The sequence below is a fragment of the Sceloporus undulatus genome, chromosome 2 (genome assembly GCF_019175285.1).
Source record: "Sceloporus undulatus isolate JIND9_A2432 ecotype Alabama chromosome 2, SceUnd_v1.1, whole genome shotgun sequence".
NCBI lineage: Eukaryota > Metazoa > Chordata > Lepidosauria > Squamata > Phrynosomatidae > Sceloporus > Sceloporus undulatus.
This window is the reverse complement of record NC_056523.1, coordinates 166040297-166111197: the sequence shown is the minus strand read 5'-3', so window position 1 is coordinate 166111197 and position 70901 is coordinate 166040297. Positions and strand designations below refer to the sequence as shown.

The following is a 70901-nucleotide window of genomic DNA, read 5'->3' as shown; positions in this document are numbered from 1 at the left end:
TTCTTCTCCATTAAATTGAAGCCATGTACAAGTTTTTAGATGAGCTTCCCCTTCTCTTTAAATTTTACATTGTTACAAGTTTTTAAAGATTTTGTCATTAACCATTTCCACAATCTGTATCCTCTTAAATGTCATAAGAAAAAAAAACAAGATGGAAAAGGGTTATGTATGTTTTTAATTGTACAGTCTTTAATTGTACTTTTTTTTAATATTGGAAGCTGCTCTGAGTCCCAGTTCTGAGAAAAGGGTCGGGGGTGGTGATGATGATGGTGATGATTGTTATAGACGAGTAAGTCTGTCTTTAAAAAAAAAAAAAAAAGTCCAGTGCGCCTACATCATACGTGGCCGCATTATACGCTGCTTTCAGCATACGCTGAAAGCAGCACCAGAATAAGCAATGGCACCCGCACCCATGGCACATGTGCACCACTGCATCGCCGCAAGCATGAGCCCCATTACTTCTAATGGGTCTCAAGCATATGCGGAATTTCTGTTATGCGGGGGGGGGGGGGTGTCCGGAATGGAACGAAAAGAAGGGACCACTGTAACGATTTCCTACTTGGCTGTGAACTGCATTTAGTTTTCCAGCTTTTTGTTATGTTTAATGCTGCATTTAGCACTAAGATGTATGTGCTGTGATATCTTTGTTTAATATTGGTAAGCATATTAATTTGGTTTATCCTCCGGCAGTGCCGTCACTAGAGTTGGTGTTATGGTAACTTATGATATCACCCCCTTCCATTGACCTCCTCCCATATCACACCATACAAAATCCCTAGTAATGTTTTTTGTACTAATGTCACTCGTAAATCATAATACCCATATATCACGAATGTAATGTGAATTAAAAACCAGCCAAATTGAAATTCTACCTTTAAATTATAGTATCTTATATAAATTTACATGTGTGTAGTTTCATGTGGTTAAAGTGAAAATTTGGTAAGATGTGGCGTTTTTAAAGAAAATTTTAAAATAATTTTTATTTTTAATTTTAATTTTTTAAAAAAAAACATGAACATGGAAAATTACAAAATATTAAAACATGAGGCCTCTCCTTTCTCCTCTCATCAAGTCTTGCCCCACTCAGACCATCTTTTCTGTTGAGCTCCAGCATTTTCAAGGGACACAGGTGAATGCCACAGCCAGTTTCTGCCAAAAGATGTTTGAGGATCAGTGATGTCACACATCCATTAGGGTATCACCTGGTGCGGTCCACTCCCCTGCCCCCCTAGTGATGCCCCTGTCCTTCACTGTATTTAGAGAGATGTGTTGCTATAAGTAATACATTCCTGCAACTTTCTCAGTGCACATCTGTACCTGAGGATATAGCCTATCGTCCCATGGTAGCTATTGCCACAGTAAACCCATCAGGCTCTAAAATGCAGCTCCATGGTTTGTGTAATAAATCTGTTTGCATTGTGTACAGCAGTGTTAATGCCAGTATTTACTGTGGCAAAATATGAAAAATAGATAATAAATATTCATCAGCATGTACCTAAAACATCTGGGTTTTTTAAGATATGCATTAACAAGGACTTAAAGAGTTATGTAGATTTGTGTGTGATGTTCACGCTTTATGTATTTGATGCAGGGTACATGATGGTGGGTCCACAGAAGATACACATATATAAAGTGTGGAATTGCCCTTAGGAGACAGAGCACTTGGTCCTTTTGTCGCTACTCATTGTTCTGGCCTATTGCCTGTGGTGCCCCTTGCCTTCAAATCCTCTCCTCTGTGTGAATTCAGAATGAGCTAGTACTGTATTCCATTTTGGTCTGGTGGAGTAACATCCTCCATTAAAACCCCATATGTTTTGGATATAGATATTCCTATACATGTTAAATACCTTACAACAACAACATGACAAGCCTCAGTGAGAGTGGTTAATGAACCTTAATGTTATCTCTTTCTTTAGAACAAAAGTAAAAGGCAGCATATTGGGGCTGGGGGGGATGGGCTATGTTTACAGCATTTAGCACAGTTTGAGGGTTCCCAAGTTCCTCGGTGTGTGACCTAATCGTATAGACATTCAGATTCTTCCAGAGGGTCGAATTACTGTCATCTCATTTCTCTATGTGAGGCTGAATTCATTCCCTAATGTCATGAGGTTATATTACTTCACCGCCTCCATTTGTAGGGGTCCTTTGTGTGCTTAGATATTACTCAGTCATGTGGACTAGGCCATCAGCAAACAGCCATATGCACAATAAGGATAGAAATCCACAGAACATTTTTCCCATCTCTTAATTTCTCTCCCCCTCTCCCTCCGCTATGCGTGTATGTAGCGAAGTTTACATTTTCTTTAGAATAATGCAGCCTGCAGCACAAACAATAAAAAGTCAGGACAGTGGTGATTCCCAGAGACCAACCTGAATGAGATAACAGGATCCTTTGATTTGTGCCCTCTTCCTGTGTCTATCTGGCCTCTTTCTCAGTCATGGAGATGAGAACCTTTGGATTTAAACTAGCCACATTTCTCTGTGATATCTGAATTCAGGGGACTGGGAACTCAGGTATGACTAATGAAAACGAGAGAGGCTCAAACCATAGTTTTAGATCTAAGGTTATTTTGCTACCACTCTTAAATAAACTATACTTCTCCAAGTTCATACACCACAGGGAACTGTGGTTGATTTAAAATCAAATGGATCAATTCCTTGTGGCTTTGAGAATGGAGAAGGAAGAGCACGCAAGCTTGCTACAGTTCATTCCCCTAGTGGAAAACAATAGGAGCCCATCATGTCTGATTCAAGACACTGAGAATAATTGATCTTGATCTTTTCAGTCCCAACTGGATGTGTAATTTGTGTTGGTTGTGGGGTGGACACACGGATTTATATGACTGTTCAGAAATAAATCTTTCTTTGACGAAGAACTTTAAAAGACTACTGCAGAACCTTAAAAACAGTCAATTTCTGCAATTATCAATTGTGCAAACATCAGTATGTGGTTCACAGGGGCTTCTTTGCCAGAACAGATGCATTTATTTTTTTTACCACTGATACTAAGATTTAAATCCTACCTTTTCTTCAATAAGCTCAAGGCAACATACATGGCTCTCCTCCTCCCTACCTGAGATAGGATGTCCAATTGAGAGAAAGAAACTGCCCCAAGATGAGTCTGTGAGTTTCATGGTCAATTGAGGTCTAGATCACAGATCTTTTATATTCTAACCGGATGCCTTAACTGCTGTAACACAGAGATAGCTGGTAATGAACAAGCTGCATTGTTTTAATGCATCCCTTACACTCATTGCCATTCTCCCAAAGTTGGTCATCATGGTGCAGAATCAAATTAAGAGCTTAGCACTGATTGTTTGTCCCAGCTCTGGTTGACCCATTGATTCAATAGATTTTATGTTCCTGAGTTTGCATTGAGTCAGTGGGCCTACTTCAATTGGGATTAATAGTTGGATTTAGACCAGACTCTGCAAGAATGTCTTCAATATTCCAGACAGGAATAGAAGCACAAAATGAGTCAGAAGGGTTGCAGCTATAGAAGATGATTTTTAAAACAACCTATGAGCTGTAGTGATATGGCATTTATAACAGGGAATTTGAGTATGCAAAAGGACCATGTAGCACCTTTGAGACTAACTGAGCAAAAGAAAAGAAATTGTAGTATAAGTTTTCATAGACTTGGTCTACTTCCACAGATGCATTTGAATTTGAGAATCACTTTTGGTACTGAATCATTTATTTCATGCAAGTGATAGTCTAGAGTAGGATTAAGATGTTAGTAAAAGGTCTTAGAAATCAGCTTGATGAGTGTAGATACATTCCTTATTTAGTTATCATATAGTTATAGTCCCTACAGTAACTTGGATTTATCTTTCCATGTTTTGCCCACAGCACTAGGAGTGCTGATCAGATATGGAATGATCCCCACCCAGTGATTTGAATGCTTTGGAGCCTACTAAAAATCATTTAGTGCGGGATGCTCTTAATGAGTCAAGTATTTTCCTAACCATTTATTGGTTTGGTCTTGTCTAACTTGATAACTTTTTTTTTAAGGGAGATGCATTTTTATGTCCAGCAATATATTCTCTTTGCCAGCCCTATGCTCCCTCTGTAGCACTAACTGTTTCAAGTTTTAATTATTTATATGGCCTCTTTTTTTAGTAACTGGGTTATATAATCTTGCAAAAGATGCATATAGAATTAACTTTGCAAAGGCTTTTTAGCTGCCTTGGAGCTTAAGATCTATCACTTCGCTTTTGCAAAGTGAAAAATATCAAGCATTTATTCTTGGTGGTTGCATTAATTGTGGTGTTCCATTTAAGCACCCATCCATTCGTCCCCGTCCCCCCCCCCCCATCTTTTCTGTGAGAGATGGTCTGGACAAATCTGGGTCACATGACTGGAAAATGTCTATTAAATGCCTGTCAAGAAGTCAAATGAGAGCACAAAGCATTTTTTATTTGTGTCTCACCAGCTGAGTGGTGAACAGAGGTGGTTTTAACATGCTAGAAGATAAATGTGCTCCCAAAATCAGGAATACCTCCTCTGCATGCAGTTCTTACATGTTAGCAAAGAAGGGAGTGATCCTACGTTTTTTGTTGCCCCCGTTAATCAGTTTTTCTGCCACCTCAATATATCAGCTCACATACAGTCCAGTTTGCTAGGACATTGGTTTTTAGTGTCAGAACTGAGAACTAAGATGCATTTGGGCTAGTACTGTATATCCTGGTTCATCACCTGAAGGTGCATGTCATATTAGTGAGGTGAACTGGTTTAAATCCTGGAGGCTTAAGTTCAGATTCTGACTCAGCTATCTTTCACAGTGGGTTACCTTGGGTTGTTCCTTGTTCATCAACTAAATGTAGGGCCGGTACAGACTGGCACAATACGCCAGCTTCCTGGGGGCATGGGTTATGGACGATGCATGCCCCCACACTGCCCCAAAGCCGGCATCATGCTGCCTGCCCAACCAGATGGCAGGTACCATTGCTGTGCTCTGGCAACACAGTGTTCATATGCCACAGGAGTTCAGAAAAGCCTCTCTTTTTCTGTTGCAAAAAAGGAGTGGCATTTTGCTGCCCCCTTTCGTGCCAGAAAAAAGCCGAAGTGGGGCTGCGACATGTAGTTGTCGCTACACCCACCTGGCTCTTTCAGGGGCCGGTCTGTTTTGGCCCTTACTTACATTTGGTTAAAAGGAGCTACCTTGCTATGTCCATTGCCCTAAACACAGGAGGAAAACACATGGTTCATTTCTGATAGTGTTACAGTACTTGGCTTCAGCTCCTCAGCTTAAGTTCAGCTGCATTGTGAACATTCAGCAATGACTCCCTGCTGTTACTGGGGAGGGGGACAATAGCGGTCAGAAGGGTGCAATCAGACTTCTCCTTTCCCATGATGGTGGAAGTCTCCTCATGAGGAAGCCTCCACTGTGGCAAGCTGGCAAAGGGGCACTCAGCCATCTCCTTTGCCATAGTGGCAAAGGTATCCTTGTGAGATTACCACCCCCGCAGCAAGCCAAGAGACCGGGTGTCATCTGTTATGGGTCACACACCCCTAGTGATTATGGGTGTTTAGAGATGATGGATGGCAGGGAACAATAAGGGCCTACTCTCTGGCGGTCCCTTCCCTGTTCCCATCTGACCAACTTGCCAGTGAAAAAGGACATATATCACTTCAGTTGTGTGCTTGTAGGTAATGCAAGGCAAAATGAAACTGAAACAAATTCCCAAGTAGCAATAACCCATGGGGTACATACAGTCCTTTCTCTTGAATTCAGTTGCATGAATTGCATTTTTGAGCTTTAAAAAACACTATGTGTTTCCTGTGGTTCCTGTTTTAGCACCAAAAATGTGTTTTATAGTTATTTTGATGGTGGAAGAGTGTATGTGGTCTGTGGTGGGATCTGGGATGAGTGGGCTGAAATTGGCTTTCAAATTCACCCAAGCATCCCACCCTGCTTCCGCCCAGCAAATGCTCCTGCAAAGAATTGGTGCCTAGCACATGTTTAATTCAGGGATCAATACCAGTTTATAACACGCATCCCACTTGCAGAAGTGGAAAGCCCATGCTAAGGGGTTGAAGAGGATAGGGAACAAGGTCATTCTTCCACCTGTTTTGGTAGCTCATTGCAGGAGGCAGAGGAAGAAAGATGAAGGAGAGCCAGCCTGTGTTCATACTGCACTTAAGACACAGGATGAGAAAATAAAAATGTTTATCTCTGTCCTGCCATTTCCTTGCTTCCAATAGTGTCGCATGAGGTTTACATGAAAACAATCAGATAGTCTTCTTTTCCTTGTGATAACTAACTGCCTAATCTGAAGAGATTAATGAATATTTCTTCTACTTTAAAGAGCATGACTTGGAAAATTCATTAAGTTCAATTATGTCTCATCACTCTCTCTCTCTAGTACATATCCTGTACTCAAAGACTCATTGGAGGTGCCTGCAGATTTGTGTACATTCTTTCTCCAGCTGCTAAAACAGCAGGATGAGCTTCTATCTAATGCACCTTTTGACTATTTACAAGTAAGAAAAATCTTCATGGAGACGAATGGGCACTCCTTGCTTGACAGCCTAACGACACAAGTACAGCACGCCTGCGTTATACGTGGGCGCGCTATACATGGCTTTGAGCACATGTGCTCAAGCTGCAGGGAGCACGCGGGGCACGTGGGGCAGCACATCCCATTCAGATGAATGGGCATGCGCCCGTGATGTGTGCACACCGCCACGCGCATGAGCCCCATTCAAATGAATGGGGCTCGGACATAGGCAGAACTTGCCTTACGTGGGGGGGTCCGGAATGGATCCCCGCATAAGGCAAGGGTCCACTGTATGACATTGTTTCCCACACTGTCAAGCCCAGTCGTAAGCATCACCAGGAAAGGCAGCCTCTGTTCTTGATGGTGGTCTGTCTAAACTCTGGCCTTAAACTGCTGTAAAGCATGTACCTTTCAAATCTAAATGTAATGTAATTGCAAACAATTTGCTTATTTGAAGTATGCAAGAAAGCTGATACTTTTGGCATGTATTATAGACTGGAGAGCCCCCTCTGTGGACTCTTTACAATTTGAGGGTTTAACACCCATCCCTTCCCCTTTTATTTGTATTAAATTTCAGCATGTTTCAGTGTCCATTAACAGGTATAATGCAGGCAGTATGTCCAATGCATAAATACAACTTTGGCTTTCACAGTTTGTCCCTTTGAGGGGTACACAGATAGTCCTTTGCAGAATGTTGAACATTGAAAGCTCTTGTGTTAATTGTACTCAAGCTGTATGTTCTCTTTGACAAAGTGACCCAGGTTGATTATACTTGTTGCAAAAGGGTGTTGCTGTTTTCAGGCTCTCTAGATAGGGCTCTCAGTGATGTATGTGCTTTTGGCTTCAGTGTGCAGTTCATCGCTTTACTCCGGTCTTTTCTTGGGAATCTTGATAGGGCAACTGCTTTCCCACAGTGACTGTCCAGAACTTGTTAAAAAATGAGTATTTACAGGGGAATTCTGGCAGTCCCTTTAGGTTACTGTAGTTTGGGATGGACCCACTTTATTTTTCAGACTCCTATAGGCTTCATCTGTCAATTTTAAAAAAAAATGTTAATTTTTAGTTGCCGGGAAAGCCCCCTCAAAAGATTCCTCCTTTTGGTGCAGTTTTTCATTTTGGAATCAATATCTTTCAGCAGCGGAGAGGTCTGGGGTGTCCAGGGGCCTAACTGGGATCCTTGGTGGATCACTTATGAGCTGCAGAATTCCTACCCCTGTTATAGATGGCAAAGTATCTTGAATTATCAGACCTATTCAAAATTCTCTATGACTGTCAGTATTTTTGCAGCCATGCTGCTGTTTCAAGAAATGCCCAGCCTTTTGATTGACTTTGGGACGGAGGGTCTGTATTTCATGTGACTTTTCATACAGAAGGTCAACATTCAGCCCCCCCCCTCCCCCTTGGTCAGGAAGGAAGGAAAAAGCCCCCTTGTGCTGCTGATGAAAATCAGAACAAACAGTGCTGAGTTCAGATGGATGAGTTGTGATCGTCTACTGAAGAGCTATGGACCCAATAGTATATTTGCCAAAGGCTCCTGTATTCAAAGGTCACTGCAAAACTATTGATGGTTGGAGGAAGGTTTATTTTTCATGCTCAGGTGCTGACAGATCACTTTAAACTTTTTGATATGATTGTGTTACCCAACCTTTGCTTTTCTAATCTTTGCATTTTAGAAAATATAATAGTTATGTTTCCTGTTAAATATCTGTGTATTCAAACAAATTTTCTTGCTTCTTGATGTGGGAAGAAGCAGACAGCATCACCCATTTCTCCCTTTATTCCCTATGGATTTGTGATGTTGCAGAGTGTGAAAGAGATCATAAAAGCTGTTTTTGGCATTGCTGTGAGATAGTTGTATCTGGCTAAGTTGTTGCTTCCCCATCTGTGCTGAGGGGAGCAGGAACCAGTGACACCCATTTTATTTAAAAACTATTTTTGTTTTCACATGGGGCAGTACAGTGATGCTGACTATGGATCAAATGACTGCCACCTTAACAGTCTGTGTCCATATGTTTCTTCTTCGTGGTCTCTGCGAATCATACAAATGGGTTTCACTGCGCCTGATTAATGGATATTCCTTGCTTGATTTTGTCTTGTTCCAAGTTCAAGACAAATTGCATACTTTCTGCAGGTATTGCATACTACAGGTAATTGAATACTACAGTTGTAGGTGACTTTATCATGCCCAGAGCACTAAAAAGTTAAAAGACAAGTCAAGTAGTGTTTACATACAAACATACATATGTGCATAAACACATGGGCATGGGTCTATATACGTGAAATTGCTTGATATCAGCAGTACTGTGGATAGTTGAAGATTTCTTGCAGTCACTCCTTATTTTTTGACATTCACAGTCCCCAATAAGGCCAGGAGTCTGTTCTGCTGGTGCTGATTTCCTCTGTACAGGGGAGGGTGATGCAGGAGGTGGGGGGAAGGAGGGGAGAATTGTGATAAAGAGTATACACACAAGACAGCCTCGGGCACTGTAAAGAAGTTATCTTTTTATCTGTGTCCTCCTGCAAAGCCTTGATTGCAGAACATAGACCATTTCTCATAACACTGATTCCCAACACTCTCTTTGGAGGTGGGTTAATTCTAATGTTTTCCATTTCAGAATTGCTGGTGACTGAGGAAAACTGCAGCCAGGTTCCATAGCATGCAAAAAGCAGGGTTGTGACCTCGCAAGGGCATTCCTAACTGCAAGGAGTGGGTGGTGGGTGGATCACTGTCTCCCTGGGTTCTGACTCTTCTTGCTGGCTTTTCCTTTGAATGGTGGGAAAAGCTGGTTCAGGTTGGGGGTGGGGACAGGTTCTTGCTTCTACATTTCCTTCCATATTGAGCCCATGTTTGAACACACTCTGCCTTGGGTGGTACGGAGCCTTTGCCAGTGTTTCCTTGGTTGCATAGAGAGCATGTTAAGTGCTGTGTGCTTCCCTTTTCTGATCCCACACAGACACGTCTTCTGCGTCCGAAGATGAAGGGTCGCTCAGGCGCCAGGCTGCTCTATCTGCTGCATTGCATCAGAGCTTACAGAATGCTGAGTCATGGATCAACCGATCTATTCAGGGGTCATCCACATCTTCATCAGCATCTTCTACACTATCCCATGGAGAAGGCAAAGGGACCAGTGGGTCACTAGCTGATGTATTTGCCAATACTCGAATAGGTAGGAGCTGTGGGTGGGGTGGAAAGAAAAACTAAAAGTGCTGCAACTCATTGTCTTTCTTTCTCCCAGTAAAACATTTAGAAAACTGCCAATATCAAAGGCCAAATTATTTTCAAACATTGCTCACTTTAAGTAGATATTGACCAATGGTGAGTATAGTCCAAAAACTTGGAGGCATACACCTAGGAGAAAGAAAGCCCTTTGGCACACACACAGACAGAGGAAGAAAGAATAGAGTGAGAACTGTAAGGACATAATTGCCATGAGAGATGTGCACAGTAGCCTGGCACTTTTCTCATGCCTATTGTTGTTGCTTATGCTTGTAGTTGCTATTTCCCCTAGGAGATTTCACCCTGAGTGAGCGGAAGCAGAAATTGCTGTAGCCTGCCTGTCCTGTGCCACAGGTGTATCACTAACCATTTAGAAAGATTGCCCAGCTTCTTTAAGTTGATATCTAACAAAAGCTGTAATGAACTTTTGCAGCCTTCTAAATAATTGCCTAACTAGCAAAAGCTGGAGGAGAAAGAACCAGCTTTAGAAAACCTTACTACCTTGTTACCTGGAAGAGATCACACTCTTCGCCAAATCCCCTTTTTAGAAGTCCTCCTGACAAGTATACCAAGAGTTCCCATTCTCCTGCCTCCTCCCTGGTAAAATGTCATATAGCTTTTTCAAGGCCTGAACCATTTTCCCAGCCCAGTATGTATTTTGGGGGGAATTTAAAGATCTGGATACCCCCACACTCAGTTTTTTTGATGCTCTGAGGTGCTCCCTGCTGCTGGTGCTGTGGTATGGATTGACTTATTTATTTGGTAGGATTTGTTTGGCTCCATTGTATGTGTTTTCTTGTGTAATGTGCTCCAAAGGATACAGCTACATCCCAAGGGGATAGCTGTGTCTCTATGTGCTCTCCCTGCTTTGGCTTAATTGGTTTGAGGCAAGCAGTGTGTAGATGTCTGGTGTCTCTTAACTGCTTCTTTTTCTTTCTTTTAACCTGTATGTTGCTGGTGTCTTTGTCTTTTATTGGGATGCAACTTACTTTCTAAAATGGAAAACTTGGGAGACTTACCTATTTAAAATTCTATCAGCATACATAATGCTTTCTCCAAACAAAGACATTCTCGTTAAAGCAATGGTGAAACATGCTCTCAAATTAGAACTGCCAGTGATTCAGTTGCTGGGCAGCTAACGTCAAATTGATGCTATAAAATGCCTCTCTTTCTTGTATGTAAAGCCTTGGGAATATTAAGTACAGTTAAATTAAAAGCAATGTTTTCAATCTTAGAATAGCATTTTCAACAAAGAGACAAAGATAGACTGTACAACTTACATTACACAGACTAAAGGGGTCCTCTAAATTTTTAGGGTATTTGCACATTTTAAATATGTAGCCATGGACAGACTCAGAAAAGTACATCTGAACTGTATTTATCTAAACTGGATGAGCACAAGGCAAGAAGGCACTTGAATGGAGTGAAGGGCTAAAACAGCCACTTAGTAACCATGTTGTCAGCATTCATTACCAAGGTTCCCAAGCTAGCTTTGAGGTAGGGACAGCCCCTAGGCCTTTTTGAGGGCTTGCTTTCACACCACCACCAGGTGGCCATGTGAAAAAACCCTCTACTTTCATTGACTTTCACTTTATCAAAGTTGCCATGTGCTTTCAACCACTGTGATCCAAATTCAGTATGGATTGACTAAGACTGAATTCAGTGAGTGGCAGTCAGAAATACAGTAACTGCTTCACCACAGGCTAACCTGATCAGAGCTTGGCATTTACTGAGGCTTTTGCTGTGGCTTCTGCACAATAAGCAAGAGCAGGCCCTTAGACAAAATTCAGGTATTTGATAACACTGGTCAGGCAAACCCTCTGGACTTAGACTGGAGAGATTGTTTCTTTGAAGATGTACAATAGTGGAAATTCTGCCCTGCTGTTTTGAACAGAGGCTTTCTGTTTTGTACATTTCACTGCCCATCATGACAAGCTGTGGTACGGTTTCTTTAAATCTGGCTTGCTGTAATGTGCTTACCCGCCTCTGCCAACAAGATGAGGCAGCAAGGAAGCAAGTTAGAGACAAGTCACAGACCACAATCTGATCCATGTTTTGTTGTTAGCTTTTGAATTCTGGTTCATTTAAGCCATGGTTTGTTGTTCCCCAGCTGCCTGCCTTGAAACAGGAACTGGAAAAAATGGCAGGAAAGACTGCAGAAAAGGGGAAGATAAGCCAATGTGTGTTTGGTCGTCTACCAACAAACCATGACTGACACAAACCATGGGTCATTGTGACATTTGATCATGCCCATTGTCTGTCTATTGGAGACTACACCATCCTTAAATTTCTTATTTAAATTAAAGTACATGTCTAAGTTCAGAAGCTGTTAACCACTTCAGATTTAAAAAGGTAGGGAACTGCTCAGACTGATACTTTCATAAATACTCTTTTCTTCTGAATGGTTGTACATTTACACAGTACTGACATTGGTGTGCTTAAAACTCACTGATCATATGCTTAAGCTTTTGACTGATGTGTCTTCTGTATGTATATGAATGTAAGTGAACTTGTATGCTAAGTTTTTCCACATCTGTGCTGTTAACAGCATGGGCTGCCTGTGGAAATAGAATATTTGACTTCCAATTGTTAGAGAATCATATATGCTCCATCACACCCTGCCTCTAAAATGCTTTCTTCCAGTAACCTTAATTCTGTTAAGGTTATATTACTTAATAACTCAAGTGTGTATGTGTGTGTGTATTCATTCTTACCAGGAAAATTATGAGCCTCCCAACAGCTTATCCAGAAATTCACAATTTAAGTTCATGAGAGGACAAAGAATGTTACATATGCAGTATCTGATTAAAACCTTGGAGAAGCTTTACAGTAGGTTGGAATAGTTATTTCACCTATCTATCAGAGTTCTTCTCTTTCTGCTGTGATATGGAAACATATTCAAAATCTGGAAGTCTGCAAAAGGGACAAGGAAGGGGCCTTGTTGGTTTACTGCATTATTTTGTCCTGTCAGGATAACAGATGAAAAGAATTTCCTGACACCAAATACAGCAGTAGTTATTTTATTTTTTTAATAATATTTTTCAAGGTTAAAAGAACAAAACAGTTATATTTTTATCCTTTGAATATTGAGTAGAAGGAGATATGGACCATAATAGTGGTGTAGAGAGCCACTTCACCTCTCCTTTCCTTGGGATTTACAGTGAGCATTCCAAATCCAGATGAATTAATCTAGATAACCTTTGGTCAGAACAGGAATGGGATTTGACACATGGCTCTGCCATGGAACTGGAAGTCAAGAATCAATCCCATTATACGGTACCTTCCTTCTCTCTGTTAATGCTATCTATGCCAAGATGATTGACGAAAAATAGATGTCTTTGTATGAGAACAGAATGCTTATAATAATTGCATTTTAGGCCATCTGAAGCAAGAAATAACCTGAATCTCATCCCCCCCCCTCTTTCCAGAAAATTTTTCAGTTCCCCCAGATGTTACTGCAACTACCTCCACACCTGCTTCCTCCGCACGCCCATCTGCTATTGATCTTCCTCCATCGGGAATAGTGAAGGGCATGCACAAAGCATCCAACCGGTCCAGCCTTATGGACACAGCTGATGGTATATCTTCATATCCACACTATAGGAAGGAACCCAATAGAGCATAGCAGTAATGTGGTTCATATGCAAAACATTGCAAGATTCATATTATCCATTGTGAATGTCTGCCATTACAGCAATTAGCAGGCAACTGTCTTTCACAGAAAACACCCTTTCTTGTTTACCTTTTTGTGAAATTGTGACTAATGAGACCAAAGGCTAAGGTTGGGCAATGGAATTTTGTAAAAGGGCATCTAATTATGTTTCCCCTGGTGGGATGAAAGCCTGTACATCTAGTGTACTATTGATTGCTTGTAGACAGAAATAATTGGTTGTACCTCTGTAATCAGTAAAGTAAGAAGCTGAGTCAGGGCCAGGAAAGTTGCACTGCTCTCCGTTTTTCCAGTAACCATAGACTACCTCCACTGCCACACCAGACCTTTGCCTCCTGATGGATGAATAGGAAGTTGCTTCTTGTAGTATTGTCCTGTCACTTGTGTTGTGTTATCCCACCCAGGCCTCCCCTTCTTTCCTGCTGCCCTGTTTCCTGCTGCTTCTCTGCTTTGCCTCCATGAAAAACATGGATTGCAAAGACTGTTCCATCCTGAAGAGCGAAAGGCAGCCTCCCTGAAGGAAGCACATGGTGCTAGTGAAATGGGTCCCCATGGTTTTTTTAATGCAGATATTACTAAGGAATGATTGGCCCAAATACCCATAAAGCATCAGATCCCATCTGATCTTGGAAGTTAAGTGGGGTCAGCCCTGGCCAGTACTTGGATGGGAGACCACCAACGAGTAACAGGTGTTGTAGGCTGTATTTCAGAAGAAGGAACTGGCAAAACCACCAGTTCCCCCAGATGTTGAGAATTCCTTGCCTAAGAAAACTCTAGGAAATTCATAAGTTGACAGGTGACTTAAAGGCACATGCACACACATGAGATGTTAAATGTCTGTGAAGCACTGGATTTTATAGGCAATGTGTACCTTACATTTTTTGGACACGAGTCTCCACCTGCTTCCATATTTGATAGTCAGAGGCCACCCTCTTTGCTGTTATTTAATCACAGTATTTTCAGGCTCCAAAATGTATATAACATGAGCTTCTTGGTTGTATAGTGTCAGATGGCAGAACAAGAAGCACAGAATATCTTTTTCTAGCAGCTGTCCTCCCACAAGTTGCCTTTGTTTGCCCTGTGAGATCTATGCTTGCCATAGCACCACCCTAGTCGCTTTCCCTTATTGCTGTTTTTAGAAAGTGTGAATTCTTCAGCTAAGTTATGCACATCTTGCTACCAAACTGGCTTAGACCAGCTGTTACTACTTAGCTGGAAATTTGCATTAACCATTTTGGTTGGTGAATTTTGATTTTGATTTTTGTTTTTACGCAGAATTTAGAGGGTCTTTGCAGCTGAGTTACCCTGAGATTTGATTTTAAAAGCTAGTGTTTGGAAGCAGGGAGACTGTTGACATTGCCTGTTTTTTGAGCTATATTTCCATCCCTGGAGAAGAGACTTCTGTCTCATTTGTTGTTAGCATTGTTTTCAGTGTATGTGTGTTTTTTTAAAAAAAAACCTCAAACTTGGATAATGTACTAAGCACAGATCTTTTCATTTTAAAATGCCTGCTGTGCTAGAATTTGCCTGCACACAGGAGGAAAAGCACCCAGCTGTGGTGACTGTAAGTCTTTGCTGCTAAAATAACCTTGAGGATGAACTGCTTAGCTTGAGTCTGTAAGAGTTCTCCTAGCACTCTCTGGTGGTCAACTGTACAAGAGTGCTGGAAAGAGGGTCCTAAGCAAGCCTGCATAATTTGTAACCACCTAAGCCAGTAAAAGCACCTGATCCTGTCAGATCTTGGAAGCAGGGTCAACCTGGTTAGTACTTGGACAAGAGACATCCAATAAATATTGGGTGCTGTAAGCTATATATGCTGTGTGTAAGCTGTATACGCAGTGGCTCAGCAGTTAAGACACTAACTCTGATGATGGCAAGATCGGCAGTTCAAGGTCCAAGTGCCGCATGATGGAGTGAGCTCCTGTCACTAGTCCCAGCTTCTGCCAACCTAGCAATTCAAAAGTATCTACAAATGCAAGTAGATAAATAGGCAACACTTTGGTGGGAAGGTAACAGTGTTCAGTGCAGTCATGATGGCTACATGATCGCAGAGTTATCTTTGACAAAACTGGCTCTTCTGCTTAGTAATGCAGATCAGCACCACCCCCTATAGTCATCTACAACGACAACCTTGTTAAAGGGGAATATCTTTACCTTTAAGCTATATTTCAGAGGAAGGGACTGGTAAAACTACTTTTGAGTATTCCTTGCCTAAGACAATTGTATGAAATCCATGGGGCCATCATAAATTGACAGGTGACTTGAAGGCACATATGCACATGAAAGCCAGTCATTGCCCCTCAAACAGTAATTACTACCTGAAATGTACTAAACTAACACTCTATTTATTTAATTCCTAGACAGAAAGAAAGGACTTTGGTAGCCTAAGACGATTAACTTACATAGTTTGTGTTGCACAAATGTCAGAAATAGCTTTGAATAGGGAGAAAATAATCTCTTAACTAACAATCCAATTCTGGCTTACTATGTTTAATATTCCATATTCAATAAATGCTTGACATTCCAGAGATGGGGAACATATGGAGTTGGTCTGCTCATCATCCTTCACCATTGGCTATGCTGGTTAGGGATGATGGAAATTACAGTCCAACATCTGGAGGACTATATGTTCCCCACCCCTGCTATCTTTGGGCTTGATCCCTAGAATTTTTGCAGTAAATATGGCAGCTTGGTTCACCTGGGGATTCTTATGGCCCTTTATATTATTATTAACATTTATTTATAGAGTGCTGTAAAGTTTGCACAGTGCTTTACATAATACGGATCAAATAAAATAAGAAAAAAGAATAAAACCCTGCCAAGCGGCATACAATCTAAAACAATATATAATGGCACTTGCCCACAACTGACCTGTCCCTTGTCAACAGAACTAATTTCCCTCACTACAGGTGTCCCTGTAAGTAGCAGAGTCTCCACGAAAATTCAGCAGCTGCTCAATACGCTGAAGAGACCCAAACGGCCACCCCTGAAGGAGTTCTTTGTGGATGATTTTGAAGAAATTGTGGAAGGTATCTGGGTTGGGTATTTTTGTCACCAGTTTTATTGTGATTAACATAAAATAGTCACGCTACACAGTTGTATCATTTTGAAATCACTTTACTTGCTATGGTTCCATCCTTTGTAATCCAGGGATTTGTAGTTTCATGAAGGATTTAGAATTCTCTTGCAAAGAATTCCAAGTACCTCACCCAACTACCAATCACGGGATTCTGTAGGATGCAGCCATGGAAGTTAAAGTGGCATTAAAATATTATAACTGTGCAGTGTGTGTGGGAGGGTGTATTTTGTCTTATGGTGCTGTTGAATGGGTTTGAAGTTTTCTTTGCAAAGCTAAGATTTAGTAATTAATAAAGGATCCTCCCACTCTCACATGTTTAACATCTATTTAAATTGGGTTATCAGATCAAAATAGTTTTGAAAGCAAAGTAGGGTCTTATTGCTTAGCTCCTGTTTTGAAAAACCCAAGTGCTTGCTGCCTCCTGGCTGCTTGCTTTTTCTGTAAACATGTACATGTGGAATAGAGAACTGCTTCCCCCTGCAAGGTCACCAGGATTTTTTTTTTTTAAAAAAAATCTCAAAAAGGTGACAGCTCCTCCTGCTTAGTTAAGGATCCACCATGTCTTCATTGGTCAAACTGTGCTGACTTATGACACTATGTAATCTCAAAGAAGAAATCTACTAAGAACACTAAATTTTAATTGCTGCTTCCTGTGAGCGTTTTTGCCATCTCCCTCCAGAACAGTGTCCTATTGAAATATGAGCAGGAAATTGCATATTTGAATTGTTCTACTTGAACCTGGTCTAGGAGGCTTCTTTGCACAAGCAGTTGTTTTTTATGTGAAGTCAAAGGCTTTCACGGCTGGCATCCATAGTTTTTTTTGTGGCTTTTTTGGGCTATGTGGCCATGTTCTGGAAGAGTTTATTCCTGAGATTTCACCAGCATCTGTAGCTGGCATAGCCCGAAAAATCCACAAAAAGCTATAGTTATTTTTATGTTCCAAGAGTTATGTCACACCTTCCTCAGCAACACTGCATGAAGCTGAATGGAGCAGGGAAAGACCTTTTTGGATTACATGCATTTTTACTAGTACCTCTAACATTCTCTTTTCCCCCAAGTGACTGCTTGGGGTTTGCTTGTGCAGTCAGGCTGACTCTGATTCTGCCAGACTAAAAGGGATTTCTAACCCTTTTCTTCCACAGTCCAGTATACAGCAGATGTACAAAACTACTAGCTAGGTAGCTTCACAACACTATATTCATCCTATAGTGCAAATTACTATTTAGTCCCAACCATCTGGATTTGATTTCTTTCTCCTGGATTTAAGTGAAATCCTCTTTTTAAAAATCACCAATTGATTTTCTTTCCCTGCTTGTACAAATGGCTGTGTTCTTGGACTTCTTTGTTCCCATAAACTACACCCAGTGGCGGGATACAAACCGCCATATAGTATGTATTGTATACGTACTAGGGTTAGGAAGGGGCGGTGCTTCCGCACCCCCCTAACCCTAGTACGTATACAATACGTACAAGATGGCGGCGCCTCTTCCACATGGGCGCCGCCATCTTTACGTACTGGACGCATAGCGTCCAGACGTGTCGCAGCGCCTATGACGTCGCGAATGCGCCAGCGGCGCCTCGCGACATCATCAGTGCGCCGCGGAAAGAAGCTCCGAAATGAGCTTCTTTTTTGCTCCGCGCGGTTTGGCTGCTGTGGCTCCCGCGCGGAGCAAATGGCGTCGGCGGGGGACCGCCGCAAAGCGGCGGTTTGTATCCCGCCAGTATAAACATTTTTGCCCTATGCCTGGAGTAGCTTTTTGTTTTGTCTGCCAAACTGTTAATATAACTTCTCAAAATCCCATTTACAAGTTTTTTCTTGGACCAGTGTTCCTTCCTATTCTTTAAAATCCAAGCTTCATTGCAGTCCTTTATATCTGTCTTGTCTTCCCTTTCTGAGATGTTATGCTTTCTGGTCAGAGACAGACACTTCTGTATTCTGTGTGGTACCTAGCACTGGTTGATGCTTTGTAATTGCATAGTAGTAGCAGTAGCAATAACAGGTTTCTTCCAAGCACAATCAAGTTAAGATCTTCAGCTCTGTGTTTGAAAGCACACAGTTTTCCTGTCTCCGACTGGGAAGCATCTCTCCTTAGCAACAGAAGCATTCAAATTGCTTTGACCTTTTAAAAATAGATCTCAAAGCCCTGGTTTCTAAAAAAAGATTCCCAGGGGGAAAAATGAGGGAATCCCTTGCATCAATAATGCAGAGTTTGTTTCACTCCCTTCTACCCTATTCATCTTTTTGTGAGTGATTCTAAGTTGATATGGTGGTGTTTTCTTTGCAGTTCCACAGCCAGACCCAAATCAGCCAAGGCCAGAGGGACGTCAGATGACACCTGTCAAGGGAGAGCCCCTGGGAGTAGTTTGCAATTGGCCCCCTGCTTTAGAAGCAGCTCTGCAGCGCTGGGGAACAACACAGTCCAAATGCCCCTGTTTGACAGCCCTGGACGTTACTGGGAAGCCTGTTTACACCCTGACATATGGTGAGTGTCTTGGTCTTGTTAGTTGTCTCCACTTGGTTTCAATAGGAGCAATAGCAAATTCTCCATTAATTCTGCTCTGCTCTGCAATGCAAATAAGGGTGCACAAAAACATAGCAAGCGGATCAAGGACAAACAGGATAGATGCATTGTTCACTGTAGAATGTTGCAAGATTTGGTCCTTGGTTGGGCTTGGTTTACACATCTTGTGCGTGTACCATCTTGGGAATTTATTATATATAATTGGGCATTTTGAAATATAACAACACATGAAAATTCTGGCTTGTGAGGAATGAGTAAGTGTGCTGCTGGGGTGAAAACATATTTTTTTAATTCTTGCAAAGTCTCAGAGACAGAAATACTTAATATTCTGGTTTTGTATATGAGTGTATAATCTTGATAGGATACAGTGATAATCCAGAATTCTTCAGAATTCAAATTTATTGGGAATAAGCAGGCATGTCTTTGCATTTTGTTTGATTACTTCTGCTTGGCTTTTCCTGGAAATGGAATCAGCTTAATAAAGCAGGGAACCTCTTTATCTCATATTTTTAGCGTTAGATCTGAACAGGGTTCCCTGGCTTGTTCCACTCCTAACAAGCCAGAATCATAATTCATGAACAGTTGGCAGGAGGAACTAGGTGAAAGCGGTTGGACAGGGTGCAAGCACAGCCTTGCTCTTTCCAAATCAGTCAGAATTCTGAAGAAGGCTTGACTTAGGCTGTCCAGGCTATTGTCTCATGTGCAAAATGAAAATATTTTCAGTCTTACTGAAACTCTACAAGGATAAAAGAAAGAAATGTATTTACACTGAGACTGTAGACACAGAACACACCACATATATAATGGGAGAATTTAGCAATTAAAGAGATTGTGTATGCCTGCTGGTGAACTGTTACACATAATGAAATATAGCATGTGAACCACTTCATTGCCAACTTCCAGACTCACAAGAGTTCTAGAATAAACTTGAATGAGTCTGTGAATTGACATATATTGTATAAATAGCTTCTTTTTATAATTCTTTAGGGAGCTATAAAAGAAAATTATTCATATGTAGAGGACTATTTTGAGGGCTGTTTGTAGTTTAAAATAAATCAAATTGCCTTCCAAGGCAAGTTGAAACATTTTCTGAGTTTGCCTATATTTTGTTTAATTTATTTTTGTTTCAGCGAATCATAGCAAGACAAGCAGTCAGGCAAGTCCTGCTTCCTAGTCACTGGAAATCTTACTCAGTAGCACCCTTGTGAGGTTTCAGTACAGACTATGCATATGTGCTAAATACTGTTTTTGCAGCCTCAGATGTGAGAAATTTTATCAAGAGAAAGCTAATGTTATTTAAGTTCTGAGCCCATTACAAATTATATGCTGATGTGGAAATACATTCACAGTGACAGTCTCCTAAGATGTATACATTTCATTGTCTTCAGACAACCCTACATGGGAGTTCTGTTATAACTGACATTTGATTTAAGGGCACAGAACTGTCTTTTTTTTTTCCAGACCTGAAAGTCAAAAATCTTGACTTTACATGTAGAGTAGGCCTTAGTGAACGAAAATAAACAGTATTGGTTTCTTTCCTGGCTCTACGATCAGAAGCAATAACAGAAGTAGTGATGACATTTCACAGCCTGCATTCCTGCATAGTTCCTGAACCTGGTTGTCACTATGTCTCTGCAATATATAATCCCAAATAACTAAAAAGACTTTCGGTTCCCAATTTGTAGTGCTTCTTTGAATGAATGGAATATTTTGTTAAGTTTACACCAGTCTTTAAGATCTCCATGTAAGGCCCAATTAATAGCACCATAGCACCTCCACTTTCTGAGACATGGTGGATAGTGACTAAGGAGAGAACCTTTTTGGTTGTGATGTCATATGTCGAATGTCCTCCTACATTTATTTAGTTAGTCCTTATTGATGCTATTCAGATACCACTCAAATATGTTGGCTTCCTGGGGTGTTAATGGGATTTTGCTTTTTACTAGGCAGCTGTTTTAGAGTTGTTTTGCTGTTGTACTTTTTTTCAAAAAGCTCTTTTACAAAAATATTGTAGGTGTTTTGACATTTGTTTGCTGACCAATCAGAGATAATAGCAGCTCAATAAAAACTGAGATGCACAATATAAATATTATCTACAAATAAACACACGGTGGCTGAGAGCCAACCTTGCAGTGTATCTCCAACCTCTCAGTTCCCTATTCTTCCACCTCCCTTGGCACCTGTCAAGCCCTAGGAGAGCTGGCTGCTGCTTACTGCTGGGAGAGAAAAAGAGAGGGGAAGCGATTCAGACCATAGGACCATTTACACTACAGAATTAGAGTGCTGTGATTCCATTTTAACTGCCATGGCTCCATCTTGTGGAATCTTGGGATTGGCAATTTAGAGGGAGAAGCCTTTAGAAATCTCAATCAGGGAGCTCCTCTGGTACTTCATCAAAACTACAAATCTCAGGATTCTATAGCACAGAGCCATGGCAGTTAAAGTGGAGTCATAGCATTGTAACTGCACAGTGTGAAAAGGCCCCACAAAGTAGCAGCTGGACTCAGCTTGGGGGAGGGGGGAGTAAAGGGGTGTGCACACAGCTGGAGTGCACCCTCCTTTTCCTTCTCCTAGGAATCCCAGACCAGCTGTATATTCCTAGACTCTGTTGCCTCACTTAATTGCTGAAAATAGCGCAGTTATGGGGCCAACCTGATCTCCTGTGAAAGGGAGTTCCACAATCTGGGAGCAGCTACAGAGAAGGCTCTCTTCCCAGTCTTCACCAACCATGCCTGTGAAGGTGGTGGGACTCAGAGAAAGCCCTCCCCTGCTGATCTTAACACTTTGGCTGACTTGTATAGGGAGATAAGGTCTTTCATATAGTCTGGAACAGAGTGTAGCCTATGTGCATGTGTGTGTGCTGCTGCAGGCTGAGTGATTTAAACTCTATTGCCTTTTCTCTACTTTCCAGGTAAACTTTGGAGTAGAAGCTTGAAGCTGGCATATACGCTACTGAATAAATTGGGCACCAAAAATGAGCCTGTACTGAAACCTGGAGATAGAGTAAGAAGCTTTAGTGATCTTTCATCTGCTCCCTTGGGATAAAATGAGGGTGATGATTTGGTGGCAGGGTGTGAGTGCTCTGCATTAATGCTGTCCCTGTTAAATGCTAAAAAAGTTTTTCTCTTAAAATTACAGCTCATGATGTACCTTACAGTAAGCTCATAAACTGATCATTTTCTTTCCTGAGTTAAGACAGCCTCATTTTTTTTTTCCAGGTGAAATGGTCCAAATGTGAATGCTGTTTCTTCTTGTTTATCTAACTTAATATTTCTGTGAATCACAGGTAGCCCTTGTTTATCCCAACAATGACCCTGTCATGTTCATGGTGGCATTTTATGGCTGTTTGCTGGCAGAAGTCATCCCAGTGCCGATAGAGGTACCTCTAACCCGAAAGGTAACGTTGATGAAGCCTAGATGCATAATAGGCTGAGGATTGTGGGGTGCCAACCAAGTCAGACTTTTGGCCTTGAACACAATTAGACTTTGCAGCTTCTGGTTTGCCACACTCACAAAGAAACATTTTTTGAGGTCCTGCCTTTCATGGCTGTTGCACAAACATAGAGATTTTGTCATGCAGTGGTGTTGGTTTATACCTGCCTCTTCAACAGAAATATATATAAAGGAATGTAATTACTTGGCAATGCATCACCAGGTGGTAGTGAGAAACAGATGGAAGCATCTCACCATTGCCTTGCTCTGTACCCTGGGACCCTGGGGCTCATTCTCATCAGTGCTGAACATTTGTACCTTTCAAGCAGTTAACTTCATTAAAAAAGAAAAAAAAACAATGGAGAATCCACTCTCTCTTTACTGTTTAGACATACTGGTTTCCAAAGTTCTGCTATAGGAGTGTGGTTCAGCTGTTGCTGAAAAGTACTTACTTACTTTTGGAAATTGTTTTCAAAATTATCTTTTTGATTAAATTTCTGTAAAATTAAGTTCCAAAAAATTACATCTTGTAATAATTGGAAAGCAAGTTGTTTCATAGCTTCTACTAACTATAGATGGCAGGACTGTAAATTTGTGTATCTATTTCAGAAGGAAATTTTAACATAAGGCAAGTGTGGGGTAACATATCATTTATAAAACAGATACATATGTTACCATTTTCAAAGATGTTCAGATACAGTTGCTGCTCTTGATAGTATATCAGGTGTGTAGCAAAGTTGAACACCCCTAACCAAAGTTGATTTCAGTGTGGTTTTTTTATTCAATTTGTGTGGTAAGCATTGCTGAAAATAGGTCCCAGTGTCCTCTTTGGGGTGGTTGCCATAGTTAATTGCTATGTGGATTATTAGTGTGAATGAGCCTGAGCATTTTGCTGCGTTCCTTCTCCTTCTGCAATAGAGGAGGACAGGTGAATGAGAAGCACATGAACTAAAGGTTCTGCTTGGGCTGGTTATAGCTTGTTCATGTAGCACCATACCATGGAATCACCTAACAGTCGCTTCTACCCTTACCATAATTGACATAGAACGTTGCCATTTTTTCAGATAGTAGAGTGTCTTTCAAGGACATAATTTAAGAAGATATAGTAATGAGGTGGTAAGCTAGTCTGGTAATGCTATGGATCTCTTAAGGGCATCTCTTTGATTTGTGTCCTCAACATGACAACTACCATGACAATCCTTATATGAAAATGGAAAGCTTTTACCACCTCTTGGCCTATTGTTTCAGTAAATCAGCTTGTTCATTCCAATGCTTTCTTCCCTAGCAGGTTTCCCCCTGTTGCAGGCATTCAAACCACCTACTCAAGTTGGCATATTCTAGCCTAGAAAATTTCCCTATGCATCTTAGGGACTGAGGAAAAGGGGGCAGCTTTTTATAAACATCCTGTTCTGAAATTATTATTTGTGTGTATGTATGTTTATAGGGGATTTCTGGTGGTATTTTGCTTTACAAAATGAATAGACATTCAATCTGTTGACTAATCTTCTAGAAAGTATGTTGCAAGTCAAATGAAAACTATGACTGTGCTCTGCTCTAGTGTGGATGTTAATGTATGTATCATCAGCCACCCAACTGGAGTAGTTTTCTTTTACTTTACCAACCTAGGGCAAATGGGATGCTGTCCAGGCATGTCACAAATCTTCTAACTTGGTTGCTTTGGCATCCATCCCACAGGCTGGGTATGAATGACTTTAAAACTCCATTTGCATTTGAGTGCACAAATATAGATATTTCTGTCTTTCATTTGTGCCAGTTTAATATTGTCTTTCCCTTGTTTCTTAAAGATAAAATGGTTTAATATTTAGTGTGTTTTGTCAGTGTTATGTGGCTTATAATTTGCATATTTGACCATTTGTTTATGCCAAGATCTAGCGTACTCAACCTTCTTTGAAAGAGGATTTTTGTATTTCACTGCACATCTCTGGTTCTAAAATAGGTTCACTTAATATGTCATACCCATAACAAATAACTTTAATTCAAAGACTTTTCAGCACAAGTGTAGCTAGAAGCAACCTTCCACATTTTTCCTCCCATTGTTTTTAAAAAAGAAAGTCATCATTCCAGTGTGCCATTTTTTCTCTTTCCCTGTTGCTTTTCCATTGTGTGAGATGTCTGCTTCATCCTGCCCCACCCTGTGGTTGTTGTCATTTGAGTTTCAAAGCATTGATGGATGAAGCTGAATGTTTATATTGCCCTTTGTGTATTGTCCATAATGTTACCATCCAGTTACCAAAGCATTACCAACACTTAGAGGCTTGGTAAGGGTAAAGCTGGCAGTGTTCACCCATTTGCAATTCATAGTGATTTCTTTTCTTTCCCCCACAGGATGCTGGTGGCCAGCAGATTGGTTTTCTTCTGGGTAGCTGTGGCATTGTCTTGGCCCTTACCACTGAAGTTTGCCTTAAGGGTCTCCCCAAAACACAGAATGGAGAAATTGTACAGTTTAAAGGTTAGTACTTGATTTTTATAGCACCATCATTTGTAATGGTGTTTTATAGAGGTATCATAAGCTCCCTCAGAAGACATTCAGTCTCTTGTCTGGAAGAGCTTATCCGTATTTCCAGAACAATGGTTTAAGAGTGGAGGAAGATTGACAAGGAATTAATTCAAACAAATATTTGTATTCTGCATCCTCTAGGTTGGCAATCAATTGCCTTTCACATGTTTTGAATTATAGCTCCATTAGCCTGCTGCCAAAGATATCAGGAAAAGATTATAGGAACTGCAATTCAAAACATCTCCCAGGCATCAGCTTGTGGGTCTAGTTGTTGTGATGTCAAAGGTATAAAAGCCCTCAGTTGCCTAACCAGTTGGCTGTCAGTTCAGATTGACATAAGCATGTCTTTGGAAAGCATCAAGTAAATGTCTTTCCAAGCTTGAGATCCCTTGATTGGAATTTCAAGGGATTAAAACTAGGGGTTTCAGAATTGGATTAAAATTACATGGAAAGCATGTACTCTGCTCCTGATCCCTATATCCTCTGGCATTTTTTTCAGTGGGAATGGGTTCTGGGACATACTATATTGCTCTATGTTTTTCACTTGCATTGAAAGCATAATCAACAATGAAGTTCTAAATTTTAAACTGTCCCAATTTTAAGAGAAAGGTAGGTTATAAATAAGTGCAATGTCCAGAATTCTGTTGGGAAGTTACACATTTTTAACTGTGTGGTATTCATAGTCCATAGGTAACTCCTAGTTTAGGGGACATACAGAGAGCATAAAAGTCCCTCAGTCTCCATCTGCCAGGAAGCAGCTGCTGTGATTGACGGGGATCTGTTCCCCTGTCACTGGGGAAGCAGCTGAATGTACCTGTGTGTGAAAATTGCCAGTTGGTTTGCCACAAGTATATGAGAACTCTCATTGCAGTAGACCAAGTGGGTCATCGGGGCAAGCTACTCTGATACTAATATTAGTATTTCTACATCAGAGATAGGCAAAGTGTCGCCAGTGGGCTGCATGTGGCTCCTTCAAGCTGTTTTTATACCCCTGAGGGTTCAATCCCCCCCCCTTTTTTTTAAAATGTAAAACAGTCCCCTCAAATGACTCCAAAAGCCCTATGGGGGAATGGGATGGGGCTTTATTTATTTACTTACTTACTTATTTCCAGGATTTATATCCTGCCTTTCTCCCACAATAGGATTTTTGTGGGCTCCCCCAACCATTTTAGACCCAGAAGAAGCTTTAAAAAAACAGGAAGTGACCTGCAAATGACCTTGTGGTCTCTTTTGTTTAAAGGACCTCTCCAGGTCCTAAAACTGCCTGTGAAAAGCTAAAAATGTGGCCTTCCACACTACTGAAAGACCATTTGGGGAAAAATAGCAGGTGGGGGATAATAGCAGTGGGTAGAGTTGTCCAAGATCTCTGGAGGGAGGCCATCCAGCCCCCAAGCAACTGACAGTTGCTTACTCCTGTTGCTTATGGTATTTGCATCTCTTAATGAAGAAATGCCCTGTATGTAGCAGATTCCACTTTTTCTCTGTAAATGACTTTTTTTGTGGTCCCCACTAAATGGAACCTAAGTTATTTACAGGTGTAGCCCATTTCCTTTTACATCTTCTTTTCACAAATATTTGAATTTGAACATAGACAGCAAGCAAGCTAAGCTTGAATTGTAAGGCAATGCAGCAGGTTCTTTTGCATAAGTCAGAATTCTTTATTTGCAGCACAAATATGTCCATGAAGAATTGTAACCTGAAGTCTCCTTTTGTCCTTTGCTTCTAGGTTGGCCAAGGCTCAAGTGGGTTGTAACAGATTCAAAATATCTTTCCAAGTCTCCGAAGGACTGGCAGCCCAACATTTCAAATGCAGGGACTGAGCCAGCTTATATTGAGGTACTTAGGGAATGCACATTGACAGAACAATATATGCTACTCTTTGGCAGTCATAATATTCTCTAGGAGCCTGAGTTTCTAGCAGAAAACTCTCCCATGTATTAATAGCATGCTCTCTCTCCTGAAATTGTTCTGCTACTGCTGATTTTTCTGTCTGGCCCAGTCTGTAGTGTCTCTCGTGTTCCTTGATTCTGAAATTTTGTTCAAAATCATTGTTCTTTATCCTCATGGAATGCTGACTGATGCCTTTAAAAGTTGAAGAATGAGGCTTCTGGAGTAAGAGAATTATTTAACAGGTTTTCTGCTATTTCCATAGAACATATTTTAACTTGTCCCTTAGCAGCTTGCAAGATAGTGGGAAGGGGGCGTCTTTCCCTTCAGTTAATACCTAGGGGCTATCCTACAGTGAATATTCTTGTGCATAGAGAAAGTTAAGACCTGCACATTTTTGTACCAGAACTGTTTATAGGAATACTATTGGGTTTTAAATCTGTTGGACGTCTACCATATGATGGATCTATGGAAAGCATGCCAGTTTATCCACCCTCATTTGAAAGAATAGAAGTGTCATGGGCCAATGAATTCAGGGTGGTATTTTCTTCATCCTGACCCAGGAATGGGCAAAATGAGGCCTTCCAGAGGTTGTCGGACTGTGCCTGTTAGATTCTCTCACTATTGGCTAGAATCACCTGGAAAGTGTCATTTTTGCCCTCCCCACGGAGGCATTTTGCCTTCTGGCTTGTGGAGATGGGGGGAAGGGGTGAAGGGCTCACTCCCTGCCTTCAGCCTGAAATGTGTTTAGTGTAAAGTTAACACTATTGAGTCCTGATGCAGGCAGATGAAATTTTTTTGACATTGTTGTGGGTTTTTTTTTTCAGTACAAGACCAGCAAGGAGGGAAGCGTCATGGGTGTAACAGTGTCCCGAATTGCTATGTTGTCCCACTGCCAAGCTCTGTCTCAGGCGTGCAACTACTCTGAAGGTGAGTGCTGTGTTGTCTGTATGTGTTGCATATAGAGAAGAAATAACCATATTGGGAGGTATTCCCCCCTCCCCTTCAGCAAACTGTGAACTTAGTCCTGGGGCCAAGTCCTAGACTCTGATAAAGTTTTGCCCTCTACCCAGAAACATGTTTCAAACTGTGCCCCTCCAGATATACTGCTTTCTTACATTTTTAACCCAAAACCAGAAGTCTTCAGAAGTTTACTTTTGGAGAAAAAAAAAGGACAAACATTCAGCACAAATGCAAAGATCAGCATCTTGCTTTAGAGGAGAATTGGCTTTTCCACAGGGGAGTTCTGTGCATTTCTCACAATAAATGTGAGCCAGCACAGGGAGAGGCAAGTAGTGCACGTTGAAAAAACAATAGTCACACATCCCTATTACAGTGGTTGCAGTATCCTATATGTGAAGCCTAGTATTAGTTTAGGATTTTTTCCTACCTAATACCACAAAACGTATCCTAAGAAACAGTGTGACCATGTTAGTGTATCCCTAGTAGCCCCTGCATCTGAAGGTGAATTACGTTGTGATTTATTTTTGGATACTCAGGCATTCTTATCACTAGCCATATTCTTAGTTTTTTAAAATACTCAATACAGGTGAACAACATACTGTATTTATGCCTTCCAGCATGCTCATTCATTCTGATAACGTAACACTGAATATGCTATGGGTTTCACAGAGCACTCGTAAGACTTTTATTTATAAATTTAAACCATGCTCAGCTCCCCCCTGTTGTGGTCTTAAAAGCAGCTTACAGCTATGGTTACTGCAGAAAAGCATATCTACTTATTTTGCTTTCCATCAAGTGTTGTCACAACATAACTTCCTTAAACAGATTATTGGTATTATCACTGAAGGGTTTTCCTATTAAGACATTTATTGTAAGTAGATGAGGAGTGAGATTGTGGCTTTTTATAACAAAAAGAAGTTGTTGATACAAGAGTATCCCTCGAGCAGCTATAGGCCAGTTTTGAGTTCATTTGCTTTTAAAGCAGAATAGGAACTCATATTTCATGGAAGTGGAGTTGTATGTTTTGGACCTCTAAATTCACAGCTAATATTTCATTCTAGGTGAAACCATAGTGAATGTCCTGGATTTCAAGAAGGATGCAGGGTTGTGGCATAGCATGCTAACAGTAAGTCAGCACTTTAAGCGGATGTTCTGGGGTAATTTTACTGTGACTTGTTCTCATATGTTTCTCCAAAATGTAGGCTTAGTGTTCAAAGTGGGTGATTCTCCTAGGAAAGGCACAATAGTTCTCCTGTGGTGGAATGTAAACATGCCATTCCTTGTGAGCTCTGTCAAAATACCTTTAATTTAGAGAGCTAAAATGCTTACTTAGAATAACATGCTTTTATTCTTTGTCATAGTTTGTTTAATCTGCATCCTGCTGTTCCAACAAATGATGCTCAAGGCAGCTAATAATAATACAAATATTATAGGTAAAACATTAGTGAAGCACAAAAAAATCAAGATAAGTAATATGTCAGTGAAATAAATTTTTAAAATAACAAATTGAAATCAAATTCGACATATCTAGAAGTTACGTTTTTGGACCAAAACCAGTCTAATTAAAAATGTTTTTTTTTTCTTGCCAGTATGATTTTACCTCCAGACGTTGTTGAACTACTACTGGTAAAAGCACAAAGGTGTTGCCCTAAACCAAAAGAACAGACTAGCAAAACAGGAAAGGCTAGGGGAAAGTGTCAATCGAAAAATGCATAAAAAGTTTTATTGTCCAAAGTGTTAAAAAATAATGGTATAATAGCTATAATTCTCTGTCATTCAGGCAAACCGTATGTATTCAAAACTGTGTGCTTTGCCTGAAGATGAAAGCTTCAAATAATATACAATGTCTATTTGCCTATAGAATATGAAGTGCAAGTTTTGCCAATAAATATAAAAGGCTGGAAACTATAGTTCCCAAATGACATACAAGTAAAAAATGTCCAACAATCAAAGTGCATATAATGGCATAAATGTATGCACTTCCAAAGGACATATAATAGAGGTAAAAGCATCATGCCTCACTGTTGACCAGACTGGATAGAGATTATGGTAGATGGAGCACAACAGCATCTGGAGAGTTACAGTTTTCCAGACTTGTGCCAAGGGGCTGTTCTTTTTTTAAGTTCCCACCAAGTTCATTGAGGTAGATAGGATTGCCATAGGGGGGACTCCTAGGTGTTACTAGGATAGTAACACCTAGGCAGGCTCTTATGGAGAATGTAGTATTTCAGATAACTGGGCCCTAAGTTGTGTAGGACTTTGTAGGTCATAACCAGTTATTTGATTTGTACCAGAAGCAGATCTGTATACAGTGGAACTGTTGTAAGATGAGAAGTACTTGCTCCCTATAAATGCCTTTAGTCCAGTAGCATTGCTACATCATTGCTAACTGGATAATCTTTCTAAACACACTACAGAGGCAGGATTGTGTAGTTTTAATTTGTAAACTGCCTTGAACTCCAGATTTGGGGAAAAGGTATGATGGGGGTGGTGGTGGTGGATGATGATGACAGTGGTTACAAACAAGTACTGACAAGAAGAATGTAAGTGTTGCATAACCACGGCCAGATCTATTATTTCAAAGAATTATATTTCACTGGAATTAAAGAGGAAAGGCATCAAAGCAAATGTTAGCTGTTTTGTGCCTACACTTAAAATAAAGACCACAGGTGCATTTATGTTGTAGAAATAGTGTAGTTTGACACCACTTGAAGTGCTGTAGCTCCATCCTGTGGAATCTTGGGATCTGTATATTACAGGGTCTTTTGCCTTCTCTGCCAAAGTGTGCTGGTGCCTCACAATCTACAAATCCCAGGATTCTGTACGATAGAGCCATGACATAGGTTTTTGCGGGTTTTTCGGGCTATGTGGCCATGTTGTAGAAGAGTTTCTTCCTGACGTTTCACCAGCATCTGTGGCTGGCATCTCCAGAGAATGCTTGCCTGCAAAAAGTGGGTGTATATATATATATATATAGTGTGTGAGCCTGAGAATGCAGGAGTGATTGCATGTGTATTGTTCTGTGCTGATGGCAAACCTCAGGCTTGGAGGCTAATGCAAAAGAGGATTAGTGTCTGCTAACTGGTGATCATTATCTGCTGGGAAAGCCCCTGACTCTGAGTGGTTTCCCATTTTCATTTGCTGAGTCCTTCTTTTGCTATTCCTCAGGACTGGTAGCCAAGTTTTGTTCACTTTAAGGGTTTCTTCTTTCTGGTTGAGATTATCCAGACGTTTGTGAATTTCAGTGGCTTCCCAGTGCATCCGGACATGGTAGTGGTTGGAATGGTCCAGAATTTCAGTGTTTTCAAACAGTATTTTATGCCCAGGATGGTTCGTGGCATGTTCTGCTACTGCTGATTTTTCTGTCTGGCCCAGTCTGTAATGTCTCTCGTGTTCCTTGATTCTTGTTTGCACGCTGTGTCAAAGTCAGGGGCTTTCCCAGCAGATAATGATCACAAATTAGCAGACACTAATCCTCTTTTGCATTAGCCTTTCAGCCTGAGGCCTGCCATTAGCACAGAACATATACATGCAAATCACTCCTGCATTTCCAGGCTCACACAGTAAATATATATATATATATATATATATATCTCCATCCACCTTTTCCAGGCAAGCATTCTCTGAAGATGACAGCCACAGATGGTGGCGAAACGTCAGGAAGAAACTCTTCTAGAAAATGGCCACATAGCCTGAAAAACCCACAAAAAACTATGGATGCCGGCCATGAAAGCCTTCGACTTCACAGAGCCATGGCAATTAAAGTGGTGTCAAACTGCATTATTTCGACAGTGTAGATGTATCCTTAGTTATAGGATTGTTTCTGTACTTCTGAGATATTGTTGTCTGACCTGAGTTTTAAGGAAAAGTTGGACCTGAACCCACAAGGCATTATTTCACTTGGAAGGAAGATGGGTTATATATGCTGAAAAGAAGCCATTTTGAAAAACCTCTACTGAGATGTAGATTGAGCTTGTGGAGTGTGAAAATGGTTTCTTTTAATATATATAGAAGAAACCCACAATCTTCTTTCTGTTTTTATTTTGATTTTTTTAAAAGTTGGACTTCCTTTCTTCCTTTTAGAGTGTAATGAACAAACTGCATACCATCAGCGTGCCGTATTCAGTGATGAAGACTTGTCCTCTTTCTTGGGTACAAAGGGTTCACACTCATAAAGGTACAAGAGGCATTGAATAGCTGTTGGCTTTTCTTGAGCATAGCAGTGAGCATTCTCTGGGGATTTATAAACCTTTTTTTAGTCCCAAGAACCTCTGTAGGCCACACATGCCCTTCCTTGGGAATCTGGAGTGAGGGATTTTCTGGAGTGAGGGATTATAATAGCTAGAAGAAGATATGGGGACCATACCTTGCTCTAAAGAAAAAAGACTGCTTCTGGGGCATTCTAGGAGCAGCATTTCTCTTTTACAAGCAAAAGGCTATTTGAAGAATTTGGGAGCGGTCTGGGAACAAAATGTAGATGGGGACACATGATTCCCACTTCTACACTAGCTTTATCTGTCCCCTTTGGAAACCTTGGGTGAATAACACCTAAAGATCCTCATAGTCCTTCTCCAATGCCCAAGGAGTTGGATAAGTTGGAGAGAACCTGGGATGTGTATCTTTCCTGTTCAGATGGCAGAGCATACTATTAGGACACATAGTCCTACTCTGTCTTTTCATTGGAGGTTTCAGAGGGCTCGCATCATCTTGCCCTATGTTCTTAGATTCTCTTTGTTAAATAAATCTCTCACAAGTTAGACTTGAATTTTGTGCTAAAATGATTGCGCCTCACAAACCTGTATGATGCTCTGTACCTGCCAAGCCACTTTTAAGCAGAAAGGCAAAAGTATGTCTGCATTGATTCAGCCTCTGTCTTAATCCTCTGGGTTGCAGCTAAGGTAGCCTTGGTGAAATGTCGAGATTTACACTGGGCCATGATGGCTCACCGGGACCAAAGAGATGTCAGCTTAAGTTCCCTGCGGATGCTGATTGTGACTGATGGTGCTAACCCCTGTGAGTACCTATATAGATCTGCTTTTGTATAGCAGCAATAATAATAATAATAAAATTTTATTTATATACCGCCCTTCTTATAATCAGGGCGGTGTACAACAAAAGCATACAATAAGCAAAACAAAACAATAAACAAAACAATACCATTAAAAACCATTACATTAAAACAATAAAACTTATGCCAGCCAACAGTGCAGGCAAAGAGGGGAGAAGGGGAGGAGAGCATTTAGGGGCAAACAATCAGGGGTAGGCCTGCTCGAAGAAGTAAGTTTTCAGCCCCTTCTTAAAATGGGCTAGGGAGGTGTTCATTCAACAAATTGTTTCCTAGCATTGCTTGAAACTGTGTGCGAGAGAGTGAAATTGAGGTTCACAAGGGTGCCGAATGTATTCTCCTTGAAATTAGGTAGAAAACTGTGTGTTATGTTATGTGCCTGAGGATTTATATGCATATTTGGCTGTGTAATGCAAAACTTTGATGCTCAGTTATATGTTGCATGGCTAGTGAAATGCAATGCAAATAGTAGTGAGTGATCAAAAGGAGCAAGGCCTCAGAAATTATCCTCACTTCATGAGGAAAATGTAACTTCAGATGCAAAGCAAGGCTCTGCAAGTTTGACAGATAGTAGTTCAAGAGTTATTAGTTTTATGTTTTAATTTGCTCTAGTAAGGTATTAGTTTTCATTCTTTGATCAGCCTTTCAGACTAGAAAAACAGGGAAATAGCCATGACTTAAGGCAGGGGTTGGCAACCTACAGCCCGCGGGCCGGATGCGGCCCGCGGAGGCCGTTGGAGCGGCCCCCGACGCTGCTGCTGCTGCTGCTGCCGCCACCAACACCACCCACCAGCGGCGGTCGCGGCTTTTTGTGGCTCTGGACGCCGCCATTTTTTCGTCCAAAATGGTGGCGAAGTCTCACGCGACCTTCTCTGAGGTCGCGTGTGGACTTCGCCGCCATTTTGGGCGAAAAAAATGGCGGCGCCCCGGGCGAAGTCTCGTGTGGTCGCGCGAGACTTCGGCCTCCAGGAGGCCCACTGCAGCCGCCAGAGCTCTCGAACCGGGCTCAGACGGCGGCGGCAGCGGGCCTCTGGAAGGCTGGGGGGCCATCGCTGGCGCCGGCGGGCAGGCTGCCAGAGCCAAGGAGCCCCTCTGCAGAGAGGTCTCCTTGGCCCTGGCAGGCTCTCTCCGCCGGCGGGAGGGCTTCCAGAGCCAAGGAGCCCCTCTGCAGAGAGGTCTCCTTGGCCCTGGCCGGCTCTCTCCAAGGAGTGTGTTTTGGGTGCTTTTAATGCTGACAAGTCTCCCTTGCTTTGACAGTGATAATGTGGTGATGGTGATGATGATGAGTGAGCTTGAGAGCCATGCAACTACTGTTTCTGAAGCTGAGAAAGTGTCATCTTCCAAAGTGTGTTTTGGGTGCTTTTAATGCTAACAAGTCTCCCTTGCTTTGACAATGATAATGTGATGATAGTGATGATGATGAGTGAGCTTGAGAGGCAGGCAACTACTGTTTCTGAAGCCGAGAGAGTGTCACCTTCCAAAGTGTGAAATGCACAAATGTGCTGTTGTGTGTATTTTGGAATGCAGGTTGGGGGTGTTTGTCCAGAAAGGGTCCGATGAGGAGAGGGCGGGCACACGCCTCCTCCTCCTTGCGGGGCTTTGGTGGAGGCTCCGCCCCTGGAGGGTGGCTCCACCCCTGGAGGGTGGAAGCTCCGCCCCCAGCATGCAGCCCTGCCCCTGGAGGGTGGAAGCTCCACCCCTCGGCTTCGGCCCCCCCAACTTGTCTGAGGGACACCAACCCGGCCCCCGGCTCCAAAAGGTTGCCTACCCCTGACTTAAGGTATAACCTTCTATAATATTTGTGATTATTACCATTTATGCTATAGAATAAAGGTAGCTAAAATTGGTACTTGCTTTAATGTATTTTGTGTGGTTATGTTTACCACATTTTTCCTGAAGTAAGCTTTTCTTAAAGAGTGCAGTTGTTGCTGTATGCTTTCAAGTAATCTCTGATTTATGGCAACCCTAAGGTGCATCTATCAGGAGCTTTATTTGGCAGAATTTGCTTTTTTTTTTGGGGGGGGGGTTGCCTTTGCTTCCCACTGAGGCTTGGAGAGTGTGACTTGCCCAAGGTCACACCCAGTGGGTTTCTGTGGCTGAGTGGGGATTTGAACCCAGGTCTCCCAGTGTCCTAGTCCAGCACTCAAAAGCTTGTTCTCTTACAGATTAGTGAGATGGTAAATCTGCCCAAGACTGAGTTAGCTGTGCTTTCAAAACAATTGGTGGTTTTGGTTTTGTGGAAAATTTCTAGCTTGCCCTTTTCTGAGTTTTCAGATCATGTGGTAACATAAAAACCAAAACTCATAACATTACAATAGATTGTAAATAAATTAAGAATAATAAATGTGGAAGGTTACTTGGCACATAGAATGATTTGTTGATCTCTTTTATATATAGTAATCTGGCAGTAGTCAGTGCCTTTTAGATTAAAGGAGACTTTTAACAGTATTTGGCTTCTTCTAAAGACATAAGAAGCTGCAAGGAGATCTTCAGGGTAAGACTGTCTCTCAGTCCTGCCACCATCATAGGCTCACTTGTTAGGGACATGAGAGAGAATCTTCTCAGTGGCTGTTCCTACCCTCTGGAACTCCCTTCCATGGAAAGCTAGCCTGGCCCCCTCCCTACTTTGCTTTTGTTGAACCATGGGTCCCACTCCAGGAGAAAGACAACATATAAATAAAATAAAGACAGACGGAGTGATATTGGCAAATGTTGTAATAAAAGGGGGAATTATAGTGCCTGGAGCTTTCTAGAATAGACTAGAGAAAGTCCGGAGTTCTGCTTTTCTGCAAGGAGAACTGCAACTCCTTGTTACAGTGAAATGATAGAGACCTAAGCAAATGACAGTTGTGTCTGTGAAAGGGGACAACAGTTTCTTTGGCTGTAGGGGGAATTCCTTGTTAATGAAGGAGACATAAGGGCAATGCACAGGTTTAAATTGCTCACAAGGGATGAGACCAAAGGTCTTTCAAAGAAATGAGCAACAGATTTTCATAGGGTGCTCCTGTTTAAAGACTAAGTAAATGCCTGGCCAGATGGTGTTAGCAATGAGTAAGATTTGGATGCAATTAAGGTTTCTAGATCATATGGGGAAGAAGGCTGCACTAGGAAGAAGCATGTTAATCTTGGTGGAATTAGGGGGCTTCTGAAACTTTGTGATCATCCTCTACAAATAATTTCAGATTTTCAGAGAGTCTGCAAAAGGTTCTAACACTGAAAAGCACCATTCCAAAGTACTGTATGTTGCATCCTTAGTATTAAAATAGGTTCCAGTAACATCTATCTCAGGTTTGGATGCATGAAGAACATACCCCTCCCCCAAAAAAACATCAGAAGGTTTGGGGGCAGTTGTTCTACTCTTACACTACATAACTTGGTATTACAATTCTATTCCCACACATTTTTATTAGGTTTCCTTCTGTAGATGTCTACAGATAGGCCTACGGTAAAGGATGATGTCAAATGCCCAGGATTTCAGAACTGCATTACAGCCATATAATCAAATGAACCAGTCTGATTTTTGAAAGAGGCACTCTATTACAGCACTTACACATATCTGCAGTGCATTCAAACTTTTGGAAACCTTATTGCATTTGAAGCTTGTATAAATTGAATATATCAAAGCTTTCTAATCAGTCTTTGTGTTTCTGTTAGCAAGCTTCAATTCAAAATTTTAAATGAGAATAATTGTTTTCCAGGGTCTGTGTCCTCCTGTGATGCTTTCCTGAGTTTATTCCAGAGCCATGGGCTAAAGCCAGAGGCAATATGTCCCTGTGCTACATCTGCTGAAGCAATGACTGTGGCCATTCGGAGGTATGTTTCGGTTTCCAGTTAGTTTGGTTTGTGTATTCAAGAGATGCTGCAAATTTACAAATACTTGAGAGCTGATTTCTTACCTGGGGCTTCTGAAGCTAAAGTTCTTTTAACTATTCAACAGACACTTAGCTAAATAATTTCTTGCTTCTGTTCTTTGAACAAATGGTGGTAATGTGGGCAAAAGTCCTCCCTATATTTATTCTGGACATAGTGGTATCTGAAGAGGAACCAAAGGCAATAAAGAGAAATATTCCCATTTTTAAATTTGTCCTTTTCAAAAAAATATTCCTTCCCCATTTTCTTCACTGTTTTTTAATGGTATATAACAACTAAGAAACTTAATATTGAAGGCACTGAAATATTCAGAATGTTTATTGAAGGGTTTTTTTTAAATGAAAAAAATGTAATTGTTTATAATTTCCTGTATGATCTTACTTTAGTCCAGAGATGGCAATAGACACATCCTTCTAAATTTGTTCAAAGGGTATGATTTTTGTTGTACATTGTAGCTTGAGGAGTTCTTTCAGCATATTTGAATGGAAACATAATGCCTTAAAATGGCTTCTGGATTGGTTTTTAAGTTATTAACAAGAAATACAAATTAGGAGCAGAGTTTATATTTAAGATTTATAACCCCATCCCTACCCGCTTACACTTTTCAGTTTATCTTAGTGGGCCTAAACCAGGGACAGGGATCCTGTGGCCCTCCAGCTGTTCTGGGACTCCACCTCTCAGCAGTTCCAACTATTATAGGCATGAGGAATACTGGAATTTGCAGTTCAGCAACATCTCGAGGGCTGCTTATTCCTGATTTAAACCCACCCACCCCCCAGTTTCTTCTTGATGTGGGGTGGTTTTGTCCAGCAGCATGAATCCTGTACAATTGAGTTTTCTGAGTTTTTCTCAGCACACAGTACTTCATATCCCTCATACTTTGAATCAGTTGTCTGGGCACCTTCAGATCATGTTTAGTTTTTGCAGGTAACCTAGTCTGAAGTAAATTAGGGGAGGGTTAGATATTGTATTGTACATGTATCATGTATTGTATATTGGTGCTGTTCTAAATATGTAAGCCGTTTTGATTGCCTTGCAGCAGAAAAGCAGGATAAAAATAAAAGTATTATTATTATTATTATTATTATTATTAACACAAGAAATAAGGATTTTTAAGGATTGGTAGCTGTGGGATTAATTATGTGTTTAAAAGTCTTCAGAAAACTCAGTTCTAAAGGTTTCCCTGTCATCCAGTGACTAGAAAAGCCCAGTATCTAAAGGAAATATCTTAATGATGGAAACTGGCATTGCCCTATGGATCATGCTGTAGTACAGGCATGGGTAGAATTTAGATTTAGACAGTCTACTTTGGTTATTTCTCTTTCACTGAGTTTCAGCAGTAGGAGTTGAATACAGACTAATAACCCTTTTCATTGTTGCTGTTGCACAATTAGAAGTTGGAATTCTACTGCAAAATATCAGATGACTATCGGCTCATCCTTCCTGAAGTACTGTACACTAATATTTTTCTTCCCCAGGCCTGGTGTTCCTGGGGCACCCTTGCCTGGAAGGGCTATCTTATCAATGAATGGACTCAGTTATGGTGTCATCCGTGTGAACACAGAAGATAAGAATTCTGCTCTCACTGTACAGGATGTTGGTCATGTGATGCCAGGTGGTGAGTGTCATATAGTGATGAGAGGAATGATCAGTTGCCTTGCTCTTGGAAGAGAAGGGTACACTGTCTTTATGTGAGACTTTTCAAAAATAATTCATTCAGAATCTTGCTGAGAGATGTGCTCCTAGTAGCATCTCATCTTCCAGAACAGTTTCCATTCTGACTGGAAATCACTGTTATAAGAAATGCTGTTCAACTTTCTAAAAACTGGTCCCTGAATTTGTTTTCCTCTTCTCATTCATTCTTCCTTTGGTGTCATATTTTATACCGTAAACTTGTATATAAAGATATATAATTAAATACCAAAGTTAGAATTGTTTATGCCATCGTATTTCCCATTTCTATGCATGTTTGTGAAAGCTGGTCAGTGAATAAAGGTGATAGGAAGAAATTCAACTCATTTGAGATATGGTTCTGGAGAAGAGTGCTGAAAATATTGTGGACTGCTAAAAGACCAGTGGATGGGTCTTAGAGCAGACCAGGCCGGAACTCTCCCTGGAATCAAAGATGTATAAATTGAGGTCATATTTTAGCCATACCTCAAGAAGAAAGGATTCCCCAGAAAAGACAATAATGTTTGGCAAGGTAGAGGGCAATAGGAAAAGAGGAAGACCTCATTCCAGATGGATAGAGTCAGAGAAGTCACAGCCATGAATCTACAGGAGCTGAAGAGGGTGCTTGAAGATAAGGTGACTTCAAAGTCTCTCTTACATAATATCACCAAGGATTGACATTGAATTGAAGGTAGTTAACAACAACAAAAGCAAAAATGTTATGGCTGTCTTGTTTTTATTGACATCTGGTGCTCTAGGAGCCTCACGACAAAAGCAAAAAATAGTTTAAATAAATAAAGGGGAAAAACAGCAATGATACCAGTCACAAAGTTGGCTTTTGCATCTGCTGTAGCTTTAACTAGTACAGTAATCTACTGTTGTTGTAGCATAACTTCTGTGGTAGTCTTAGCAAACCACTTCATCTATTGGTTATTCCAGCCATTCAGGTATATTCAAGTCAAAGGGAAAAAGTAGAAGGTATCCTATGTTCTTCTAATCCTTTTGCTCTTTAAGGGTTTGAATTGTCCTGGTCCACCAAGCTTCTGTGGCATATGCTTGGACAGAACAGACAACCTTTAAAAAAATTAAATTGTTGTAGCAATTAGCCCAAGTAATGAATTATTGTCTTGGAAAAAAATGCTTTCTGAGTCCATTTTGCTGCGTGGCAGATTCTTCTCTCTCGTTCACTCTGGCCAACCTTTTCAATACTTACAAGTAAACTTGTATCTGGTGAGGAATCACCAAAAATGCAATGTGAGTGAATTGATAAATAAGTTTATTGTCAGAAGCTACCAAAGCGCTGAGGGTGCATTCAACTCCCAGGCTTGGTCCTGTTTGTTCCCTCTCTTCTGAACACATTCCATATCTTCAGCAAAGCAGTTGATCCAGCACCCGGTTGGGAAGTGCCCTAATGGCATGTGGTTTGTTCTAGGCATGATGTGTATAGCGAAGCCTGATAGCCCTCAGCTCTGCAAGACAGATGAAATTGGTGAAATTTGTGTTAGCTCCAAAGCTGGAGGGATGATGTATTATGGGCTAACTGGAGTAACTAAAAACACATTTGAGGTATGTAATGATTTAGTTCTGATTGTAGTTTTCACATTTATGCCTTATTTTGTTGTCAGCAAGCATGCCTGTTTGACCTGTTTCACATTATTTCTTGTTGTTAGCTCCAAGACAATTAAACTGAACTTTTTCTTTTCTGATTATTACAGTAATTAGCACTTATACTGTATTCTGAAATGTGTTCAAAGCATTTGTTCACATGCATTATTAATAGTTCTTACAGCAGCCCTGTTAGGAAGGACAGCTATATTATTCACCTTCTCCAGATTTCAAACAGTAGTACTGCAGCACAGACAGACACAAGAGATTGAGTTCTAATGTCAGTTATGAACTCATAGCCAACCAACAATTTCAGCTGGGGAATCTAGATCCTTCCAGAAGTTGATGGATTCCAGGCTCCCATCTGTCACAGCCAGCATGGCCAGTGGCCAGGAATGATGGGATACATAGTCTAACAGCATCAGAAACGCTTTGGGTTTTCCACAATTGGTGTATTCTCTTAAGAGCTAGATCATGCCAGCGTAATTGTGCCGTATCTGATTGTGGGAAGAGACAAAATAGCTCAAGATTCTTGCATTTACCAATACGTACATGGGATCATCTTTAAAAAGCTTGACCCATGTAGAGTTAGCTACGTAATGGGTAAGGTATACCTAAAGTCACACATTTTTGTATGTGTGACATCATGGAATAGGAGATTATTGGGACTTAAATGAGCAGAATTAATTATTTCTCTTAGCACTGTGAGCCTTAGACTCTACTACTTCTGGAGGACTGTATTCACTCATGTCTAGGTAATCACTTTGAAGGCTGAAGACTTAGAAGCAGGTAGTATCTGAAGTTAAAAGTTTACAATTCAGAGGGAGTGGAAATGCAGTTGTGTTTCTCACAATTGTGTAAATGTCTTTGCTTGAGACTCACTTTTGCACAGGGGTGCAGGTCTTCTGTTTGTGTATTTACTGCTGTTGTGAGGATCAGCTAACCTACTGCATTGTCCAACAGCATGAGAAATTCAGCAGTTGGTTTTTGAGAATAATAAGTTTCTAGCTCACAAAGTGGTGAGAAATTTGAAAATACTTTTTGATACTTAAAAGAAAGTGAGCCACAGTGGAACTGTGGAGAGGCTTATTATGTTGAGTGGGCTGTGCTGCTTTCCAATACAACTTGCATACATGTTCTCTCATTATGGAGATGTGACCAGGCCTATGAACAGTATCCCTTACCATTTACTCTCTTAACCCTACTGACATTTTCCCCCTTCTGCTTATTTCTGCCAAGCCAATCTTTGCCATTTTCCTTTGAAAACACTGATTGCATGAATTTAAGGTTGCTTTTGTTCTCGTAATAAACTTCCAGTAATTGGTGAACACTTTTACTTCATATTAGAGAATTCTGTACTGCAGAGAAGCAGTCAGCTTCTTGTAAAAACAGTAGCAGTACGTTTTCAGTCTTGCTACGTCTGTTAAAACTCCCTTGTGCCTGTCAGAGAGTTAGCTCTGGTTCTGTTGTTGTTTGTTTGTTTTCTGGGTTTGCAGTCATTCCCAGTTAATGCCAGAGGTAGAGTTATACAATCAGAATATGTTCTAGTGCAGGGGAAAGTGATTTTTCAAGGACTTCGTACATTTGAAATAGGGCTCTTCCTATATTGTGGTGGGATATGCTGCATATCTTTCTGTCCAGTAAAGCATTCCCCTCCCTTTTTTTTAATATCACTGATGGCCTTTCTTTTCTCCTTGCAGGTCATCCCTGTGAATTCAGCTGGCTGCCCTGTGGGTGACGTCCCGTTTGTGCGTTCTGGCTTGATGGGATTTGTTGGACCTGTACGTTCACATGTGAATCAGCATCTGAGATGCTTAAACTCTTCACCTCCTGTGGTTTGACTCACATTTAAGCCTAGTATCTAGTATTGCTAGATATTTTCTTACAGTATCTAGCAAAAAATTGGAACTTTTTGGAAATATGTATCATGGGGCGGGTTTTTTAGACCACTGGTTAACAGGAGATATAAACATAGATATAGGTCAAATGTAAAAAAAGTAACAATTTCCCTTCTCTTCCAAGTTGACTGGTTTTCTCAAGTGCTTACCTATAAAATGTCCAGCTTAAATGGTTACAATTTCTTTAGATTGCATCTTAAGGACACTGCTTTTAAGATGCAAGACAGGATGTGTGTACATTGGCTGGTTTTCATGATAGCTGAAATAAAGAGGGTGAGGAAAGGATGGAAAAAAAGAGAAGGAAGTGGTTGATGTTTTGTTTTCTTATATCCTTTTTGCCTTACAGGGTAGCCTGGTGTTTGTGGTTGGAAAAATAGATGGGATGCTCATTGTTAGTGGGCGCAGGCATAATGCTGATGACATTGTGGCCACTGGACTAGCAGTAGAATCTATAAAGACAGTTTACAGAGGAAGGTGAGTCTGTGTCACCATAAAAAATAATTGGTTGATTGGATTATCCTGATGGTTCCTTCATGTTCCTAGTACTTTTTTTCACTATGTCTTTGCCATGTCTTGAATTTAGTCTGGAAAAGATCAGGTCTTTTTAATTAAAACCAGGAGAATCTTTTAATAGTAGTAACATTAGCCAGCTTAACAAGGAGGAAAATGGTACAAGTTAATTTAATTAGGCCCTATCCAGACCGGCCTGAAAGGCCGGCCCACGGCAGAGTCGGCATAACATCCTGACGACACATGCCCGACCCACACCCTCAGGGTGCCCTGATGGCGTGCACTGCTCTACATGATGCACAGCATTATGATGCGCCTCCAGCACTGCATCCAGATGACACAGCACCGAAAGTGTGCCATGTAGCCCTGCCGCCATGGCTATGGCTCCCTTTTGAGGGCGCAAAAGAGCCGCATTTTGTGGCTCTCTTTTGTGCCCTCAGAAGGACAAATTAGGGCCATGGCATGAGGTTGCCAAAGCCCCAATCAGGCTGAAAAAGGGGCGGCTGGAGGCTGCCCCTTCAAGGTTGTTTTTACAGCCTCTTAATTAACTGAAAATGTTCAGAGTTGCACCTTGTGCAGAGTCTTCTGCACACAGACATGTTACAGTGAATTTTTGCACCAAAGTATTCCTGCTGCAAGGGACAACTTCAGTTTTGAAGAACTTTTGAAATTTATTTGGAAGTGGTGAATATTTAGAGAGCTTAGTAAATAGAGAACCCTTTGCTGTGAATTTTTCACTTTTACTAGAGCATGGATCTGGTTTTTTAAAAGCAAGCAGATAATGGAAGTCCTTGAGATGTTTGCTGTTACCCTTTGTTTCCCTTTGTGTACACCATGAGCCCTAATGCTGTCAAGATCAGACTTCTCTGTGTCTGGCCTTAAGATATTTTTCCCAACTGTGTGGACACTGCTCTGAAGCAAAGCCAACTTTTGTCATGGAGTTTTCATTTAATAGGAAGAAGCAACACATTCTGGCTCTCCGATTAAAGTACCTGTCTAGTGTATGTGCTTCCAAACATCTCTTTGTCCTCTTCACTCTTCAGTGTATAACTAAAATTAAAAAAATATTAAGCAGTCTTGCTTTCTTCCTTAAGATTAATTATTTTTCATAGCCTTCATGGCCATTATTTGGTATCTCTACAGCACTGCCCAATTCCATTTTACCTCATGAGGGATGGACTGATCCATTATTTCTGGTCTGTGTCTATTTTGTATTGATTTAACCATATGTCTGTTCAGTACAATTTCTGCATTTCATTTTTTTTTAAATGCAGAGAATATGTATTTATATCTGTCTGCAGTTTTTCTGTATATACATATTTTTGTATTCCCCAATATGCACTTTATTCTATGCAACATCCCTAGTATATAGAATTTTAATGTGGTGTTTTAGCTGGGGAACTGAATTGAAAAATTTAGAGAAGTGTGTATTCCAAGGGATATTCTGATCCACATATTAACTGGAGAAGTGCAAATTAGGTTGGTTCACTTGAATTGCAGACCAAATAAAATTCTCTTGCTACAACTTTCCTAAGCCCTATCTCTATCTCTAAGCTTTATTCATTTTGCCAATAAGCTGTCTGAGCATTGACGATGCCATTTCTGTGTACCAGTGAGTTAGAAGATTCATAACTGTCACCTCTCTCAAAAGGACTCTTTTTATTCCAGCATGGACAAACTTAAATGTTTAAATAAATAAATAAACCCATTCATCTGTTGAGATATCTGAAAATTAACTCATGTTGTAGGCTGTCATGTACTTGTTTAGAATCATTTCCATCTCTAGATATTTCACATATTACAGATCTGGGTTTCTGATGCACTGTAGAGGGAGTGGTGAAGGAAGAAATGTTTGTGAAGTGAGAATCTTTGCAAGTTGCAGTTAGGGACTATTTGAAAAAGGCCCTTCATGGTCAAGCTCTGTGTTCTTTCCATGCACCTGGACTCTTTCAGCTTGTGTTTCTGCCATTTCATTGTATGAATATGCTTGCACCAGGGGAGGAGGATGCACCCTATACAGCATGTCTTGTGTTTCTTTTTAGGATTGCCGTGTTCTCTGTGACAGTTTTCTATGATGAGAGGATTGTGGTGGTGGCTGAGCAGCGACCAGATGCATCTGAGGAAGACAGTTTCCAGTGGATGAGCCGAGTGCTACAGGTTGGGACTGCTGGAGCAAACTGGGTTCCTCTTTCTTTGAAGGGTTGGCAGCTCTTTAAAAAAGGCAGCCACTAATATTGGCCCCAGAGATTGTCAAAACATGGAGGGACACTGTCTGAGATGTAACTGGAGTTTCTTTTTCAGTGTGAGAGACCACATACATCTCATTGGAATGCAATTAGCAGAAACAGCCAGCATCTGTATTCCCAAGGAACCCTCTACACCCCCCCCCTTGTATTATCTAGACAGTGATTCAAAGGCCATAGGCTTTTCCTTTGCTGCATGAACCAAACCCTTTGCAGATGGCCAGTGTTAGGTCCCTACAATAAATAGAACTCTGCCTAGTCTGAAGGGTTCTGCATGCTCTTGGGTACACACATTATATGCAAACATGCATGCTTATGTATGAGGCACCTGTTACACAAACAGTCCAACTGTGATGTAAGTGGAATATTTGTGTCTTATAACATGAACACATTTTCAGACAAACTGGTGGGTACACATTTTACCATAAGTTTAATATTAAATCTAACATTTAGTAGGTTGAATCTTGCCCTTCCCAGAAGCTTAAGGCAAAAGCAAACTGCTGCACCCATTTCTAGATTGTGTGTTCTCCCTCATAATAACTTTTGCCATTTTGATCACTCTGATTGTACTCACCCACATGTCTCCTAGTCTTCATCAGTGAAATGGTGGAGGGTGTGTGATAAGCTAAATCCAAATTTTGTGTTACTAAGTATCCAGTACAGATGTTATTATTTGGCTTTTGATATCTTTGCATAGTAATTTTACATAGATTTGACCAGTAAGTTGCACTGTTCAGTGAAGCTTCTTCCTGGTATCTATGCAATTGCAACTTCAATCCTTTAGTTTCAGAGAGATTTTGGAAAATATTAAGAAAAAATAAGAAACAACACAAAAGAAAGCCTCTTGCCATTTGTTTCTTCTATTATTATTTTTTTAAATTATGTACCTAGTTTTCCCCAGGTTCACTTTTGCAATGTGATGGTAATTTCAAAATGAAGTCACTATACACTAATGGTGGACAATTTTTCTAAAAAGGAGAAATCTCTTTCAGTGCATTCGGATCTGTATATGATACGGTACTCTTGAACACATGTGTGCATGCTGTCTCCTACCTGATTCCTCCCATCTGCAAAGGGAAAGAAACAATATGGACATCCACCCCCCGCTATATAACCCCTCCCCGAAATGGCTGCTTCCTGCACTTTCACTTGTCATGAGTGGGAAGTTTCCTATGTGAACGAGGCCTTGTTGATCCCCAGCTTGTTGTCTGCCTATTATTGTTAGTCTGATAAGTTATCTTCAGAGCACCCATTGTTACCCAACTTGGGGTATGTTTTTAATATGATTTTCAGTGCTTGAATGATGTGCTTACCTCCTTTTCAAAAGATGTGCAAATCATGAAATGTAGATTATTGTAGAGTAGACTCTGTGCTGGAAAGCCATCTTCTGTTTTCTTGCTCATAGGCAATTGACAGCATTCACCAAGTGGGAGTATATTGCCTCGCTCTTGTTCCAGCCAACACTTTGCCAAAAACTCCTCTGGGAGGGATCCATATATCACAGACCAAACAGCACTTCCTGGAGGGGTCACTGCACCCATGTAACATTCTCATGTGCCCACACACATGTGTAACCAATCTGCCAAAACCCAGGCAGAAACAACCAGGTAATTAGGGGTTCCTCCCCCCCCAAAAAAGTATATATGTATATGTGTGTGTGTGTGTGTGTGAGAGAGAGAGAGAGAGAGAGAGAGAGAGATCTTACTTAAGTAGATTAGAAGCTTGTCTTTGGAGTTGGTGGGAAATCCTTCATTTCTTTTACTTTGTATTTGATGTTAGCCTTATTATTTCTTCCTTAATACTTGTTTGGGACAGAATGAAGTGTGCAGGGAATCTGTATAATTAGTATGCTCTATAATTAAAACATTTTTTAAATGAACCAATCCAAAAAACAGCTCAGTGCTTAGCCAGTACTATTCTGCTAGTCTTTATTTATCAATAAGTACTTTAAAGGAGGAGTCTTGTGATTATTGGGATGGTATTCAAGGGTCACAGGAAAGATCAGAATTTCCTTTCTGAGAGAAGAGAGAAAGCTCCAGCCTCCCTTCCTGCCTCCTTGGAAGGATCCATGACTCTCACCACTCTGTGCTCCAGTGTCAGAGAAGGAGAGGACTGAGAGTCTGCAGTGTACCCCTCAGGTCTGGTGAAGCCTTTATGCCTCTTGAGCTAGTATAAAACATTCCTGCTCATTTCTTGTAACAGAAGAGAAATAGTTTAAAACAACAATAACAAAGGAGGAATAGCAACAGTTGCCTCTCTTCCCTCACTGCTGTATCCTATCTGATGCTCTGTTTTCTAAAACAGCCAGCTGTCCTCCCAAAAGTGGTTTAGTTCCACTTCTGTTGATCGATGACAAATTCTGCTATGCATATTAGCTTCCTTGTTTTCTATTTGGTCAGTATCCCTGAAAAATATTTATGTAGACATTTGGTCCTGAGTTCCAGATCTCATCCCCTTGCCCCTGACTCTTTAGCTTCTTCCTTTTATCCATTTCTTAACATTGGCCTTAGTCTCTAATAAGACTCAGGACTCATATTTACTGTGCCTGACTTCTTTGAGAGCATAGTGTTCAGCCCAGCTCCTTTTCTTCCATGTAAACGACAGTGTGGTGTGCCTTCTTTTACCAAGTTCTTGCATGTTGACGTCTGCCAACAGGTGTCGGCCCTGCCTCTGTGATGGTGGGAAATCTGGTTGCAGGAAAGCGCATTGCACAGGCTTCTGGGAGGGACCTTGGACAGATAGAAGAGAATGACCTGGTGAGAAAAGTGAGTATCTGCAGCACATTGTCCAGATTTGCTGCCTATGCACTGAACCCGTGGCAGAGGTACGGGGGTGGAAATTTTCCACTTAAAATATTCCACAATTAATATTTCCCAGAAAATTTTCATAGAAACATACAGCCTCAGGAATTTTTCCATACAATATGAATGTGAGATTGTGTGTGTGTATCTATAGTTGTCTAGTCTGTTGTGCTGCAATCAATCATGTTAGATATCATGTAGAGTATGATATTCTAGTTATACATTTAAAGAAATCAGATTGGCAAACCCTTGTCCTCATAGGAATAGATTGGCAAATGGATGCACTGTTAGGTTTGGTTCTGTTTTACAAAATCTCTTTCTTCTGGCTGTAGCTCTACTGGATGCTTACCAACCAGCCATTCTTATGGTCCATCTAGGAGTTTGTGTTGAAGCTTATCATGCTTTAAAAGGGCCTATGGTAGCCAACGTCTTTACATGTGTTCAGTCTGTACCAGGTCAAGGATGTTCCTGCCACTTAACAGTTTCTTTTCTTTGCAGCATCAGTTCCTGTCTGAGGTGCTCCAGTGGAGAGCACAAGCAACTCCTGAGCACATGCTTTTCCTCCTGCTCAATGCCAAGGTACAAATGGAGTCTGGTAACCTTTGAAATAGCTTTGTACTCCTTATGGGGAACAGGAATACTGCTGGTATCTGTTCCTTACACATTTCAGGTGGTTGGGAGATTATCCACATTTAAGGGCTGTATGCCATGTTGATTCTGGTAACTTGAGCTCATGAGGTTAGCCAGGTAATTGAAGGCTGTTAGCATCAGAGAAGGTACTGAAAGAAATGAAAAAATTGAGGATAGCTTTCAACATATCAGAAAGTGTGGCCATATCACATACATTCATTAAAAATGTGTTTAAGTGTCTCCTTATATGTGTGTGTAAAAACATTAGCTAGTATATTAATGAACTATATACTATACTGGCAGCTGGAACAAAAAAGAACAGGGTTAGGAGTTGAACTAATATATAATATTCCAGGACAGCATCAGATTCTTGCAAGCTGTGAGGATATTACTTGCTCTCTAGGCATTAACAGAATCCCTCCAGAAAAACTGGGAGGGACTTTAATCAAAATGAAGGCCTTGGCTATTTAGGAACACAATTACTGCCAAGCACTGAGTTTTCTATTGGCCATTTCTACATCTTATGATAGAGGGACCTCTCTTATGTTCAGAGGGAAACGAGGGTGATTGCATTACAATAAAGACTATTGTGGTAGGGGGTGGTTTCTCTACTGTTTTCCAAACCAAGATCAACAACTATTCTTTTGTGCCAAAGTGTGTAATCTTTACGACCGTGTGTAACACATAGCCACACTGCAGTCCATATTTATACTTACAACAAGTATGCAAAGTAGAGCCATTTTAATGAGGAGATCACATGATCACTTGCTACACTGGCTGTACAGGAATTGCAGTTAAGTTTCCATTTCAGCACTCTCTGGATCACATTCAATTCATTTGAGACAGGTTTACAATAATACATTCCCCTGGGCATGTTAAAGTGTCACAAGACATCCTACTTTAAGTGAGGGAATTGTGATAACACAAGCATCATTCTCCAAAGACTTCCCTTGCATGTTGCAACTGAAATGAATTGGTAGAGTGAGTGAGTGGTCCTCTAGGATTTTTCCAGCCTGCAAGCAGCGTGTTCTGAGGTTGTTTATTTCTCTTTCTGCAAGGGGGCCCCAGTTTGTACAGCCACCTGCCTACAGCTGCACAAGCGAGCTGAGCGAATCGCATCGATTCTGTATGAAAAGGGACACCTCAATGTTGGTGATAATGTGGTGCTGCTCTATCCACCTGGTAAGAAATGGCTACTGTTGTTTGCTTGGTGGCGAAACTTAATGGTTTGTGCCCAGAATTCTTTATGCACTATAAACCTTATTTATGCACTCACTCTGTGTCTGGGGTGGGTGGCATGGGGAAGATATAATATGCAGAGTGGAAGTATGTGATATGGCAAGTTCATAGTCAAAAAATAAAGTACTGTCACAGGAAGTTGAAGACATGACAGGCTGAGGACCTAATTTCATCTGTATCCTCATTGTGGCCGTGTGGGTCTCTTCTCATCATAAAACAAGCCTTAATTTCTATATCTCACATAGTAACTGACATGTTATTAATTGAGTATTTCTGAAAAGTACAAGTATGGTCATAATGATGTGCAGCATATAACCCTGTAGAATTTTCCTCTGCTTTAAATTCTGTTCAGCCAAAGTAGATTTTCTCTCTACAGTTTATTAATAATTTGGACAAAAGGCTTTTAGTGATTCTGAATCTTCAGTTTGAATGTTGATTCTCTTAAGTTCTTATGGATGTCCACTTTCTTTAAACATCAAGGTTTTCCTGGTGTTCTGTCAAATAGATGGCTTTGTGCTGGGGGACAGTAATTTAAAAAAGCAGCATATTTCTGGTGTGACGAAAAAATTTTTTTTTAAAAAAACTAGCTTTGATCAAAAATATTGCCCAAAAAACCACAGACATATTAGGGATCATTGTCTAGGTGTTTGGTTTCCCCAACTTAGCTATATGTCTCATTCTGTGATGATCATTCAAATAGTTTGCACCAGAGTATCTGTTACGGCTCTTCTCTGAATGGCTCCCCATTTCCACTTTTTCCACACCCGGATCATATAGATGGCTTCCTTCCTTTTCTCCTCCTTAACTTTTCTGGCCTGCTTCATCTACCAATTGTTCTTGCAGAAAAAAATCCCCCAAACCAAACAAAGCAATTAAAAAAATATTTGTACCAGGAATCTCTGTTTTATCTTGTGTCCCTACAGGCATTGAACTCATTGCAGCATTTTATGGCTGCCTGTATGCTGGCTGCATCCCTGTGACTGTCCGGCCTCCACACGCTCAGAACCTCACTGCCACTTTGCCCACTGTGCGGATGATTGTAGATGTGAGTAGCAGAAAGTTGAGAGCCACTCACCACATCCAAATGGGTAGTGTGTGCTTGTCGTATTGCCTCAGAGTTATAAAGTTGCTGCTTCTTGAGCATCAGCTGGTATACACAGTACAGTGGTACCCCGGGATATGAAATACCCACGTTACGAAATTTCCGGGATACGAAAAAATCCCATAGGAAATAACTGTTCCGGGTTACGAAGGTTATTTCAGGTTACGAATAAAATTTTGGTGCTTTTCGGCGCTTTTTCGCACGAAATCGCGGCTTTTCCCCATTAGCGCCTATGGCATTTCGGCTTGCGAATGCTTTTCGGGTTACGAAAGCGGCGGCGGAACGAATTAATTTCGTAACCCGAGGCACCACTGTATCTGTGTGAATACTTGCCCTTTTTCCTTCCAGGTCAGATTGCAATTTCACTTTTTTACAAGCATGTCACAGCTGCTCCTGAAATCTTTGCTCAGCCCTCAGTGAGACAGGATAATGGTTATATTTCTAATGAAGATGACCAGTATTTATGTCACCAAAGTAGATGTAATAGTCTTACCTGTAATACCAACAGTAAAAAGGGACAACTACTTCTAGGTTCAGGTTGAAACCAGGAAATTAGATTTTTTAAAATGAATGATTCAATAATTTCACCGTACAGGAATTAGTATTAAATAAAAGCAAAGGAAATTCATGAAATGTGAGATACTATGCCTAAGGCTAAGCATCTAACTTGCGGTCAGGGAGTTCCAGGTTCAAGTTTTACTTCAACTGTTAATTCCCTAGGTGGCAATTAGCCAAACTGCAGCTTCTCAGCATTTTTCCCAACCCCCGCCAAAGTATAATATGGCTTTAATCCTGAGTTACTGTTAAGATTTTGTTAACTGCAAAGTACTTTAACATACACTATGGGAATGCTTGGTGGTACTGTCAGTGGTAAACCTCAGATCACCAAATTCCTTAATTCTTACATTCAAACTCTTATGTTACTATATGTTCTGTGCTTTTCAAGCTTTGCTTCTTAGCAATAGTGACTTGTTGGGTGCATTTTTAGGTCAGCAAAGCTGCCTGTATTCTCACAAGCCAAATCTTGATGAGGCTACTGAGATCCAGAGAGGCAGCAACTGCTGTTGATGTGAAAACCTGGCCAACCATCATTGACACAGGTAACAAAGCCGAGTGATTCTTCTGGTTCACCCCCAGACCTTCCAGCAGTTCTGAAGCATCCCTTCAGGTTTATTTGTTAGCCATGGTCATGTAAGAAAGGAATTTCTCACCAATATTAAAATGAAATGGTTATCTACAGCAAATGCATTTGCAATTTTCAAAAGCCATTTGCTATTCCAAGTTGATTCCTCTTTCAAAATATATGCAATGACCAAGTCTGAAATGATGAAAAATGAACTTGAAGTGTTTATGAACTTCTCTAAGTTAAAATAAATAGACCAAGACTTAAGGAGCTGGGGATGTTTAGCCTGGAGAAGGGGTGATATGATAGCCCTGTTTAAATACTTGAAGGGATGTCATATTGAGGAGGGAACTAGCTTGTTTTCTGCTGCTCCAGAGATTAGGACCCAGAGCAATGGATGCAAGCTACAGGAAAAGAGATTCCACCTCAACATTAAGAGGAACGTCCTGACAGTAAGGACTGTTCAACAGTCGAACAAACTCCCTCGGAGTGTAGTGGAATCTCCTTCCTTAGAGGTCTTTAAACAGAGGCTGGATGGCCATCTATCGGGGATGCTTTGATTTAGATTTCCTGCATGGCAGGGGGTTGGACTGGATGGCCCTTGTGGTTTCTTGCAACAGTATGATTCTATGATTCTAAGACATGAAATCAGGTGAACTTCCAAGTCTTGGCTTTGATTCTGTGCCACATGCACATTGGATATGTCCTCATGGGCCAATTCTGGATAATCTGAGAGTGACTGTGTTGCTATGTAGATGTGTGTTTTCTCTTCAGCTCTTAGGCAAACTGCTTGTTAAAAACATTGTTAATTATTTACTATATAGTCAGAATCTAATTATATTTTATCTGGAAAGTGAGGAAATTGCATTTTGATGATGTCGCAGAATGTGGTTGCATTGCAATTCAGCATTTTCTGTTTCTTCATTCCCTCAAAAAGATCACTTTCTGGGCCACATACAAAATGAACTACTTTCCTTTCTACCTACTGCAGATGACTTGCCCAGGAAGCGCCTACCTCAGGTCTATAAACCACCAACGCCAGAAATGTTGGCATATCTGGATTTTAGTGTTTCCACAACAGGGATGCTTACAGGAGTAAAGGTATAGTAGTGCTTAATTAATCACTACTTTTAGGTGTCTCTTATAGACTGAGTCTCCAGTTAATTTAGTTTTAGATTTTAAATATAATAAGGCTTGATTATTTCTTACTTGGACAAATAATTAATGGATGGATAAAACTTACATGTCTGCAACTGTAAGGAAAGTGACGAGGATGCCCAGAGAGCAAGACAGCCATGTTGTATGTATGGAATTGTGGGTTCAAAAAGAACCTTAGGAGTTTCCTCATCTTTGGGGGGAAGATGGCTAAGGCAGTAGACTGGAATATGGTGTGATACCATTCCTTAGTAAAAACCTGGAGTGGTTTTCCTCGCTGGACTGCAGTTGGATACAACTTGGGGTACACCTTGGGATTATCTGTCACAAAATTACCCCCAGCAGGAGGTTGTGGCATGAACAAATAGGTCAGGTGTTCTTTTGTGCCACAGATTGCCTGTGTGAGAATGGATAAAATTCTTGGATTATTCTGGGGAAAATATTTTAGTATAGAAATTTCATAATCTGTTTTCCCTGTGTTCTTCTTGTTCTAATGAGGGTATGATCCTTTCCTGAATTTATTTTACAAGAGTGTTTTATTTTACAAGATAAAAACACAGAGATTATGATAGTGCTGTGAAGAAATCACTATAGATAGATAGACAGACAGACAGACAGACAGACACACACACACACACACACACACACACACACATATATATATATATATCATGGGTTGAAAATGGGCTTGTTTTCCTGATTTGGTGAAACCGCTAATGCCAGTGCTCCAAATATAAACATTACCTAGATGGGATGGGATGCATTATCTCATCGGCTTACTTGTAAGGGCTTATTCTGCTACTGGGATAAGGTTGCCGAGATGAGTAGCAACTGGGGTGGTGGTGGGAATTTTATTTTTAGTATATAATAGTGTTATATTTTAATGTTTCATTCTTGATTATATATGTCTAATGTTCTGCTGTTTGGTAGAAAGAGCATTATAAATAAACATTGTTGTTACTCAATGTCATCTCCCTCCCTCATCCTCTCTCCTCCTCCCTCTTTCTCTTCTCCCCTCCCCCACCAGATGTCCCATGCAGCAGTCAGTGCCCTCTGTAGAGCCATAAAACTCCAGTGTGAATTGTACTCCACACGGCAGATCGCCATCTGCCTTGATCCTTATTGTGGTCTTGGCTTTGCACTTTGGTGCCTTTGCAGGTATGAGCCAAGATGTCTTTAGAAAACCTGATAGATTTGTGAAGAATAGATCTCTTTCTCTTAGTCCACTGAAGGGCCTTGAGTCCAGTGCCTGGGGATTGGGACCTGTCTGTTTTAGTGAAATGAATCCAGTTTGCATGAGCCAGAGATTCAAATTTGTTTCCTGAATAACACAGAGATTTCAGTAGCGATATGTCTAACGTTTTCCTTTCACTATTAGAGCAGTGGTTCCCAACTTTTCTATGCGCCACACCCCTTGGCAATGTTTGGTTAATGTTTGCACCCCGTACAAAGCTATTATCACATTTGAAGATGAAGAAGTCTAATTTCTAATTTTTAAACTGCCAATTGAGCCACATACTGCAGGCAAACAAACTGAATTTAAAAACATAAGCTTTTAACTCAGTGCATAAAGTGCCAGTCTACATTAAACAATTAGATTCTTTTATCCAGAAAAAAATGTAAACTTATAAATTGTAAAATTATCTCCTTTTGATTAAAATAAACAATGAGACTACTGTCTATGCAACACAACCACTTACTACCACTTCCTAAGGCACACTGTGAGCTGGTGGAATGAGGACTCGTGATTTGTCACTCAAGGACACAAACCACTCTTTGTTGCATCTCCTGAAATTCCATCTGGTACCCTCTGGAGGTGTGGACAGCCCAGGTTGGGAACTGCTGCAGTAAGGGTTTTTTGTTTGTTTGCTTGCTTGCTTATAGTAAACCTTTGAACTAGGGTTGAGAAGCCTTTCACCCTCCAGATGCATTGACTACAGCTCCCATAAACCCTTCCTATTTGATATGCTGACTGGTGCTTTGGGGAGCTGACGTTTGAAACATTTTTCAGGCTAAAGTTTGCCCATCCCTCCTCTGTGCAGTCAAAGCATCTTTACACTGTTTATATCCTGCATGTTTACACATTTTGGCTAGGGAATTTTTATCTAAGATGTTGGTGTTATAAGCTGTGAATTTATCTGTACAAAGAATTTAATTTAAATGTAACTCAGAAGTGCACAGAGAATGAATTTTAAATATAGGTTTCCAACTGTTAAGTGATCTCAAGCCTGGGACCTACATTTCATGACTTACATGCACAAATCCATAACATCCTGTCTGCTGCTGCGAGATAAACAACTGAGCCCCAGAAACCCAGGCAGTACAGAGATCAGATAAAGCATGCTTTTGGAGCAATGTAAATAAATACAATAAAAAGGTAAAATAAAAAGAAATCTCATACGTAAATGGCATGTAGCATCTTCCACTGCTACAGCAGTTACTGGTTTGAGCAATCATAACATCTCCCAACAAAGCATGGTGTAGTGTCAGTGGCTGCTCTACAGCCATTTGGTTATGTGTTGTCAAGATGACCAGTATTGCTAGAAGTGGCTTAGATTCAGATATACCTGTGCTTGTGGGAGTAGGTTACTGTCAGGAGAACAGGTTTGTAGTTCACATTAATGCGCTGTATACAGTTCGTAAAACCCATTCCATCCTGAGAACTGATATGTCTTTTCTCTGATCTTCTCTGGCAGTGTGTATTCTGGCCACCAGTCCATTTTAATTCCTCCTATGGAGTTGGAATCCAACCTTTTTCTCTGGCTCTCCACTGTAAGCCAATATAAAATACGGGACACTTTCTGTTCCTACTCTGTCATGGATATGTGTACCAAGGGCCTTGGGAACCAGGTTGATGTATTAAAGGTAAGAAGCTGGAGTTTATTTAATAGGAATTGGGATTAAAATGTATATAAATATTTTCTTTATCAAAAACACCATTTTGGTTTTCAGACTGCTAGAATAGAATTTTGAGGTCTTGTCCAATAGTCATTTCTTTTTCTATTTAAAAATGTGATTTGGCTGCTTTAGTATAGCTTCAAAATTCATTTTTAAAAATATAGGGTCTACTGGTCTATTGAGAAAGTTTTCAGTGAACCCCATTGAAATGAATAAAACTAACTGCATGAGAGCACTGCCATTTTTATGTGCTCCCATTTAACTCCAAGTCAGTTTAAATCTCAAAAACTAAGACTGTCCTGAACTATCATGTAAATCACTGTGGATAATATGTTATCCCCATTTTTAACATCATTTTTATGATACATTTTTCTGAGATATGCATGCTGAAAATACATATTCAAACAGAAATATGGCAGTTTTGGTCTTTTTGCTAAAAAAAATTGGGCCATTCAAGTATAATGACAATGTTTTGCCGCTAAGTACAAACCCTGGCAAGCCTTCATGAACTCATCCATCCATGCACACATAACATGAACATATTTTGAAGCTTTTAATTGTGGTTTGGAATAAATTGCTGTTTTTTACTTCACTTGAAATGTGAAACTGTGGTTTGTACAAATCACATTCAGTTAAAATGATTAAGCTACAGTTTGCTACCTGTTCTGGCAACTGTCTATGTTGTACAGGCTGTGCTGTTCCACAGCAGAAAAAACAGGAAATTATGTTTTATAGCAAACATTCACCATGTGTTTAAACACCTTCCTCCTTCTGTGAGAAGGAATAGGAATGGAAGAAGGATCTGAGCCCTCAGGGTCACTGCAGCATATTCCTGTAATGGTAAACTATAGTTTAGGGTTGCATCTGAATCAGCCTCTGGTGTTTGTCTTGGATTTGGGGTATGTCTTTGGGAGTCTCCATCCCCCACCTCCTTCTGGTAGATGAATTGTATCCAGTTTAGTAAAGATGATTGCACAGGTGTATTAAATGCAATGTCTCAAAAAGTGCCAGCAAGAATTTTGAAGCAAGATGGATTGGCATGGTATACTGTGCTAATAAAAGTGATGCTGCTAGTCTATTGACTTTGTGCAAGATACTTTTTTGCTTGTTATGGTCAGTTGTTTGATTTAAAAAACCCTAATAATTAGAAGTCTGCTGGGGTGGGCTCAGAAAATTAAAGCGTCCACTAATTCGCTCCTTAGCATGACTTGGTGAATATTGTTAAAATGAGACCTATATTGAGGCTTGACCTATATTCTTTGATGTCAGCTGGAATTTTTGTTTCAGTGGTGAATCACAGTGAGTCACTGGTCCTCATTGTTAGAACTCCTTTTTCTGTGTTAGTCTGACCAGATCAATATCTTGCCTTTTGCATAAACATACATATTGTTTTAATGATTACTCAACAGCCCTGATGGTACATGCTGATCTGACTTTTTGAGGGCAATTATGCATTTGATCCTTTACTTTTTTCCTTCTGTCATAAGAAACTGTAAAAGCTCAGGACAGAGGTCTAAATAAGACAGGTGGTGGGGAAGAGAACTGTTTGGTACATTTTGTTCATTTGTCCTTGTGTATATTTCTAAAGGAATAAATCAGGAATATGGAACAGATGTGCCCATGCCCATGGTTCTCTGGTGATTTTGGAAGAGTATTAAGAAGGTAGTGTTAGAATCTATAGAGTGTTAGAATTTATTTAAGCTTCTATAGACTAAAAATGAACTCCTGGAAACTGCTAGACTCTTGACTACCACTGGTAGTCATTTCCTTTCAGTCCCTTCATTTTCTATATATTGGCAGGCAAGAGGCATTCACCTGTCAGGTGTCCGGACCTGCGTAGTGGTGGCCGAGGAGCGCCCCCGCGTTGCTCTCACTCAATCTTTTTCCAAGCTGTTCAAAGACATTGGCCTGTCATCTCGTGCTGTCAGCACTACCTTCGGGTCAAGAGTCAACGTAGCTATCTGTTTACAGGTAACAGTGAAATCCTGCTGGATTCCTTCTTGGGATCCAGGAGTACTGCATGGTTCAGATGTTTCCACCTTCTTTGATTCTTTAAGTGGGCTATGGTCTGAGAAAAAATGGCAGACCTTAGAAAGCTGCTTACGTCTTAAGGCAAATCAATAGCAAGCCCAAGCCATGCTAGGATGATGCTCTGGATCCCCATGCATCATCCTGCTTGCACTCAGTTGTTGATGGGTTCAGTATGTCATTATATTATTTTTTCTTCTAAGTAACTTTCTGAGTTTGAAAAAAAGAAGAATTGTGGTGGTAGCTGGAAGTGGTAAAAGTTGTTCCAGAAGAGGTTGTCTGCATTCTTTTTTGCATTTGCAACAGAAATGATGCAGTAAGGACACTTCTTCGCTCCCTGGGTGTTGGCCCATCCAGCCTGCTTTGTACTCAGAGCATTGAAATGCCTTTAATTGCCACTTCTCTAGGAACAGGAAATGTTCATATAAATTTCTCTTAATGTTTTAGGGAACCTCAGGGCCTGATCCCACTACAGTATATGTGGATCTGAAATCCTTACGGCATGACAGGTATTCTCCTTCTTTTTCCTTCTTCTTATTTTGTTTTAAATGGTGTTTGTTTAAATTCTATTATCAAAATGCTACTTACTGATTTAAGAGTACACATCAATTAAATAATACGAATGGATTAATAAGTCTGCATAGATGAAGTCATTCACAAAGACTTAATTTACCAGACTATGGCCTGTTACAGACTGCCAAAATAAAGCTGCTTCGGGTCTCTTTGGAGGTATGCTGTTTAAATGATGCATGCATCCTAAGAATCTGGAAGCTGCACCAAAGCTGCACTCCAGTGCTTAGGAATGGAGTGTGTCTTTGGCGCGACCTCCGGACTCTTAGGACCCATGCATCATTTGAATAGCATACCTCCAAAGAGACCCGAAGCAGCTTTATTTTGGCAGTCTGTAACAGGTCAATGACTTTATTTTGATCAGGTGGACATTTATCTTAAAATGTTTAGGATTAGGCCTTCAGTGATAGCAAGCAGTTTAGGGACTACAAGGCATTTAGACTTAAATACACTTTAGAATATTGAAAGAGTACTTTTCATTATCTTTGAATAATTCCTCTAAAACACATGGTCACTTGCTTATTGTTCATTTTTGAAATGTGTATTTTAATAATGCATTTCTAATATGTATTTTTTAAGTATGCTTTTTAAAAATATGTGTTTCTCTTTCTCCAGAGTACGACTAGTAGAAAGAGGTGCTCCCCAGAGTCTGTTGCTTTCTGAATCAGGGAAGGTAATGTCATGTCTGCCTGTGAAGTATGCTGGTACACAACCAGTGAGCTTTTAGGTCTTTGTGAAATGTTTTCATCATACTTGTAAAATCAAGGGACAGCATAATTAGTTCAGTCTGTGTGGCATGAAATAAAAAACTTTAGTACAAATTTCTTTATATGATAAAGAATAAAGTTGCTTCAAATGTGTGGTTATATTTCAGACTAAACTTAGTTCTCCTAGGGCCACAATAAATTATCTTTTTTAAAATTTTATTTTCCTTGACCGAATTATTCACCAATATTTAAGGATGATTTAGGGAAGATTTTGCAATGTATACAGTGTTACTGAAGATTTTGTAATGCACAAGTTAATCCAGTTTGATTGAGAGTAGTTACCATCTCTGAGCCTGTGGCACCTGAATAAGTAACTGGTATCAGAAATGGACAGTTACTGTTATCTTGATGAAGGATATAACACAGGATATTAGTGGATGGTTTTACTGTGCGCATGTGGAAATTACTGAATTGAACTGAAAAGTTACAAATTGAGAAATAGGCTTTGGCTATAAAATACCCCCTTGCTTGCATTGTGCAATGACCCAAGAAGCTGGAAAAAATGGTTTGTAAAGCCTGATTAATATTGGCTTGGAATAAAAATAATTTTTCATCTCTATTAGATATTGCCTGGGGTTAAAGTGATTATTGTTAATCCTGAGACCAAAGGACCTGTTGGAGATTCTCACCTTGGAGAGGTATGTCTTTGCTTTTGCTTTATACCTATGTATATGGTTTTATGGCATCTGGCATTTTTTTTTCTCATTTTTTTCAAAAAAGGAAATCTCAGGGCTACGTAGCAGAATTACTGGCACCTGTTTTGTTCAACTTGTTGAATTTTTGTATTGAGTGTCTTTTGTATCTGAAATCATGTATATAAATTGTAGAAAAATGCAGCCACTGTGAAATGAAGGTGAATTTCAAGGCTGCATCTTATTCCTCATATTGGTAAATTAACATTCAGAGAGATAAATCTGTTTTACATGTTAAAGTACATTGGTTTTTATTTCTTTCCTTCAGCTTGCCCCAACATAAGATATTTTTAAAAAAACAGACTTTGTTTGATCTCCTTTAAAAATTGTTTTGCAAGTCTAAAGTGAGATCCAGTGTAGTGTAATGGTTTAAGTCTTGGACTAGGATTCCAGGAGACTGGAGTTCAATTCCCCATGGAAATCGACTGGGTGACCTTGGGCAAATCACAGAAGAAGTGAATGGCACGCCCCCTCTGAACAAATCTTGCTAAAAAACCAAAACAAAACCATGATAGGGTCACACTGGGGTTACTATAGGTTAGAAACAACTTGCAGGCTGACAGCAATAAGTCTAAAGTCTTGTGTTTATCACTTTCACAGATCTGGGTGAACAGTCCTCACACTGCCAGTGGTTACTACACTATCTATGATAATGAAACACTCCAAGCAGATCATTTCAATACCCGTCTGAGCTTTGGTGATGCTGCTCAAACTTTATGGGCACGAACAGGGTACCTTGGCTTTGTGCGCCGAACAGAACTCACAGCAGCCAGTGGAGGTAGGAGAAGACTTTCATTTAGCTTCATGTGTAGAGGATTAATAACTTTTGGTCATGATCACATAAAGTGGACTCTAGAGAAAAAAGCTTTTGTTGTTAGCCTCTCCCTGAACTAGATGAACACATGTTGTCACTATATATGTACTTGTTTTTAGATTCAAAAGTGACTTGAAAAACTATGCCCAACATCATGGCATAATGATGTGCTAAAAGATCGCTAGTAGTTTTCATGTCCACTTGAATGCTTGGGGAAATTCTTAAAAAGATAAGAAGCTCCGCTTTTTGCATTTACGTTTTGTTGAGCTTCCGGAACAAGGGCATATTTATTTCCTTCAGTACTATTTACCAATTTCATTTTTAAGATCTTGTACATGTGTTTGATATTCCTTCTAGAACGCCATGATGCGCTGTATGTCGTAGGGGCACTAGATGAGACTCTTGAACTCCGGGGGTTGCGTTATCATCCAATTGACATAGAGACTTCAGTTTCTCGGACGCACAGGAGCATTGCTGAATGGTATGGCACTATGGAAACATGTTTGTTCCCCCTTGGATCAGAAATGAATTATTGCTAAGTTAGGGTATAGTAAGACAACAATTTGTCAGTAGCTTATTTCACGTAACACCATTGCCTCTGAGGTTCGACTTTTTCAGGTAATAATGATGTCCCTTGTGATAGTAACATCTAAAACTACCCGCTTAGTGAGTAACATTTACATATTGATTTTGCTCATTATTTGGGTAGCAAATGGTTTTGGAGGGGTATTGTGAACAGGTGCCCCTCCCCCATATTCAGGCTGTTTTCTTATAAATTGATGTTTTAAAGTAACACAAGTAACAAAACAAGCAATTTGACAGATTTCATTAAACTAATTGTGCAATATGATAGCAATTAGTTAACTTTTTAAAAAAGAGTTGTAACAAATAATAGTAGAGTTTTTAAAGTAACTTTTCCAGTCCAGAACAGTGCAGAATAGGGTTACCAGCTGTAATTGCATCATCATAGAAATCTGGATCTGTGGTTTTGCCATCTGTAGCCATAAGTCAGAAATTACTTGAAGGCACACAACAACAACAACTACTGGCTAAGTTCTCAGGCCATGAGCAAGAGTTTCAAGTATTCTCTTCAGTATCTGGGTATAACTGGAAAGTATTTCAGACCATTTCTGCAAAGGAGGTTCATTGCATGCCATCTCTACAACTATAATTGATTTAGCATCATCTCTCATGTCGCATAGCAACAGACTGGAATTTGCTGCTCAATATTCCTGCATTTAATAAACTTCTTTTCCCCATACAGTGCTGTATTCACATGGACCAACTTACTTGTGGTGGTTGTGGAGCTCTGTGGCTGTGAGCAGGAGGCCCTCGATTTAGTCCCCTTGGTTACTAACGTGGTTCTAGAAGAACATTATCTGATTGTGGGAGTTGTGGTGGTGGTCGATCCAGGAGTGATTCCAATCAATTCCAGAGGAGAGAAGCAGCGCATGCACCTCCGTGACAGCTTTTTGGCTGACCAGCTAGATCCCATCTATGTAGCGTACAACATGTAATTTTGGAAGTGCAGGTCACTGTACAGTTTACAAATCTTGCAAGGACCAGTGAAGGCTGTTGAAACGTAAAGAATCTGGCAGATAGTGAAGTTGGACCAAGCAGTCTTATTCCTCTCCTTTCATTTCCCTCTGTTACTGAATTGACAACAAGATGTACTGCTCAAAAGGCAAAAAGATGGCAGCCAGTGAAGAAGTTTTATATTGCAGGATATTAGCTTTATGGACATGGAAAGTTGACCTGCATGAGAAAACAGCAAATTACTAAGGCCTTTATTGTAGTGTTAATTTTTTCATCTGTTGTATATATTTGTATTTTTTCTAATACTGTTTTAGGATTCTATGTGGGGCAGGTTTATTTAGTTAAGATATCACTCCATAACACCAAGGTCATCTGAGTACTTCTCATCCCTCCCTCTTTCCCACCTCCTTGTAAACAGTGTGGTTTACAACATGTTAGCTTAATTATGTAGTATTCTATTAATATGGGATCACAGTGATTACTTAAAATTGTGCCATGACCAAATCCAATAATCCACTGAACCGAAGAGAATTGCTTATTCATATAGATATTTCTTGAATTTAAAAAAAAGGATTTGCCTATATTTTAAATATGTAAATATTAACATGCATAATTCATTTATTTAGAAAACTGGCTTGAATAATGACGTATGAGGTAGATATCATTTTAAGGATTTTAACAAAGTCCTTAAAATCAGTTGTGTGTGTTAGACAATTAATGCAAGAAATGCAGATAGGTTATCTGTTCAGTTTTTACTTTTTTGCTCCTGGCCAGAGTATGTCCTAGCATGTAGAAACTGATGTTTTAGAGGCACATGTCTTTAAAAGGGGCTGAAGTCCATACGCTTTAAAAGCATTTTGAAAACAAGAAAAAAATCTGCTACTCTGGAATGTTTAATATAATCTGTACAGCCTCTGCATATTCTTATCATGAAATGGTGTATAAGCAGGTCATCAGTAAACAGAACCACTGAATTCATGGTCTACATCATGATTCTTTTCCTCCTTTGTGCACAGTAACAGATGCAAAGCCAGAGCAGCTTTTATTTAAACTGGAAAAACAAAAGTCCTGCCATTGATGCCCTTGCTGCTTTCTGGGTAGGACTTATGACTGCAAAGCTTGAGCTTTGGCAGAATGTCTTAGAAGCAGTGGCAATGCAATCCTGTTGAAAGAGTAGGGAAATACCTCTGCAGATGTGATTGTCCCGTTGAAAGTGGCTGATTTGTTTCCAGCCTTCAAAGAATTGATGACAGTAGATGCCTTAAAGTGTGCTGGAACAACCGTTATCTGGGAATGATTCGCAGCTGCCACTCCCTGCCCGCCTCCACTGAGCTGGGAAAAGAAGCAGGATTTCATCTTGTTTAGTTAAATCACTTTTTTGATTGCACCCTTAGAGTCTTCTTCTGCATGTCCCTTTTTGTTGTTTGTCAAAAGAACACTGAAAGTGGATGCCAGAAATGGTAACAACTCTACTTGGGCCATTTGTGGTCTATTTTGTAAATAGTTAGAATATTTTAATATCTGTTTACCCACCCTGTAACAAAGCTAATGTTTTTAGACATTTTTAAGAGATATAAATATAAACTTGGATTAAATCCTCAACTACAGCAGCTATATTAAGTGCAACTCTGACAAAATATCCCTGAAAACAAACTCCAAATGTATACTTGAAAACTTTTCTCTACAAACTTTCAGACTTTTTTTAATGGCCTGATGTATCAATATTTAGACAGAGCTTTTAAATATATTAACAAAATATTTGCAATTATCTTCTTTGGTCATACATATGGGTGATGGTCATACATATGGTGACGGGGTATATCGTGAAATGAAGAATTATGACAGAACTATAAAACAGGGTGGAGAGCTTACCATTGCTTGAGACTGCTGAAATATTTACTGCTGGTTTTTGGCAAAGATGGTTTAAATAGTTTGCATTATCAGTATTTCTACAACGTGGTGCTGCTACATAAAAGAAAAGCCCTTCATGCTGATGTAGTTTTAATTTGCAGAGGTTTGGAAAACACACACAACACACATAGATGCAAAGCAGTTGCAGGCATACAGCATGCATATATAGATGGGCTTCGGCATATAAATGTCTGCTGTACTCCAGCCCTTATTTATTTAACTACGATCTTGGCTTATTAGGAGGTCCCTCTCTCCTTCCCGCTCTCTCTGTCTCTCTTTTTCAAAACAAACCACTTTTTTAATGTCCTTCCACTGAACACAATAGTAGCATGTTCCTCTGCCGACAACTGTGCTGGTGTTTTCTACATCAATGTGATATCTTCTCCACTCCATACCTTCGTAACACAATTTCTCCACACATGTAATATGATAGAAATGTTGTGTGCAGTACAGAGAAACTTGCTAAAGTGACATATTAGAATTTTCAGTTCGGAATACTGATATTATATACTGTAAATGGGGGGAAATAAATATTTCCAGTCTCTACATATAGCTTTCCCCCTTAATCTAATTATTAAGCATTTGATTTCTTTTCTAGTTTAATGTGTGATTTTAATGCAGAGTGTTATCCTTCCCAAAGTCTCATAATTAATACTCCAGGGATTTCAGTTCTACTTTTTTGTTTGGGACTTCTTCAGTGCTGCATAATTGTTTGCCTTCAGGTAACTTATACAAAATGGCTGAGATTCCAAAGGAATGACTGTGGAATCAGTGTCACTTGTACCTGGGCTCTGACACTGATTTGCTATGTGTGGCTTTGGGTATGTTGTTCCATGTTATCCATCAGTACATGAGATATTGCAACTTATAATTGGAGTTCTACATGATCTTTGCAGGTTTGCTCAAGTACCCTTTCTGGGCCACATTGCCACCTGTGTAGTTAGTGATGGTGCTGGTGGTTTTGAGTGATCAAAACAGCCAGAGACAATGTTACCAGAGAATCTTTTTGATTTTATTTGCTATGTTAGTGCAAGTGGATCCAGTGTACTTTCTCTGAATGGGAATGCTCCCTTGTTCATTGAAGGGATTCAGCTCCAGTGGAAGCGCCTGCTGAACAAGGAGAATTTGAGATGATTCTCCTTCATCCTTCAGTTTCCAAGTCATTTTTCACACATTCTGGAGAGTCTCCAAACCCTTTGAAATAGCCTTTTAGAGGGCTGCAAAGGAGAAGGGGAATTTGCAGAAATGGTCGCTCCTTTTTCCTCTTGTGCAAGGCTGTGGAACCTGTGGCCCTCCAGATGTCGCTGGATTCTAGCTCCCATTCGGTCAGCAATAGCCAGTGATGAGAACAGGAATCCAGCAACATCTGGTCAGGGACATAAGTTCCCTGCTTGTGCACTTGTAGGAGCATCCTGTGAATGGAGTTTCATTCATAGGTACTGTGGATCCATGGCACTGGGTTCTTGGCAGTATCCATTGTTATGAAGCAGTTTGGAAAAGCTGTTATGCTCAGAATCAGTTTACTGCTATAAACATTCAACCTTACAAAGAAACCTTCTTTCATATCTTACTTTCAAAGGGTTCATCCTCTTGTTAAGTATGTTAATGTAACTATTTCAGCAACCCTGTTCATTTACACTGATTTTCTCCTTTTGGTTCACTGTGTAGTCATGGATGATGGGCCATGCTCAAATATGCTGGAGACTGGATTGTATAAAAGCCAATATTCGTTGTCTTCAGCCCTGAAGTAATTTTTTTCTTTGTTGATGTCAATACGTTTACCATTGTCAGATTCAGATTACAACAATGTAATTATGTATAAAGTTTTTTTTTATTTATTTGAAATTAGGTTTTAGATATACTTTTTAAAAAATTTAACATCTGGCTGGACAGTGTTCCATTAACGCATTGATTGTGTCTCCTTTGTCTTGTGTTTAATAAATAATGATGCCTGACCGTTTTTAATAGTGTCACCAACATTTTATTTTCTTCAAAGAATGCAGAATGGTATACATTATGTTATTTATTTTTTAATCTTTGAGGCTGTACTCAAAGGTATGTACTGTGAAATATCAAAGTAAAATAATATAACATTTGTTTTATTTGTTAAAATAAGAAAAGACCATATAGAGTAGAACAAAACTAGATATCTAAAAGGTTACTCTCTAAATTAGTGGTGGGCCAAGTGTGGCGTAGATGTTGCATGTATCCCCCGGGGGTCAAATTATAATATATTTTTTGCTTCAAAATGCTTCTCAAAATGTTGATTTGCTCCAGAATGCCCAGAAATGATCTCTAGGGCGCATAGAGGGCATTTTCACATTTGGAACCCCATGGAGCCAAATGTCCCAAAATTACCTCTAGGGGCCAGGAAGGCCAAAAAACATGCCCCCCCCCCGTATCCCATAGTGATTGTTTGGAGCCAAAAAAAGGTAGGTGTGTGTGAGAGAGAGAGAACAGGTGCAGTAAGGTTTTGCAGAGGGCTAATGCAGCCCCCTAGTCTTGCCCACTCCATCCTAAATCAAGAGTGAGCACAGATTATCCAAGCTAAATGTCTGCCAGAGCAAAGCGTCTTCATCAGCCTGTAAACCAGGGGTAGGCAACCCTTTTGAGCCGGGGGCCGGGTTGCTGTCCCTCAGACAACTGGGGGGCCGAAGCCAAAAAATAAATAAATAAATATTTTTTTTAAAAAAAAATTAAATAAATAAATAAACCGAAACAAATGTAGGACAAATTTTTCAAATGGAGGGCACTTTTTAAATAAAAAAATGGAGGACACGCGAAAAAAATTGCTGATTTTTAAAAAAATGTTAAGATAAATGCATGTTTCTGAGGCTTCTATAGACAATTGCCCCACCATGCCCCTCGCGCGAGACGCCAAAGGCCCCGGCGGCAATCAGCGGCAGGACTGGCCTGGGGCCAGTCCCAAGGCCTCGCCGGGCCGCATCCGGCCCGCAGGCCGCAGGTTGCCTACCCCTGCTGTAAACTTAAAGGGAATGTGGGCCTCAAGGAAGGGAATTTAAGACTGAGGATATGACAACTATGCCTGTCCCATGTAGCCACTTTGACCATACTTCAAATGTGAGCTGAATGGAGAGCAAGCCCCTGCAGAGGAGGAATTGGCAGTCTTTTAGGTATCCTGGGTCTAAATGGCAAAGGACTTCAAAAATAATAATGTGCACTTTGAATTACTGGTAAGCTGTGAACAGGCTGGGAGCTGTTGCAGAGTGAATAACAATGAAGTTGCAGGCTCTGCATAAACAGCCTCCTTTGCCAGCAGTGCTCTGAACTTGAAGTGCCCAAGCTCTTTTCAAAGGCAGCTTCATGTAGAGCACGGTGTATCAGTCTTCATGAAGGCCACACATACGACTCAAAATGGAATCATGATGGTTTTAACATCTGATGATGACACACAGCAGGATTGCCGTTCAGATCATTCCGACAGGCGTGGTGATGTCCTGACAAAAAAGTCTGTATAACTTTCAGGAGCTCCTTCAGTTTTATAACTCAGGAACTTATGGGTATGGCTACATGTTCAGCAGAGGAATACTCATTAAAAAGCTTAGAGTGTCCTGCTTATGTTTGATGGTAACCTCTTAAAACAGGGAACCTTCAAGAGTTTGTTTTTCAGAATCAAAGCAGAACCCAACTTCCTTCCTGAATTCACAGTAGCAGTGAAAGCTTGAAGGGAGCGGGAGGATATTCATGTCCTTTGGTGTCCTCGCACTTGGCCATGTGCGAATATATTTGTGGAGACACTGCAATGGAACCTATGGCCTTCCAGATGATCTTGGCCTCTAGTTCCTATCAGCCAGCAAGTAGAGCTAATTATTAGGAATCACAGGAGTAGATCATCAACATCTGGAGATTCCCCAGCCCTGTTCCATAGCATCCCATAAGTGAGATATTGCATTTAGAATTCAGTGAGGCTAGAGCTTTGTATTAAATGACTTGGCTGCCTCAGGACTACCTAGAGAACTTTTAGTTCTACTTTTTGCACTGCACATATAGTCTCTACAGGGCTGGGAACATTTCAGGAAGTTTCTTGTATTGAAAGCTGATTGCAGACCATTGTTTCATCAAATCAAACACCCATGAAGGCCTTACAATTACACTTTACCTGATTGTAATTTATGTTCCAGTCCAAAATTTACTGTTACAGCAAATCAGTACATACTTAGATCCGGAAGGGTCAATGCCACCGCAAAACATGATGCCAACAATTTCCTTTGCAGGCAAACTGTTTGTTAAGATTACTGAATTAACTTGTGCGAAGAGGTGGTATTCCTGGTAAAATTTAAAAGCAAAATGTTTTATAAAATATTGAGCATTCCCACGTTGCACATATGTTAAAGTTCCACATGTTTTTAAAAAATTAAAAAACTAAAGTCATGCTAAAGAAGCAAATAGAGCTAAGTACAGTTCCAGGTGTATTAAATTTTTTTTTAAATGCTGAGGTCAATAGAAGCAAGTATGTTTTATACTGAAGAAACTACTTTCCTTAAGAACCCTTATCCCTCATTAAGGGAGAGGACATACATCCACTGTTGAATCTGTATCCTGTTCCATCAAGGACGAGATAAAAAAACATGTTTATCTTATTACTATGTTCCTAGATATAAGTGGGACAGTAAGATGTACCTAATAACCACACAATAGCAATTCCCAAATTTTGCTCCTCTGGGTTTTTTGAACTTCAGCTCCTGAAATCCCTAGCCAGCTTGTCTGCAGTCAGGAATGCTGGGAGCTGAAGCCCAAAACATCCGGAGGGCCAAAGTGTGGGAACCACTGCTATATGTGGACATTTCCTTACATTTAGTGCTTCTGTGTCATCTTAGGGATAAAACAAACAAGCTGTAGCTTGGCTCCCATGCTCCCCGCTGTCTTGGACCCTTTCATCCTATACAGCAATAGCCCTGTGATTCCACTTTAACTGCCCTGGTTCTGTCCTGTGGAATAGTGGCATGTACCTTTCAGGCAGGGGCCCTTAGAATCCTTGGCCGGAAAGTGCCTCTGGGGCCTCTGAACAAACTACACCTCCTCCAAAAAACTGCAAGTGATGGGGCCAGAGCAGTTTTATGCTGTATTGGTGTATTAGGGCCCCTGGTGCCCTCTACTAATGCTAGCAATGGAAGTGCAAGAACACGAGGCCATGGAGAAAGTGGCATTTTTGTTTCAACTACAGTCTAGACCAGTGGTTCTCAACCTATTGGTCGCGACCCCTATGGGGGTCAAACAACCCCTTCACAGGGGTCACCTAAGACCATTGAAAAACACATATTTCCACAATTTTATGGTTAGGGGTCACCACAACATGAGAAACTGTATCAAAGGGTTGCGGCACGAGGAAGGTTGAGCACCACTGGTCTAGATGGTGAAAGTGGGGCTTATGGATATTTCCTTGCAGGTAAATGTGGTAAACCTGCCACAGTCATGGAGCGCAGGCTACAGGCATGGATCTGCAGTGGGAATATATAATATCTTTCAACTGCTGGCATGCAAAAAGTCCCTAAATAAAATTCAGTATTGACTGTCCAGTCTGCCACAAACTCTTCTCCCCATTGGCACCAGTTTTCCCCCATCAGCATTTTCCTTTCCCTGCATTCTCTTGTAGCTCCCGTCCTTAAATGTTGAAGAGGATCTGGTAAGACCTTCATAAGTAATGGAGTCAGTTTGGTTTATACCTTTGGTTTCCTGCCCTTCTCCTTGAGCTGCCTTTATTATGCTCTTTACTGCTCTGAAGTTCCTTTTTTTAAAAAAAAAAAAGACACACATACACATCTAAATATATAAAAATATATGGTGGGCCCTTGTTATCTGCTGGAGTTTGGCTCCAGGACTCCCTGTGGATAACAAAATCTGCATATGCTCAAGTCCCATCAAATACAATGGCAGAGCAAAATGGTGTCCCTTATATAAAATGGCAAAAGCAAGGTTTGCTATTTGGAATTTATACTTTTTTTTCCAAGCTGTGGATGCTTGGATCTGTGGATAAAAAATCCGTGGATAAAGAGGGATGACTGTATATATATTTAAATATATATTTATGAAACATATTCTCTCCAAGGCTACAATCTAAATATGTACATAATGAGACATCTTGGGGATAGGAACCAAGTCTAAACACAAAGTTCACTTCTGCTTCATATACACCTTAATAAAACGTAGCCTGAGGGTCATTTTATGCAATATCTTTTAATAATTTTGAGCCTGAAACAAAGTTTGTCTCTGCTGAACCATCAGGAACCAAAGGCATCCCTCGCATGTGAGGAAATGGGACAAATTTGCTTTCTGGGGCTGCATCCACACTGAGGAAATACCACTTTAACCACCACCATGGCTCCATGCTATGGGATTCTGCAAAAGCAGAGCTCTGGTGCCATGACCAACTGCATTTCCCAGAGTTCCACAGTATGGAGCCACAGCAGTTAAAGTGGTGCCAAACCAGATTATTTCTGCAGTGTGGACGCAGCCTTAAACTTGGTGGTTCCCAAACTAGAGGTTTTGGACTTCCCCTCCCAGTCTAATTCCTGTTGGCCAAGGTGGCTGGGGCTCCTGGGAGATTGTGGAGTCCAAGGCACCTGGAGGAGCAAGGATTGGGATGAATCACTGCAGGAGGAAAGGGCCATCAGCAGATCCAGAACATAATGGTAATAAGTAAAATAAACAAACCAGTAGAATCAGTCCCTGTATTGGGAGAAAGGCGGGATATTATAATAATAATAATAATAATAATAATAATAATAATAATAATACACTTGTCCCTCCCTATTCGCTAGGGTTAGGGGCACAAGACCCCTGTGAATGTGGAAAAAATGCAAACAACCAAAACACCATGTTTTTACCTGAGAGGACACCTCTCTAGGGATCTCTAGGTCCTCCAATGCAACTCTGTGATCAACCTCCAACAGACACTGACCCTAGAACCGCACTGGAGGAGCTACAAAGGCCTATTCTCTCTGGGAACCTCTAGGTCTTTCAG

The 70901-nt window shown here is 40.4% G+C and overlaps 1 protein-coding gene across 1 annotated transcript; it reads left to right on the top strand.

The window, feature by feature from the left end:
• The first annotated feature begins 12439 nt into the window (after positions 1-12439).
• On the top strand, positions 12440-65879 carry DIP2B (disco interacting protein 2 homolog B). The gene is made up of 34 exons (XM_042449607.1): positions 12440-12549; positions 13149-13298; positions 16300-16419; positions 18755-18952; positions 21903-21994; positions 22278-22388; positions 24770-24893; positions 26668-26777; positions 27656-27758; positions 28853-28917; positions 31875-31968; positions 32685-32804; positions 36555-36669; positions 38205-38344; positions 39830-39963; positions 41703-41783; positions 42247-42374; positions 44453-44567; positions 46059-46260; positions 47309-47418; positions 47953-48033; positions 49143-49266; positions 50247-50368; positions 51414-51525; positions 52540-52649; positions 53731-53861; positions 55400-55568; positions 57402-57572; positions 58077-58138; positions 58815-58872; positions 59530-59604; positions 60259-60436; positions 60830-60953; positions 61737-65879. Exons 1-34 carry the CDS (start codon positions 12489-12491, stop codon positions 61987-61989), a joined length of 4143 nt encoding a protein of 1380 aa, XP_042305541.1. The 5' UTR covers positions 12440-12488; the 3' UTR covers positions 61990-65879.
• Positions 65880-70901: the final 5022 nt, after the last annotated feature.

Coding starts and splice junctions, on each gene's coding strand:
- DIP2B (XM_042449607.1), top strand. CDS start 12,489: ATGAGAGGACAAAGAATGTTACATATGCAGTATCTGATTAAAACCTTG. Junction 46,261..47,308: donor ACCCAGGCAGAAACAACCAG/GTAATTAGGGGT, acceptor GTCTGCCAACAG/GTGTCGGCCCTGCCTCTGTG. Junction 55,569..57,401: donor ACCAGGTTGATGTATTAAAG/GTAAGAAGCTGG, acceptor ATATATTGGCAG/GCAAGAGGCATTCACCTGTC.